Source organism: Cryptomeria japonica, chromosome 3 (assembly GCF_030272615.1).
Source record: "Cryptomeria japonica chromosome 3, Sugi_1.0, whole genome shotgun sequence".
NCBI lineage: Eukaryota > Viridiplantae > Streptophyta > Pinopsida > Cupressales > Cupressaceae > Cryptomeria > Cryptomeria japonica.
This window is the reverse complement of record NC_081407.1, coordinates 748,809,877-748,881,965: the sequence shown is the minus strand read 5'-3', so window position 1 is coordinate 748,881,965 and position 72,089 is coordinate 748,809,877.

Sequence of the window (72,089 nt, the reverse complement as noted above, 5' to 3'; positions counted from 1 at the left end):
AAACACTTTCTTGCAGGTCTTAGACCTCGATCTCCCTTACAATATGATTCTTGGTCGTCCATGGATCCACGCAATGAAAGCAGTTCCATCTATTTATCATCAATTTTTAAAATATCCTTACAATGGAACTGAGATAAAAATTCCAAGAGATCCTAATCCATTTCAATTTTGTGCTACTCTAAAGGATTCCCCTCAGCAGCAAGTCCCAGTCAATAGAGAGGCCCACTCACATAGTTATGCGGATCCTAATGAATTGTTAGATGCTGTCAAAGGAAAATTGAAGATATAGGACCAAGGATGCGGAGAGAATTCAATGGATCAAACATTCCTCATCAGAAATTTACCAATATCTCCAAAATCATATGGCAAACCACATTTGTTGCAAAAGGAACCTAAGGTAGTTATTCAATATCAACCCCCCACTACATTTACAAGATGGGGTGAACTTGATAAAGAAACTTTAGATGATGATGTCATAGATTGGCTTTATAAGGATCCAACTGAGACCCCACCTGTCAGGTTGCCAATGGAACGGTACGGCAAAGGATTTACTATGCTGCAGAAGAAAGGATATGATGGCTACAGTGCCTTAGGCCCGGACAAGAATGGAAGGCTAGAACCTATTATACCTAAGATGCGACCTCCAACTTTAGGGTTAGGTTTTGTACCATTGCGAATTGGATCCTCATCTACCAAAGTGACCATGTGTGGAAAGGGGCATGACACTGATGATGAAACAACACCTGAGGATACCCGACCCAAAACTGATTCCAATGAATGGGAGTGGAGTTCTTTTTCTTCTAGCTCCTATGCCCTTGACAATGTTTTCCTTGACCCTGATGATTTGCCTATGGAAGAAAAACATGAAATAACTCCCCTTCCCAAAACATGTCCTAATGCTTGGATAGAGTCATTCTGGGACCCAAGCTCCGAATCAGATACGAGCAATTCGGACAGTGATACCACGGATGTTTACATCTTTACCATCTCAGTCCTCTCTCTCCTTAAAACCGATGATGACATGCCCCTCATCTATCCCCAGCTTATCCAACATGACCAACAAGAACCACTCACATTGGATTGTTTTCAAAATGACGAAGCAATTGCAGAATTCCTTGGACTATGGGAAGGCATACCACAAGGTGATCATAAGGCAAGATTTGCTATTGATCTAGATTCCATAGCATATTTTGGGGAGTCAACTCCATCTTCCAGTCATCAAAATGAAAAAAGAAAAGAAAAAGTAAAAAATCAAAAGAATAGGTCTTTGAGTGAAAACCGTAAGGCACTCTCTGATCATGAAAAAGTAAAAATAAAAGACGTACCTACGGATGAAAACTCTCTGAGGTGCCCAAAGGTGGAAGAGTGGACATACCCCTATCAAGTCAAGATAAATCAACATTGCTTGTGGAAATGACCGAAAAGATAAATTTGGGTACACCTGACAACCCTAAGGTCATTCATTTTGCTGCTTCTCTATCAAAATAGGAAAAGATAGATTTTGTCAATTTCTTTCTTGAGAAGAAGATCAGCTTTGCATGGTCCTATGCAGATATGCCTGGCCTTGATCTAGAATTAGTCCTTCATCACTTGCCATTAAAAGCAGATGCCAAGCCTGTCAAATAGAAACTTAGAAAGATGCATCCCCAAGTGGCTATCTTAGTCAAGGTAGAACTAAAAAAATTACTAGATTTGGGCTTTATCAGACCCATTGATTATGTAGACTGGATTTCAAATTTGGTACTAGTTAGCAAAGTAACTGCGGGCATCAGAATCTGTACAAATTTTAGGGATCTCAATAAAGCATGCCCTAAAGATGACTTTCCATTGCCAAATATAGACATCATAGTTGACATGACTGCTGGATATGAGATGCTCTCATTGATGGATGGTTTCTCTAGCTATAACCAAATTTGCATTGCTCCTGAAGATCAACATAAGACTGCATTCACATGTGCTTGGGGTACTTACTGCTAGAATGTGATGCCCTTTGGTCTTAAAAATGCAGGCGCAACATATCAAAGAGCGATGATGACAATTTTCCATGATCTCCTACATACTTTGATGGAGGACTATGTTGATGACTTATTATGCAAATCTATCACAAGAGATAGTCATCTAGCCATCCTAGGCCCAATCTTTCACCGGATGGAAACTTACAAGATTAGACTTAATCCAAAGAAGTGTGTCTTTGGTGTCACAGCCGACAAATTACTAGGGTACATTGTTTCTCACCGAGGAATCGAAGTCGACCTGGCCAAGGTTAAAGCAATAATGGATATGTCTCCTCCTTCTAATCTCCGTCAACTAAGAAGTCTACAAGGAAAGTTACAGTCAATCCGTCGGTTTATAGCTCAATTGGCAGACAAATGTCATCCATTCCAGCATCTATTGCATAAAGGAGTCGCTTTTAAATGGACTGAGCAATGTCAATCAGCATTTCAAGCTCTCAAGGACTATTTGTTGTTGCCGCCTATTCTAATGCCTCCTATAGAAGGAAAGCCATTTATATTGTATATTTCTGCAACTGAAACGGCACTAGGAGTTCTCTTGGCCCAACAGGATGAGAACGGCAAAGAGCGAGCTATTTATTATATCAATCAGACACTAGTAGGCTATGAGCTGAATTATTCAACTATTGAACGGGCATGCTTAGAAGTGGTATTTGCAACGCAAAAATTCCAACACTATATGTTAAATCATCAAACATTGCTCGTTGCAAAAATTGATCCCTTGAAATACTTGCTTAGCAAAGCAGCTTTGATGGGTCACCTAACAAAGTGGTTTATGATCCTCAGTGAATTTGATATTGAGTATATGGAGCGAAAAGCAATAAAAGGGCAAGTCATAGCGGATCAACTTGCCAAGGCTCCTATTTATGATGATCATCCCATGTTGACCGATTTTTTGGATGAATCAGTCTTTGCTCTTACATCTTCTAATGAATGGAAGTTACACTTTGATGGGTCCCATACCAAGTTCGGGTCCGGAGCAAGCATATTGTTTGTCACCCCTCAAGGTGATGCTATTCCCAAATCCTATAGAATAACTTTCCATTGTACCAATAACATTGCAGAATATGAAGCTCTGGTCACAGGACTCCGAGTAGCGGTCCACTGGAACATCACATATTTACAAGTCTATGGATATTCTCAGTTAGTCATCTGACAAGTGAATGATGACTACAAAACAAAAGATGAAAAGTTTATTCCCTACAAGCATATGGTAGATTTCTTCAAGACAAAATTCACGGCTATCCATTTCAGTCAAGTTCCAAGAATGCAAAACAAGTTGGCAGATGCGATGGATACGATTGCTTCCATGTTAAATATGCCCCACAATATGGACAAATGTGAATTTTTGGTCGAACAGTTGCTTGTCCCTTCTTTTGACATTCTGACAGCATATGTGATGTGCATTCTTGTTGGTCCTAATTCCCCATGGTACAATGATGTATATCAATATTTGAAATCCCAAACCTTACCACCTAACCTTTCCACTAACCAACGTCGAGCCTTCATCCGACAGACGGCCAAATATGTCATCATTGCCAACACCCTTTACCGTCATTCCTTTGACCATACCCTCCTCAAGTGTTCGGATTCTAACAAAGCACAAACAGCTTTACACGAGGTTCATGATGGTATATGTGGGGGCCATTTCAATGGTCTGAGCTTACCCAAAAAGTTGATTCGTGCTGGGTATTATTGGCCCACTCTGGAAAAAGATGTTCACAATTTTGTTAAGAAGTGCTACAAATGCCAGATCCATGGAAATTACATTCATGCACTAGCCCAAGAGCTTCATTCTGTCATATCTTCGTGGCCCTTTTCTCAATGGGGATTGGATCTTATTGGCAAGATTCACCCAACATCTGCAAATGGACACAAGTTTATCATTACAGCCACAGAGTATTTTACAAAATGGATCGAGGTTATTCCCATGACCTATATCACTAGTGTGCAAATTTCAAAATTCCTATTGAATTATATCATATGCAAATATGGGGTTCCCCTTGCCATAGTCACAGATAATGGTCGTCCCTTCAAGAATAAAGATGTCAAGGAACTCTGTGAAAAGTTTCATATCCAACACCGTTTCTCCAGTCCATACTATCCACAGGGTAATGGTCAAGCTGAAGCATCAAATAAAACCATTATCAAGATCCTGAAAAAGGTTATCAATGATGCTAGTCGAGATTGGCATGTACAGTTGAATCCAGCACTATGGGCTTATTACACTTCTATCCGCACACCTACTGGCGCAACACCTTATTCCTTGGTGTATGGTGCGGAAGCCATTTTACCTTTGGAAGTGGAGATTCCTTCTTTGCGTGTTTCCTTGCAACATCTAATTGATGATGAGACGCACAGAGTCTCTCGGTTGCATCAACTTGAGATGTTAGATGAGAAATGTTAGACAACCCTGACACATTTGCAAGCATATCAAAACCATCTCCGTCGCTCTTATAATAAGAAGGTCAAAGGGTAACACTTCGAAGTGGGAGATCTGGTTTTAAAGGCAAACCCCAAGAATGTACAATCTACTGACATCATCAAAGGCAAGTTTGAACCTAATTGGGTTGGGCCTTTCATAGTGACTGCAACCTATGGCTCAGGGGCATATTAGCTTGCCACCCCAGAAGATGAACCTTTGTCCGATCCTGTAAATAGCATGCACCTTCACAAGTACTGGGCATAATTTTCTATCAGCACTTCTTCAAGTATGATCCTGAAAAAAATACAAAAAAAAAATCAAAAAGCTCAAAAAAAATACAAAAAAAAAAAACAAAGGAAAAGAACAAAAAAAAGTAAAGAAAAATGATTCGCCCTCTAGTGAAAACCTGGCAAACAGGCGCTTTGGGCAAGTACCTTGGTGAAAACCTAGCAAACAGGCGCCATGTATAAAAACGATCATTGCTCTATCATCTATCATGACCTCTAGCTATGCTTTCTCCCTAAAGATTTATCATGCCTATCCTTGTCCTGACCCAATGTTCTGTTTCAGGCCTGTAATTGGTCAACATCATTGTCTTGCATACTCTGTTTCTTGTGCATATGTTTTGGTCCTGGCCTCTATATATGTCTTTCAGATGTGCATTAGGTGCGTTCCCCTTGTCCTGATCAATCACTGGAACTTTTGAATTTAAAATGTCCTAAAATAATCCAAAAAAATTGAAAAATATTCTGAAATAATCCAAAAAAAATTGAATAACGTCCTGAAATAATCCAAAAAAATTGAAAAATGTCCTGAAAAAAATATTAAAAAAAATCAAATAAAATCCTGAAAAAAAATCCATAAATATCAAATAAAGTCCTGAAAAAATGAACACAAAAAAAATTGTAAAATCTCGAAACGCAAAACAACAAAAAATATCCCTTTTGTGCATAAGACAGATCACTGAGTATACATCCAACAACATGCAATCACACACTATGCTTTACTACAAATCACGCATTAACAGATGAACTTTTCAACCAAACCAGACATGCAAACTAATTAAAATTGTCATATCACTCAATCAACATCAATATCATTTGTCCTTGTCACTACTATCATGGGTCTTATACAGGGTGTGGTATACTCGAAACCAAACTATGTCCTGTCTTAGACGGGGTACCGCATGTCCTGAAACTAGACAGCATGATCGTCCTATCAACACTTTCAACTTTTGACAATGAAGATCAAGATGTTTGTTTGACTTGTTGGAATTAACGAGTCTTATCATTTATTGATTTATCTTCGATCATGTTCCTATGTTGCTCGATGATGTCACTGAGTGATTTAGAGTGACCGGGATGGTTCATGGTCCCTTTCTTTTTTGTTGTGATTGTTGTTTGTGGAATGTTTGTCACAAACTAGGGCAACTATATCATTGGATGTCTGTGATAAGTACGTTCGCTTTGTGAATGCCACACATACCTTGACCCTTGATGTATGCACCCTAGGATGCTTCACTCATTCTTTGTGTGCAATGTGTCCATCTTTTGCCAAAAAGGTTGCGTTTCATCTCTGGCTTTCCATGCCATGATGCTCTGCATCCATTTTGCTACATTAAATAAAGGTTCTCACCTACAAACTGCATTAGTGAAAGCAAGTTTTTCTTCGTCTCTAACTGTCCTCTGTCTCATTTCTTCTTACTAACATTTCTTCTGTCAGTTTGGGCATTCAGTCCGATCTTGTTCTCCGATCTCCAAACACATCAGCTACATCCTGCATTCATTGGTTAGTACATTTGCATTCCATCACGCATTTTATCCATTTCATTTTATAAATACCTCAAAAACGCATAAAAATATATTCATACATGTTCCGCAATAGTACATAAACAGTGCATAAGCCATCCATACATGGAAACTAAACATAGGTCATAACACATTACATCCCATCATATCGATGCATATCATATCATATATACATAATATCGGAGTACAAAATTGGACTATCTGTCCTAAGTATGGCCCACAGACTAACTATATACTATCACACTACATACTGTCAAACTACATTTGTCTCTGTCATAAGGAGCATGTGCCTCTATCACTGGGTGCTCCCTCTATCCTCCTCATCCCTGCCATGTCTCAAGGATGATGTCCCTCCTGCCCCTGGTCCTAGCTGTGGTGGTTTCATAGGTCTACTCACCCCCATACTACTCACTAACCTCCAAGAACATGGTCTGCTCTCTGTCCTCGATCATGCCCGATATGAAGCTGCTCTCTGCTCTGGTGGAACTGCACTCTCATATAGTGTCCTCCAATGGCGTATCTCCTCTCTGGTCTCTACCAACATCTGTGCCATCTCACGTGCACTGGCATCCCTAATCGACCCAATATACTCGGTGATTGTCTATTCTTCTCATTGTGCTTGAGCTATTGTTGTATCTCAAGCTGCTATAAGTCTGGCTATCTTCGCTCTAAACTGATCCTGCTCTATCCTCAAGATAGCATTTTGTCTCTCTAATGTCACAATATGATCATGCTGACTCGCTATAGTAGCCCTGCACATCTCCATCTCCTCTATCCTAGCTATCTTCGGCTCTATGGGTATATCCTGCAATGACTCCTAATCGGCTGAGTCTGGCTCATAATCATCATCCCCCTCATCATCATCTTCATCCTCATCGTCCCCCTCATCCTCATCACTTCCCTCATCCTCATCATCTCCCTCCTCCTCTCCTGTGAGTGGCAAGTCCCCCTATCTCCTAGGTATCGGAATATCAGGATCTGTCAATGGCACTGGCCGTCGTTGTGCAAACCATCTCTCATACTCCTCTGTCATCTCGGCATCCACCACGTCTGATCTCCAATCCTACTATCTTTGTTGTAGCTGTGTGAAGTCAGCATAGGCTATGTGTGGCTTAATCATCCTTCCCCACTGACTCATCTCCTTGTGAGATCGGGCAAATTGTGCAGTCCCTCTAGGTACATCTTGCCTCTCTCCAAACTATCATCTGACTCTCTCTGGCAGGTACATCTCAATCACTCTCTGGTGATTCACTAGTCGCCTAATCAAGTATCTCCCCTATCTACAATATGGTAGCTCATCACTATCATCTGACCATCCAGGGCAATCAAGATATGGCCTTCATGTGAACTCTCTCAATCTGTCTAGCTCATGTCGCCAATACAATATGTATCCAAAAGGACCCTGTCTCAGTGCTCCTCCATAGCAGTACACATATGGTTGGTGTGGTAATACTTGTCTCTCTACAATCGGTCGACATATGGCTATGTGCTCAAATGCCCATACCTGTAGCAGTGTGACTCCACAGCTCAAAGTCTGAACTCCCTGATATGCTATCTGATGCAACTAAAAATATAGCATAGCAAGCACACATGGACCCCATGTGTACACCGACCCCTCTGTCGCCATCCGCTCTAGCACTCTTCCCCATCCAATATGGAATCTATGTCCTTGTCTGTCCCCTGCTAGAAGACATGCTATCACCACTGCTATCACCACATATCGCCGATCATACTCTGATGCCATGGTCTCCCAGCCAATCTCCCTCTCTACGATATCCAAATCATCTACATCACACTCAAATAATCTGCACAATGCGTCTCTCCCTGTCACTGGGCCATACTCTATCATCTCTCCATGAATCAGAATGCGGAGGATACGCCATACATCCTCTAGTGTCACAGTCGCCTCTCCAATTGCCAAATGGAATGAGGAGGTCTCTGAATGCCATCACTCTGCTAATGTAGTAAGCAGTCCTGTGTTTGCCCTAATCTCGGGCATGAATGTGATATAGTATATCCCAAGTCCTGCTAATGTATCTCTGTCTGTGCTCCTGAGTCTATGTCATAACATGAAGCAGTTTGGTCGGTTCTCCCACGTGATCAATGGATACTGTCGACTCTGCATCACAATTGGGGCACATTTTGTCAGTTTTAGGGTTTGCTCCTATGGGCTGCATTTCCTTGTTTCATGTCCAAATCAGGGTGTTTCTAATCTATTTTGACCTATCCTATCCTTATCCCCCCTTTTCGGATCATTCGCATGTTTTTTTTGACCAAAATTGAGTTCCCAATGAACAACTGCGCCTGTGTGTTGTATCCTATGCCTGTGTTGCATCAACTTGTGCTTGTGTACCCTACACAAGCGTAGGATACCCTACACAAGTACAGGATGCACTCACACAAGCGCAGAAGTCATTTTCTGCATTCTTTGTGGGCCTCACAATGTCCCGCAAACAAGTCAAATTCATGAAATTGACAATATGGGTTTTTGAGATACATACCGTTGCTCCCATGTCGTCTGGTCATCTGTACGTGCGTACACATTCTTCAAGGTGATCTTCCATTGGAATGTTTTCCATCTCTCTGCAAGTGTCCTTTTTCAGAGCAACAAATTCTCCTCTTTGGCTAGTGCAAATGAGCAATTTTCACTCTCTTTGTCTCATTTATAGATCTTTGTCAGTGCATAGATGGACATGCACTCTCTCCATCTTATGCTAGTCGCGGTCTTTTGCACCATCAATTGCTTGTCCTTTGTGTATCCGATCTTCGATTGTCAGTCCGTTCGATCCTATCATTTTTTATCATTCTTATCGATCAATTGGCCTCTTTTTTCGATGTTTCTGGCCAATTCCTCGAGGGGGCATGCATATGTCATCGTTATTGTCTGGGGCATTTTCATTATTGTTCTTTGAAACAATGCTTAAAATCGCATTGTCTCAAAGAGGGGCAAAATGTAGACGTCTAAAAATGGTCAATGCTTGCAGAGTCATACTTTAACATTGACGCATTGCCTTATTTTAGGGTTTTTGTGTCGCATTAACATTTCTCCTATGATTCATACTTGGTCTTTATCATTTGCGAGTATCGAGTCATTCTTCTGCATTCTTCATTTATCTCGCATTCAAATTTGGTCTTGTCAGTAACAATCTTTAGTCATGATTTTGGTCGATCTTATCCTATCGCATCAATGTGCGTGCTCATTTGTCATCATTTTGGACATCGTCAATCCTAATCGATGATAGAATTAGGGTTTTGTCCTCTTATCAATCTTGTCATCTTGCGATCGATTTGTCATCGATCATGGTCATTTTCAATCTTGTAATTTTGCAATCTATTTTGTCATTGATCGTTGTCGTTTTTGTCATTTTGCGATCGATTTGACATCGATCGTTGTCCTTCTCAATCATGTCAATTTGGATCAATTAGTCATTGTTCCTTGTCAATTGGTGCATTTATCAATCAAATCGTTTGTCAGCATTGGTCCTTTGTCAGTCAGAATCATGATCAAATCGAATCGATATCAATTATCTTTTGTCAAGACCTAATTGTCATCCTTGCATTTCTAATTCATCTTTTAGGGTTTCATGATTTATTCATTTAACCTTGTTTGTCCTTTCTTCCTCTAGGTTAAATAGTTTATTTATCCTAAGTCTTCTTGTCACAATTAAATGTTTATTTAATTGGCTAACTAATTCTTCCCTCTTTGTGAATTAATTGAAATGAATGAAAAATTATTAATTAATTTACCTAATTCACCTAATTTAATAATTTCTCCTAATTCCTAATTTTCTAATTTTCATCAATTTTCTAATTTTCTAATTTCTAATTCATCTAATTTCTCCTATTTCTCCTAATTTCATGGGAATGACGTAGCAAATTTGTCATAATTTGTCATAATTGTCAATCAATCAATTTTGACATAGCAATTTGTCAAAATTATCAATCAATCAATTTCACATAGAAAGTGTCAATTTGTCATAATTTGTCATATTTGTCATTCTTGATTTGAAATTTCCATTTGAATCAAATTCATGCTAATCTTGTCTTTTCTCCAATTTGTCTATAAATTGGATGAATTTCTTCAATCAAGGTCCCTGGTCGAATCAATCATGCTTCTAGTACCCTTATGCTATCGTCTCGTCTTGTCTACTTGCTTTCAAATCATGCTTATGCACTAGTAGGTGAGATCCACAAACAAAGCTATTTGAAGGAGAAAGAAGGACAATGGAGCCACATGAAGAAGACATCTGCATTTGGTTTGCTTAGTTTTCAATCTTGAATGTCTTGTTTTCATGTTTTCATTGAATGTTTTTAGGATTGTTGTCATTGCAATTGAGTTTTCGTGATTGAACTAGGCTAATGTTTATTGCTATGATGATTTCCACATTTCCTATCTACACTTACGATGTGGGACAAGGTTATCCTGACCAAACGTTGTAGTTTCATGATAGAGGATGATAGATCCTGATGAGAAACTATGTTTGAGTGATCAATTTATCAAAGAGGGTGATAATGCACTTTGAGATGTTAGATCTTGAACCTGTTGAAAGTGAATACTTGAAAATCTTGAGGGTGTCTAACTTTTAGAATCCAATTTGACAGAGGATAACTTGACCGAACGAACCAAGAAGACAATCTAAGGATAGAATGCCAGATATCAGGTGTTTGTGCTCACTGTAAATCTACCAAGCAAACATGACAGGTCTAAAAAAGACATGCAAGAAGACAACTCTAAACTGACAGAGACAGAAATTCATACAACAGCTTAGACAACCCCAAACAACAATTTAGATAGGCCCATACGATAAACTAGAAATCTCGCATGACAAAGGCATAAACTCGTACGACACTTCCCATAGAACCAGATGGCAAAAAGTAACACAAAATCCTCTGCTATCTGACTCGTAAAACAATTCTCACCGAACCAGATGATAAACTAGATTTCCCATATGACAAACTAGAAAGCTCATACGACTAAGGACAGAACAGAAGCAAAAAAATTTATTTGGACGGATTTTTCATCAATCAAGTTTGATGTTTTGCTTCTATTTTCTAGTTTTTTATATGTCTAATTTTCTGTTTCAGGGATGAAGACAAAACAAACATGTGATATGATAAATAACCTCAAGCACAACACACTAAATCCTAATGAATTTTGCCGAGAGAGAAAAACTTTGCGTGCAAACTTAGGTACACACCCAATAGCTAATTAGAATACGACTGTTGAGTCTCACGCAATGGATTCTCAATGTCGTATTATCTGACTCCAAATGCTAATGGGGCCATGATATGGCAAGTGTCTTGGGAGAGTTACTATCTCTCTTGCACAAAGATTATCCCCCTTTTGGACATGAATCAGGTAGCTTCTATCTTATGATTCATAGTAAAGATTTTTGTTTGAAATTACCTATTGCAGTCGTGCAAGCACAATTAAGGCCTATAGCTCAACAAGGTACCGAAACAAGAAGTAGTCACATAAGCATGATTGAAACTGCAAAGCCCTACTAAATGTATGATATGAGAGATCTCAAAAGAGAAAACTCAAATAATCCCATCCTCTGAGACTTTAATCTCAAGAGGCCTATTTTTAAGAGTGAGTCAGAAAGCTTAGGTCTAGCTGTACTCACTTGGGTTGATCTCACAGGGTGATTACTTTTCCCCACTGTGATAGGCCCGCTAAAGGTAATCAAATCTCAAACATAGAAGTGCTTCAAGGCTCAGGATTTCTAATTGTCGAAATGGACAAGAGCATACTCTCCTACCTTGTAGACAACTTCTCAATTATAGAAAATAGGATGTTCACTTACCATTAGCAAAATAAGTGTGTCTAGAAAACTTAAAGAAGACACAAAGTTTGTTTGAGTTCTCCTTTAGGAAACCTGCAAAATAGATACGCTAGTAGTCATGTTATTTTGATGAAATGAAGCTTTGACAAGCGTAATCTTTGACAATCATCCTACAAAAACAAGTTAGGCTGCTAGAAAACTCACAAATAGACCAAGGTTAGCATTAGTAATATCTAAATTGAAGTATAAAAACCCTAAAATGCAATCTGTTTTGAAAACACAAAAGAAGAAATTTGTACGAGTATTCTCACTTGCTTGTACGATTATTCTCACATACCTATATGAGTGCGCAAAGAAAATTGTACGACACTATAAAGGTACTCGTACGAGATTCTGAAACAGAACTGACCATAAACTTGTGAGATTGAAGATTTGATGATGAGAGGCCAAGAAATTAGATTTTCGGCCCCATGGTGGGTGCCAAAATATCATTTGTGTGAAGTAGGGTACCTACAGCTGCAACACAAACAATCAATAGATCATTACAAGCATGGTTAGAAAATTGAAATCAAGTGAAAGATAAACCATGACAAAGCGACCTTTCGCCTCCTAAGAGATGTGAGTGTAGATTTTCTCTCAGATTTGGATAAGAAATCCCAATGACTTGACTAAACCTAGACAGAGGATTTGAAATGATATCATATCAGAGATTACTTTAGTGGCGAATATTAGCTAATGACAAATTTTTCACGTCGACGACCTAGGAAATGGCCATGTCGCCAAAACATTAACAATTTCTATCAAATTCACAACCTGATTGCCATATGTTTTATGTAATTAAATGTTTCTATGCGACGATTTCGCCAAAACAATATATGTTGGACACATGGTAAATTTAATTTTTTCACCTACACTCTCCAAGGTTGCCTTAATAGATGACCATAATTTGCCTATAGGCATGTGAAGATTTGATAGCCAGAAGGACCCAATTCGCTCATCATTTTTCCATGTGTCTCCATTCACCCTAACTTTTGCCAACTATATTGTATTTTCCAATTATTTGGACGACCTATAATCACCTCAAAAATTACATAAGTCGTGTTATAGTTATGTGAGATTCGCCAAGTATTTGTATACCATATAAAATTCCCACAGAATTCGTCATATAAGGATTGGTATAAATACATGCGAAGACCAGATATATCTCAACACAATCTGGTGGGTTCTAGTCTCTAAATTCTGATCAATAGCAAAGTTTCAGAGACCAAGGAAAATCATTGTTGTTGACTGCATTGGTGACTGCTAGTGACCTAAAGGTGAGCGATCATATTTTTCAAGTGTTATAATATTATTCTAAATTTATCTATACCTTTTTGCACTATTAAGTTTATTTTTATTCAGTGGTGACCCGTTAGTGCCAAATGATCAGCAAGGACATTCAGACCTTAAACATCTAGATTGTAGGTGGTAGGGCCAATGAAACATATATTATACTTTATAGTCTATTATTGCTACTTGAATAAATTGATAATTTTTTGGCAGACTTTATTTTGTTGGAGATGTAGAATAGGAAGTGTAGACGTATAAAAATGACCATATTCCTAAATGTATATTTTATGTTCATTTCTCTATTTAATTAAATCCAATTTAATTAAATTATCCACATTCTTCTATTTTATTAAGTAAATTACTCAGTTTATTTAAATAAAATTCACTATATCCATTTAATGAATAAATCATTTTATTCAAATAAATCCTCCTATCCACTTTTAATTAAATTCAAATTTAATTAAATAGTTATCCCAAATTGAATAAATCTAATTTATTTAATTTCCCCAAACTTCAACCAAATTGAATGAAAAACATTTAATTCAATTAAATCCTATTATCTCTCCATCCACTTGCAAAATCCCAAACCCCTTTCTAATCCCTTCTAGAATCTTCTAAACACTTCTAATTAACCTAACCCTCCTCTAAATTTTGTCACATCCCTAAGCAAAGGGAAGTCACTTCTCAAATGGCTTAAAGTCTTTGATAACCATTAAAGGTTTTCAACCTTCAACCACCAAAACCCTTAAAGTCTTTGAAAACCATTGAAGGCTTCCAACCTTCAACCACTTAATCTCTAAAGTCTCCAATAACCATTAATGGTTAATTCAAACCCTCCCACATGGTTAAAACATTTGTTTTGACTCAACCTCTATCCAACCCAAGGGTCTCATCAGGCCATTAATGCTTTGACCATGATTATCTCTTAATCATTTGCACAAAGGTTTATCCTTGGATTAACTCTTAATCCAGTGGGTAATCTTAATTTAGACTTGACCCTTAGCCTTTAGATAACCATGAAGCCTTCTCAGGCCTTTAATGCCTCCAAACTCTTCTCTCAACCCAACCCTATGTTGACATTTGTCACCATTTCATTGGTGCCAATTGTGCACATGGATCCCCAACTTTCAAACCTGGCCCTTGATTAAACCATTTCATCCTGACCATCCATTGCCCTATTTGTGCTATAAATAGAGCTCTCATTCCTCCATTCTTAACAATCATCTTTCAAATTTGAAGCATTATACTTATGCTCAAATACTTTCAAGCTTTTTCATTTCATATATGTTCATCATTTAGCCTCTTTTAGATCATAAATTAGACTAATATACATGCTTAGATTACTTTCTTTATCATTTTAGTTCAATTATAGACTAAATATAGTATGCTAGGATAGTATTCATACTAATCTTGTCATCTTATCATTTAGTTTATTGCATTTTAGCATCATACATAGCTTACAACACATCTTATACTAAAATCACTCAAAAGCATCTCTCGTTCTCATATTTGCCATCCCTAAACCATTTTGCTCAGTGATCTGAGAGCAAAAACATTGGTTTGAGGGACATTGTGAGATAGAGAACCATGGGACCCTCCTTGGGAAGCTAAGTAACACTACATTACTCCATAGCTTGCATCAAGAAGTCCTGTGTGTGTGTGTGGACTAGTATTCTAATAAATTTTCACGTATTTAGTTTTATTTGACCACTTTTCTCACATACATTTCTGGCGCCCACCGTGGGGCTAGACCCCATATATCAAATCGGTTTTTGAATTTAACCACTTTTGTAGGTCTGCGGGAAAAATGAATTAGCGCATTAAGTTGACTGTTTAGCGCATCCAATAAACAGAGTAGCGCATCCAATCTACTGTTTAGCACATGGAGACCATCATCTAGCACGTGTAGTTCAAACATTAGCGTGTGACCTCCGTTAAGTTTTTCCTGTAGGCCTCAACGTGGAAACAAAACAGAGTAGTGCATCCAGTTAACAGCCTAGCGCATCTAGTCCACTATTTAGCGCGTGGAGTCTATCATCCAGCGCGTGAAGTCAATCTTTTAGCGCATCAAAACACTAATATTTTCCTGTAGGTATCAACATGGGAGAAAAATAGAATAGCGCATCAGGAAAATAGCTTAGCGCATTCGGGGCACATAATAGCGCATAGGGGCTTTTTCTTAGCGCATAGACATCATTTCTTAGCGCATAGAGTTGGCATAGCCAAAAATTTATGACAGAGTCAAAAATTAGGCTTGTGGGAGACATAATATATATGGAATATAACATTTAAGTATAAGAAACTTATACTTTAAGTTATATTCCATATATACTTTCAGGATGTTTGAGAGGGGTTTCAGACCTCTAGGAGTTATAATGCAAAATCTAGTTTTTGGAAGATCTTCCAAATTTCAGACTTAGTCAAATTTCAGGGCATTTCAGGATCAGGATTGTAAAATTTGTAACCAAGATTAGAATTTAGGCTTGTGTAAGCCCACACTAACACTTGATCACTAACTGTGTGCAGGTTCTAATATTTTTTGTGCAGGGGAAGGAGCAAGTTTAGAGGCTTTAAGTTTCTTTTTTTACTTTCTTTCAACAAAAGTTGGTTAAAAAGAACTCACTCTCCTTTTTTGCACAAATTAAAATAAACCTCATCATTTCATTTGGATGCATAAAATGAACTTCATGCCTTCCTTTTTGGTGTTTTGAAAGAAAATTCATCTTTCTTTATTGCATGGTAAAAAGAACAACAAACTTCATATTTGCTTTCTTGCAAGTTAGGAAAAACACTTCATTTTGGAAGCTATAAAAAGCACCAACAATCTTTACTTTGGCAAAAGTTTTAAAAAGAACCTCACCATCCTTTGGTGTTTAAAAGGATTCACTTCATTTTGCAAAGTAAAAGAACCTCATCTTCATTTTGTGCAAGGCAAAGAGGGAAAGTTTTCCCCTATCGACTTTAATTTTCTTGACCAAAAATCACGATTTACTTTTGTTGACCAGGCTTGTTTTACAAAAGTTTTGGAAATACACACTTTGCTATGAAACGTTAAAAAGGAACACCATGCTTTTTGGAGCAACATCTCCAAATAGAAGTTGGCAAATCATTGTCTTGGAGGCTAAAAAGAACAAATTGATTGCCTTGTATCAAAAGTGGAAGGTATATGCTCTCCCCATAACTGGGTGACCAAAAAGCCAAGCCACTCTTAAGCTTTATGTACTTCAAGCATTTAAATCCTTTAGCAGGCCTGCCTTCCCGAGGGGTTGAAAAACTCTTAAAGCCATTCTTTGGCCGGTGTGAAGGGAACGACCTAAGTGGGGAACGACTTTGAAGCCAAGTGTTCCAACCCACTATAATCAAAAGTGGAGGGTGACGAAAGTCCCTTTCAACGGTTACGCGCAGCGATTAGCCTTCCCCCAGTATCTTTACGATACGTAAAGCCTTTGTTCTAAAGGTTGGGAAGCCTCCTGAGGGAGTTTATCACTGACGGCCGAACAGGAAGCCTGATTATGAACCTTAGAAATAGAAACCTTGAACCGAGTCAGTCGCCAAACATTGGCAATATCATAGTGCAAGGGTGGGGAAGAATCCGCCCCCAAGATTACTCACCATATATCTCCCAAGATAACTACTCAATTGTGAAGCAATTCACTTTGAGTTAAATTCTGGCAAAAGGCAAAAAAATGGGCACCCTCTAGGGGGTGACAAGGTTGTTTGAGCTGACGGAGTATCGAGACTAGTGGGCTATGATATTATCAATGACCTTTGAATAAAGAGTCTATCTGATGTGTCTTTTGTTGTAAATCAAACCAGTGATAACATCGAGGATTTGAACACATCCTCAAAAGAATATACACTCAATGTATAGCATTAGGATGATCATTGTCTTCATGTGTGCTATGTATTCTTGTCACAAATGTTAAAATATCTTGCAAAGTATCCAACAATCAAACTCAAAAGTCAGTTCAAACAAGGAAAAATCATAAAGTGGAGAAGATTTCCATATCCAACAAAACATCTTTTGAGATGGCTATCAACATTTCAACTATCTTTAGGAAAGACTTTCATCCAACAAGATTAGGAGAATACCAAACCAAGTAATCCTTTCTAGAAAAAGTTTTCAAACTTCTTGAGTATCCTTTCAGGTCCAATATCAAACGTGGTCACAAGAAATCAAATCAAAACACCAGATAAATCATTTCCAAATCAAACAAGTCAGTCTTAGAACAAAAGTTGTCAAATCCAAAACTAGCTAAAGATAAGACTTTATCCTATCAAAATCAGGTATTATCATCACCTTGATCAAAAGTTCCATCATCTAAAGGATTCTATCAAACAACATACCAAGTTTAAACCTTAAGTTCTCAAATCAAGTTTCTATATCGGGAGACTTTATCCATATCATTTGACACACTTTGTCGTGAGGGGGCATCTAAACCTTCATTTGATAAAAGTGGACTTAAGTTTCCAAATGAAGTATCTCAATCCAAACATCAAAGGAAACCATTGATCATTCGTGTATGACCACTCCTCATATTTTGAGATGAACAAGTCTTCATCACAAAACTAAGTTAAAGAAGAGACAACCTAGTCCTAAGACCCTTATCAACAGGAGTAAATTTCTCTACATCAACCTATCAAAAACATCAACTTTGATCATTGATATGACCATTCATCATCAAACCAAGAAAAAGGAAACTCAGTCAAAGGAAATGAGTCCTAACATAAATCAAGATCACAATATCATGGCTCTCCAATCTAATCCCATCTTCGATCAAGATCCCACCTATCAAGAATCTTATGATGATCCCCTAAAATTTTGGTATTCCATCCACGATGACCCTCTTTCATCTCAAGAACAGAGTCATTTGGGTTATGCAAAGTATCCAACAATCAAACTCCTTCCATCTCCTCCACTCACCTGATTCAAAATCAAGAGGAAAGCACAAACTCAAATGATCCTACTCCAAGTCAAGATCAAGATCAAGGAATCTCTTCTTCCAAATCTATCTTAGGTCCTTTCATTCCAAAGTCAATCTCTTCATCCTCCAAATCTATCTTAGGTCCTTTCATTCCACAATCAAACTCTCCATCCCTTTCATCCATCTTGGGTCCTTACCTCCCTCCATCCACCAATCCATCACCTCAAATGATCCATGAGAAAGATCAATGAGGGGCACATCTTTGAAATTCTTTCAACCCTCTATCTAAACATCTTTCCAAAACTATTCTTCTATCATTTCCTCTATCTATTTTGGGTCCTTCTGTCCCAACATTCAATTTTCCTCCATCTCTTCATCACTTCTCAAGTACCCACACTCATCCTAAAAACATTTCTATCTATCCTTGCACAAATCTTCAAACATTCTATCTATTATCCAACACCTCTTTTCTATCCTTCCATCCCTATCATTCAATCCTTTGCATACATCCTTCATCTATGAAATAGGCATTTGTGTCATTTTGTCACATACTTGCCCATGCTCGAATCTCATGTTCAGTCCTTTTCCTAGATATCTATTCATGAAATGCTTCAGAATCCAAGGTTGTTCCTCTTTAACATTTTCTTTTGGTTGGGATACACACTCAATCCAGAAAAGAACCACTTATCGTATCTTGGTACCGACATCTTTTGATTACTATATCTCATACACTTAATCGATTGCTCTAAAAATCATTGTGATCTCTTAAATTGAAGACATGGCTAGTGAAAAATCTAAAATCTTGCTTCAGCGCCACTGTAATTATCACACCCATGTAAGTTTCATCACTTACAAGCCAATGCAAGAAAAATAAAGAGAAAAAAAAAAAAAAAAAAAATCAAAAGCATGAGCAAGAAAATGAATATCAAGAAAAGCAAAATGCAATGAAATGCAATATCAAAATGATTGGCTATGGACGCCTGGCTGGCAATGGAGCAATATTTGTGAGATTATAGCGATAACCTCGTCAGGGCTATGGACGCTCACTGGCAGCGAGCCTCTATCCAGGATGCTTTTGAAGTTAAGGTAACTCATGTAGCTAGCCATGTTGGATTCTAAAGTTTACAATGATCATATGAGCCAGAATGAACCCACTTGCACATACATGGGTAATCAAAGACTAAGTACCTTGATCCAGTTTGGGATTCTTATTCCCTTTTGAGTCTGCTTCCTAGTTGCTAGAAATGTTTAGTTTTATTTTCCAGAGGTTCCAAGTGTGGGTTGGGTCTCTATCTTTGAAAAGTTTGAGAACACTTATTCAGATGGTGCTAAATACTATGACAATCTTACATATCACCTTTTTGCAAATGGAAACCTCTATGCTTGGGGGCAAAGTTCATCTACTCTATTCTTCCTGCCATATCTCCCAAATCCTCTAATCCATATCCCTTATCCTATATATTCATTTCTTCTATCCTCCAATTCTTTCTGCAATCTTGCTTCACTCTAATCCATATCTATCTATCCTATCTATTCATTGCTTCCATCATCCAGTGCTATCTATATTCTATCTCTATCCATATCCCCTTTTTCATCCTTGATCTTGATCAAAACTATGGACAACAAATCTATTTCCACCTCAATGGTTCAGTCATTCATTCATCCATTCCTCGTCTTGATATACATTGGGGCAACCAAATACATCTTTCTTCTAATCCAAAAACTCAAAAAAATCAAAATATCCCAAAACTCAAAAAAATCAAAATATCCAAAAACTCAAAAAAATCAAAATATCCAAAAACTAAAAATCGACAAAAATCAAAAAAATCAAAACAAAAAAAATCAAAGCATGAACACATGGACCATCCATCAAATCAGATCAACAACAGGAAAACTCTCAAAGTCTGCAATGAAACTTATCACATGTCTTGTTAATCAATTCATTACTCGAAATCAACATCAACATCAAACATGTCTTATACAGGGATAGGTACACTCGAAACCAGACATATCAGTCTTATACAGGGTACTCACTCTTTGAAACTAGACATTTCTATCAATCATCAAGTCTTGATAATCAATCCATCCATCAAACATCATTTTTCATCAAAGCAGAGTGACAAACAAACCATTAAAACTATTTCTCAAGCTAAATTTGTGCTAAAACAAAAGTTGTCAGAATCCTGAACAAATCGCACGATAAAAGATGTCTCTCTTATCATAATCCAGAGACCTCATCATCAGTATCAACAGAATCCTTTACCATCTTACGGATTTTTATCTCAAAAACACTTGTTTAAAATTTTCAAATTGTCAAATCCAGTTTCTAGATCGGGAGGCTTTTATCCATATCATTTGATACACTTTGTCGTGAAGGGGCATCTAAACCTTCACTTTGATAGAGTAAGATTTGAAATTTTCAAAAACAATAATCAACTGAATCCAAACCAATCAAAGGAATCCATTTATCACTCATGCATGACTAATCCCCTTATTCTGAGAAGAAAGAACTTTTATCGTAACATCACGTTGAAGAAACAACAACCTAGTTTTTCCAAATTCATCAAGAGAAATAAGTTTTTATACATCAATCATCAACCAAATCATAACAATGACATCAATCAGTATGACTGCTGGATTTTATTCTAGTTAGCCTTATCTTTATCAATTGATGGTAGTACAAGGTTCACAAATCATATTGTACATATCATATCCACCCATCTGAGGCATCACCAAAAATTCACAAATGCTTATCAATCTTGGACATACTTAGTGTAGTCACTGTCCTTGGTTTATCTGAAACAATTATCCAAATAATATCCCACCATGGCTTGGTGATCAGTATACATATCCATATCAAAGTAGTATCAACAACAAGGGGCAAAATCTTGACCTCGCTTGGGGCATTTCGCCTTCAAGATTTTCAACATCAGACCAAAAACGTAGCAAGACAACAAGGATCAAAACAACCAACAAATGACAAATGACAATGCAAGAAGGCTAAACATCATGAACTTGAACTGATTTCAACTGAACAAAGATCTATTTTGCAAGATGTTTTAATTGACAAGAATACATTTCCAATAGCATGCATGATTACTTATGGTTGTTAATCATATCTCCTGAGCACCTCCAGGATGTCTTACGACTAGAGAAGCAAGGAAGGAATGTGATGTTTTATTTGTCTTCTATCTGTGAGTGAAGTCTTTTACCATGCAAATTTGTCCTATGAAGAAATCCGGTGGCATATCGCTAAGGACATTTCGGATTTGTATGGGACAAAGGTTAACTCTTGTATGTTTACGCAATCCACACTCAGGTCGTCCTGGTTCAATTATACCTTGATGCTTGTGCTATCTTGCAAAATCAAAAATCATGTAAATTTTTCTCAGGTCATTATGGTTCAATTATACCATTATGCTTGTATAAATTTTCAACATATCCTAAACAAATCAATGCTCAATGATGATATCTACAAAGAAAGCAAACAAATGGCTATATCGGATGGCAAATACAGAATGAGGGATGCTCCAAAAACAATTAGTTGCATATCATTTTACAATTAGTTGCATATTGTTTTACAATTAGTTGCACATCATTTTACAATTAGTTGCATACACATCATTCCATATCATTTAAAATCATTTACATATTACGATACATTTAGCAGCATAAATAAAACATACATCTCATTTTCAAGATACAGCATATAAAAAGCATACATCCTGCATCATAACATTACATCATATATTTAAGCATTGCATCATCACATAAAATAAATGCATCCATATCAACACATCACATGATTAAAAATGGTGCCGTATATATATATATATATATATATATATATATATATATATATCTCAAAACTGATCAAAATGTACAAAATGTGTCCACACACTGTGTCCAGTACAACAAATAACAAACTGCTCAAAACAATACAACAGCGACCCCGTCTCTCAAGTATGACTATCTCCTGATGGAGATGGTCTCGCTCCAGCTGTACCCGCCACTGGATCTCTAGGAGGGTCCTCTCTCGCTCCAGATACACTCGCCCCTGGATCTCCAGGAGGGTCCTGTCTCACCAGCCCTGTCACACCTCGGCTCTCAGATCGTGTCCCAGTGGTTCGAGATCGACTCGATCTCGACTGTGCAAAACTCTCCACTCGCCGATCTCGGGGTACTGCAGCCTCATAATGCCGCCTATAATACTCAACATCCTGCACTCTCCGTGTCAGCTCTCTAAGGGTGTCCCTCAATGGACCACCCGCCACTGCTCTCTGTACACTCGCCAACACCTCCTCCGCTCGTCCTCGCCGCTCTATCTCAGTATCTCTCTCAGTGGTCAACTAAGAAATCTACCACTGATAGGTCAAAATCTGCGCCTGCAGCTGCTGAACGGTAATCTACAGGGTCTAGATCTGTGCATCCTCCACATGACCTGGCACTCGAACCCGCAGTGGTACCTGTGCTGGAGGAACCCCTCCCACTCGCCCTGTCCTCGGTACTGGAGGTGGGAGTATATCTACCCTCCTCCTCTGTGCTGGTCTAACCATCTCCTCCTCACCCCCCACTGCAGCCAGCACCTCCGTCACTCTCCCCTCTCTCCCGGCTCCGATAGCCAATCCTCCTCTCCCCCTCTCAATCCTCCCCTACCGTACCGCTCTCTCCACACCTCTACCTCCCCACCTCCCTCTAGCTCCTCTACCTCCTCCATCCTCTCCATCATCTCCATCATCTCCCCCATCTCCCTCCTCCCCATCCGAGTCAAACGCTGGCCTCATCTCCTCTGGATCTGAGATCCTCACCACTGCCCACACAACAAACAAACGGCCAAACTCATCTGTCATCTCAGCGTCCTAAATCTCTGGGGCATAGTCCCAGATCTGCCCAGCTATCCCCACAAACTCCTCCATGGCCACCGCACTGTTAATAGTCGGCCCCCAATCGGCCACATCTTGTTGCCTCCATGCATACAGGCACACTCCCTGAGGAATCCCCTGCTGGCGTCCGAACTGTCACAAAACTTGGGTCACCAAAAACCGCTCAATAACGAACGGGGTCCTCCCAATCAGATATCGGGTCATAAAAACAAAGGGCATCTCCAACCCATCCTTCGCCCATACCTCGCAACCTGTATACGGTCTCCAGGTGACCGTATCTATATCATCGAAAACCCTCCTCCAATGCTCTAGCTTGCCCAGCTTACGCTGGACAACTAGACCTCTATAACCGTAGGCATATGCTGCACCTACGGGCCTGTCTCTATCTGCCAATGGCCTAGCTACTGGAATGTGCTCCCAGCACCATACCTGTAATAGAGTCACTCCTGCTGACAAGCTACTATAACCGAGGTATACTACCTCATGTAAACTCCTGTATAAATGAGCCAGCATCGCTGACCCCCATGCAAACCTCCTCCCTTGCGTAACCATCTCCTCCAAAATCAGTCCCCATCCCACCGAGAATCCCTTTGACCTGCGATCAGGACAAAGGAATCCCCCAATGAATCCTGCCAGTACAGATGGCAGCAGTGCATACCACAAATCCAAAAACTCCTGCCAAGGGATCTCATACCCACAAATTGTGTCATCCTGAAAAATGCGGCGCAGTGCCTCTGTGCCGCCCTCCTCTGACTGCTCATAAGGAAGTAGTGCCCCTACTATAGGAATCCACAAAATCCGGTAGCAATCCTCCGGTGTCACTATCATCTCTCCTGTGGCAAAATGAAAGGTGTTCGTATCACTATGCCACCTCTCTGCCAACACTGTCAAAAGCCCCCGGTTCACAGTGAATTGAGGCATATCCAGAAGTGAGGTCAATCCACATCTCTCTATGATATCCAAATCTACCTGTGATAGTCTTCGTATCAACGTCCACGGTCTCGGGAATCTCTCCCTCGACTGTACAACTCCCAATCGCTCCTGTCAACAAACAAAACAAATCCAATATCAGTTTCCACATCAACATAAAGATATCAAAATCAAACTTACATCAACACCATGAATCAATTTTCTCATCTACATCAAGTTCAAAAACCTATCATTTCATATCAACTTGTAACACAACTCAAGTTCTCAAAAACCATATCAAAACTTGTAAAACAACTCAAGTACCAACATCACATAAACTTGTAAAACAACTCAAGTTTCCCACCCATATCAGCTTGTAAAACAACTCAAGTTTCCAACCCCTATCGGCTTGTAACACAACTCAGGCTTTCACATACATTGAACTTGAAACAGAACACGCAACTACATCATTTTTGATCAAAACAACAGATTGATATCTATATATAACTTGAAAACTCGCAAATCAAAACAAGTTATACAAACACTCATATTAGGTAATTTCATCAAAACACGACAGGTAGACAAAACAAATTTTCAACTCGGGCAAAACTGCAAAATTTTTCAGATGCGCTAAAACAGAACTTCAATGTGCTAAATCACCCCCACACGCTAGGTTGTCTCTTCTACGCGCTAATCTATCTATTCTATGCACTAGACTCTGTCTACGTGCTACTCTTGTCCTCCATTGCGCTACCTAGCCTGTCCTATGCGCTAGACTTTGTCTACGCGCTAATCTATAACTCCTAGGCACTACCTGTTTAGCCCTATGTGCTAGGTTAGTCCTACGCGCTAAACCCCCTTCCCTATGCAAACCCCAGCGGCTCCTATGCGCTAGGTCACACCTACGCGCTACCCTATTGACGCGACGCGCTACCCAATACTTTACATGCACTATTTTCCTTGCACGTGCTAACCTAAAATTTTTATGCGCTAACCTACGGTTTTTGGACGCAACCCCTAAATTTAAACTTGATGTGCTACTTCACACTTTGCATGCACTACTGTTGACCCTAGATGCGCTAAAACGAAATACCCGAACTTTGAAATTCGAAAAATGCCTAAAAACAACAAAACAAAAAATCAAAAAGGGGTCAAAAACGTTGACTTACTGGTGGTCCACACCCTACAGGTCTCCGGTACCTCCGAACGCGCTCGAAACGGTGTCTATGATAAGGAATCGACATTTTCTCTCCAGAGCAAATTCTCTTTCTTCACAATCCACAAAGCACAAATGAACCTAAATCAACCCCTTTTCCCCTTTTATAGGAGGAAAATGAAATTAGGGTTAGCCGTAGGGACCTGTAATATGGTTGCGGTCTCCCCTATACCAAAACAGTTGTAACTTATCGGGAGATGAATCAATCTGCACACTTTTTACATGCACGAAATCATACACATCATACAAACTTCATCAAATTAAATCAAAAAATTTCAAAATTGATTCATCTCCCAAGGGGGCATCACACATCGAATCTGGGGCACGACTTGCAAATCAAAAGAGCGACACAACAAAAATTGCATTTGATCATAAAATCACAAAAACACATCATTTTCTTTGAAATAACATGTGCACACACGTCACTTCAAAGAGGGGCAAAATGTAGACGTATAAAAATGACCATATTCCTAAATGAATATTTTATGTTCATTTCTCTATTTAATTAAATCCAATTTAATTAAATTATCCACATTCTTCTATTTTATTAAGTAAATTACTCAATTTATTTAAATAAAATTCACTATATCCATTTAATGAATAAATCATTTTATTCAAATAAATCCTCCTATCCACTTTTAATTAAATTCAAATTTAATTAAATAGTTATCCCAAATTGAATAAATCTAATTTATTTAATTTCCCCAAACTTCAACCAAATTGAATGAAAAACATTTAATTCAATTAAATCCTATTATCTCTCCATCCACTTGCAAAATCCCAAACCCCTTTCTAATCCCTTCTAGAATCTTCTAAACACTTCTAATTAACCTAACCCTCCTCTAAATTTTGTCACATCCCTAAGCAAAGGGAAGTCACTTCTCAAATGGCTTAAAGTCTTTGATAACCATTAAAGGTTTTCAACCTTCAACCACCAAAACCCTTAAAGTCTTTGAAAACCATTGAAGGCTTCCAACCTTCAACCACTTAATCTCTAAAGTCTCCAATAACCATTAATGGTTAATTCAAACCCTCCCACATGGTTAAAACATTTGTTTTGACTCAACCTCTATCCAACCCAAGGGTCTCATCAGGCCATTAATGCTTTGACCATGATTATCTCTTAATCATTTGCACAAAGGTTTATCCTTGGATTAACTCTTAATCCAGTGGGTAATCTTAATTTAGACTTGACCCTTAGCCTTTAGATAACCATGAAGTCTTCTCAGGCCTTTAATGCCTCCAAACTCTTCTCTCAACCCAACCCTATGTTGACATTTGTCACCATTTCATTGGTGCCAATTGTGCACATGGATCCCCAACTTTCAAACCTGGCCCTTGATTAAACCATTTCATCCTGACCATCCATTGCCCTGTTTGTGCTATAAATAGAGCTCTCATTCCTCCATTCTTAACAATCATCTTTCAAATTTGAAGCATTATACTTATGCTCAAATACTTTCAAGCTTTTTCATTTCATATATGTTCATCATTTAGCCTCTTTTAGATCACAAATTAGACTAATATACATGCTTAGATTACTTTCTTTATCATTTTAGTTCAATTATAGACTAAATATAGTATGCTAGGATAGTATTCATACTAATCTTGTCATCTTATCATTTAGTTTATTGCATTTTAGCATCATACATACCTTACAACACATCTTATACTAAAATCAATCAAAAGCATCTTTCGTTCTCATATTTGCCATCCCTAAACCATTTTGCTCAGTGATTTGAGAGCAAAAACATTGGTTTGAGGGACATTGTGAGATAGAGAACCATGGGACCCTCCTTGGGAAGCTGAGTAACACTACGTTACTCCATAGCTTGCATCAAGAAGTCCTGTGTGTGTGTGTGGACTAGTATTCTAATAAATTTTCACGTATTTAGTTTTATTTGACCACTTTTCCCGCATACAGAAAGAAGGGTGGGAAACCTGAATGTGGGGAAGGCCATGAGAGGCCAACAAAAAGCAGAACATTGTCTTCGTACTTTATCTTTGGAAAAGATTGTGGTGAAAATCAAGAAGGTACATTATTATAAGTACAAGTACAAAATACATAACCTACACTACATGTCGAAGACGACGGTGAACTTGATATCTCAGATCAGGATGATTTTGAAGAATATTATCTAGGAGATGCCCAAGCTAGTCGGAATGATATAATTAACTTGGGTGATAATGCCATTGATGATAATGCATGGAAGAGGAAAAGAAAAGCCAGATCAAAAAAGGGTGAACCACAATCAAAAAAGGATCGGGAGTAGGATATGTCAGAGAGGAATTTTAAAATTAATTGGGCATAAAAGTATCCATTCATTGATCTAGTAGAGAATCCAATTGAAGGTGAGCCTGCAATAGAAGGCAGGTGTAAGATTTGCACTTGGAAACATAACAAGGAAATTAGGTTGCAGCAAAAATTTGACACCATAGAAAAGCATATGGGTAAATTTTATGAAAAACAAATAATAGACAAAGTTGAAAAATTAGTGATAAGATGGAAAACAAAGGAGGAATGTAAGCATGTGAGGAATGTCGAAGAGTATTATTTTCATGAGAAAATACAGATGAATCTTGTTGAAGTTAAAGGTTCTATTGAAGCTAGTTCTGGAAAAGCAATGCAAATAGAACAACTGGGAAAAGTTGTTCAGTTAAGTGTTGTGTTTTATATTTTGAGTAGAGGGTGCACTATGACAGATTTCCCATCAATTAGTGGTTTACTAAACTTTTTGAAAGTTCCTAACTATCCTAATAGACACTGGTTAGTAAAAAGTGGATGGGAATGGGCAAGTTGTCTTGCTAAGGTTGAAAAAGAAGATGTAAAGGAAAAAATAAGAGAGTCAAACTTTATTGAATTTTCTTTAGATGAAGTTACAGTAGTAGATAGTACTTCATGGGTATGCATACATGCTTATACTGTACAGCGTCATGCCTGCCAACCTCATCTACTATCTATTGCTAAAATGAAAGAGAGTGTGACAACAAAAAATTTATTTCAACTAGTAAAGAGAAGTTTAATTGAATATGGAGGTATGGATGACATGACGATTTCCAAAAAATTGGTGTGTGTTGGAGCAGATGGAGGTTCAGTAATGCAAGGTCACAGGAACGGTCTTTGAACAAAGATTGAAACTTCATTTTCACCGTACATTACTAAAATTCACTGCATGGCTCACAGATTGAATCTACCTTTTGAAATTGTGAGCAAGTATGCTTCAGTAAAAAAATTTAAAATTTTAATTAGAGAGCTCTACTCACACTTCTATCGAAGTCCCAAGTGATGTATGGAATTTTAACACTTTGTTGATGGAATAAGTGATGGGAACAAGCTTCTCAATGATAATGATACTGGATGGATCTCTTTGGATGGTCTAGCGCATCAAGGTTTTTCAGAATATCAATCCTTGATTGGACTATTTCACACAACTCACGATGAATCAAAGCAATCAAAATTTCCTGACCTTCTTCAGAGGTTAAGTAATCTAGAGACACTCTTAGCTTTAGCATCTCTTTTGCCCGTGGTAGAGGAAATGAAGAATATTATGAAGGCTGCCCAAAAAAGAGCTTTGTATATTGCAGAATACGCTATGCTACATAAGATGAAATGCATGACCCTCAACAATCTCTATCGAAATCAACCAACACTATCTGATGAAAAAATTGTTAAGTGGTGGACACTCACAGATTTGAACAATCCTGATAACTTTTTACAAATCAGTGAAAATAGGGAGTTATGTGCCAATGTACGGGGAGTTGATATACCTGTAGCGTCCTAAAATTGTGACACTTTCAATTCGACTGCATTTGGGTCTTCACGATGGCGGCACAACATTGAACCTGAATGGAGACCCCGAAACCTATTTATAACACCAAAAACTGCATTTTTCTGCACCTTGGCCTGATCCCTCCTTGCACCTTGCTGTCCCAGAAGGTGGGACCATGGCGCCCAGTGCCCTGGTCCTGAAGGACCAGGGCGCCCAGCGCCCTGGTCCCTGGCCCTATTTTGGGCCCGGTCTCTTTTGGGCATCGGGTCTTTAAGTTTGCAATTCGAGAAATAATGTTTCCTGGTCGGCCTAAGGTCAGGAAAATTAGTCTATCAACCCTAATTGACAAGTATATAAACTACTTTTCCTCTCCTAGAAAGGGAGGAAGGAAATAAGCAAGGGCAAGACGTGAAAGCGATATTCAAACATTCAAACATTCAAGCATTCAAGCATTCCTTCAAGGAATTGAGCATTCTAAGTCTCCATTCAAGGCTAGGTGTTGCATTCAAGACAAGGATTCAACCATTGAAGAGGAGATCACATACAACATACAACATACTACATACATTACACCTTTGCATGTAAGAATACAAACATTCTTACAACAAGGTATCAGTACTTGTTTACATTACAAACATTTACATTTACAGCATTCTCATTTCTTGGTTAATTCCAAAACCGGGGTTTGACCTAAAGGCAAACCCCTAATCCCTAACCCCCCAATCGTCCTCTCTTTTCTCTGTGTAGGTTGCAAGTACGCGGCTGTAATTGAAGATCTGGAATCCTTGTGCAGAGACGAACAGATCCCCCTTCGTTTCGCGGATTTTTTGGAGGACCGTGTGCACGCCGGGCGCCATCGTCCTATCAACTTTCGCTCAAATTTGCAGAACAGCACCGTCTCGACATTTTACTGCTAATTCCAGGTCCGCAGCTTCATCCCATATCCCTATCTCTGTTTATAAGCGAATCTTTCCTACTTTACATGCATTCCTAGTTCAATCTTTCTATCTACATTCTTTACAAAAGAGGGTATCCTTGATGTCACAACCCTTGAGACTCATTTAGAATCCAATCTTGCATTGTGTGGGATTGGACCTTGTGGGTTTCAACCCCTCTTTTGAATGTAAAGTCTCCCCTAAGTGAAAACCATCAACCCTAGTGACTCTCCCTTCTCTCTCCTTGGAGTTGGGGAGGGGAGAACGACTAGGGTTCGATTTTTCCGCTTTACATTTTGGTGAACCCGACGTGAACATCCTCATTCTGATTAGTCATGGTTAGATCTGAAAATTTGCTTCCTTAATTATATTTCCATGTTTGATCTTTTGCAAATTTTAGAGGTTGATTGCATAAAAACCCTAAAATTTTCTTTTTAAGTAATTAAACTTGTGAAATGTTTAATTCTTAACGCTTGTTTCAGATCTACCCTTCTATTGCAAATTGTCAATTCATATTTGTGCTTTAATTCTGAAAATTAAGTGGTTAAATGTCAAAACCCTAATTTTTAAGACCTTCTTGATTCAACCTTTGACTGATAATTTCATTAATCAAAACACCTCCAAATCGGCTGTAACTTTGGATTCCGCAATAAAATCACAATATCTTTCATCCCTGAAAATTTAGAAAAAAGTTGCGAGGACCGTGTGCACCCCGAGCGCCATCATCCCTGACATTTTTTCCGAAATTTCGGGAGCTAGATCTTACTGTATTTTTCTGCTAAAATCCAGAATTTTGGCTGATTTTATCAATTTTAACACCTTCAAAATTAAAGTCAAAGTTGGTCTAGCGATTGCTTGGATTGAGGCTTCTAATCATTCAAAAATTGTTGAAATTAAAATTCATATCAAAATTGTGTTTCTTACAGTCCTAAATCTGAAAAGTGTGTTGGCATTCATTCAAAATTTCAGTGTTTTATTCAAATTTTTGCAGTTTGTGACTTTTGAAATTAAGTGTTTAATTGCAACAACTTTGATTTCCACTTTCAAAATTCGAATTTTGCATGAAATCGATTCAACTTTTAAAATTTCAAAGCCTGCATTGCTTTCAGTATTCCCTCTAAAATCATAAAATTCAAAATTTCAGTTTCCCCCTCTTTTTCAAAATTCAAATTTTGCATTTTTCAACAATCTTGGTAGGGTTCAATTTTGAGAGTGCAACTTTAATTTGGCCTATCTACAGATCGTAAAATCACTCAATTTTTTCAGATTAGCTTTAAAATCATCATAACTTTCATCCCTAAAAATTTCGAAAAAAGTTGCGAGGACCGTGTGCACTCCGTTCGCCACAGTCCCGGACATTTTTTCTGAAATTTCGGGAGATTGTCCCGATTGCATTTAACAGCTTAAATCTAGGAGATTGGCTGATTTTATTAAAATTTGCTACCTCTAAAATTCAAAATCTTCTCTCTCTCTTTAGTGCATGAGTTTTACAACAATAAGTCCTACTTACACTATTCCCGTTAGATGAAGCCTTAGAATTAAGTCTTTCCAAGGTTTAATTACTGAGGAGATGGAACCTAATTTGAATGGCCTTTTTAACGAGGACATGGGTAATTCCTCTAATCCTCTTAATGATGAAGAAGCTCTCCATGATGTTTCTGTAGAACAACTTTCAAAATTGGATAACCAATTTGATGATTTTCGACAATGGATGTCTCAAGAATACCCTGATAGTGAAGCTCTTTCATTAATTGAGGGTCAAAAACGTATGGTTCAAAGTGATAAGAATGGAATTGATATTTTGCATGGTATTGCACACATTGTGGATTCGAATGTGATGCCGATGAAAAGTTGTGTCGAAACCTTAGGTTATACACAACCTCCTACTCAAGTTAATCATTCTATTCCTTTGACAACCTCTATTGCTAGTATACCTACTTTCACATCAAACATAATGACTACTTCAATGCAAGACATTCCTCCTATGATCACTAATCATGGGGGCAATCCTCCTTCTTCAATCAATCCTCTTCCTTCATTCAATCCAACTTCTTCATTCATTCCTTCAATGAGTGTTCCTATTATATCTCCACAAATGAACATGACGCAAGGGGGCAATTCATTTAACCCTTCCATTCTCCTTGTAGTGTTCCTCCTTTCCAATCATCTCCTATGACTAACTATCATAGTGTCCCACCACCTTACTCTCTACCTTCTTTCAATAACATAACACCTCCATAACAATCTAACACGTCTAATATGAACTCTTCGACTGAAGCGACCATTAACAATCTTGCACAAACTGTCTCTTCTTTACAGCAACAAATTGCCTCTATGAATCAATCTAAGTTTAGTGTGCCCACATTTGATGTTGCGAGCCCACTTTCTCTTGACATTGTTCGAGCTATCCCCCCTAAACATGTTGAAATTCCGCATTTGGAGCTTTATAATGGTAAGGGTGATCCTCTAGCACATGTTAAGACCTTTCAAACAATATGTACCAATTTTTCTTATGACCAAAGGTTGCTTGCAAAACTGTTTACTAGAACATTAAGATATAAAGCCCTACAATGGTATTGCTCGTTGCCGTCCTATTCTATTACTTCTTTCGAACAACTTGCAAATGCTTTCATTCAACAATTTCAAAACAATATAAGTCCTAAAGTTACTTTGATTGATTTAATGCATTGTAAACAAGGTGTTAAAGAGAAAGTGACTGATTTCATTGGTAGATATAAGCATTTGTATGCTCAAATTTCTTTTCCAGTGCCTGACAATGATATTCAAAGAATCTTTATTTCTAATTTACAAAAAGATATTAGAGAAAAACTCCTGTTTTGTGAGTTTACTTCTTTCCAACAGTTGTGCGCAACTCTTCACAATTATCAACTGACTGTGAGTCAAATGGAACAAGCAAATCCTATGACTCCGAGTGATAAGGGTGATAGTAGTCAACAATCATTTGGGAAGTTTAAACTGAACAGAGAGTCCATTAAATTCAATGAAAACATCATCAACAACAATGTGAATGCGGCATTAGGTGTGCCTCCTATTTCTAAGTTTTTCAAGAAAGAAAGAAAGTTTACTCCTTTGAATGAATCATTGCATAGTATTATGAATAAGTTATTGGAACAAAATGTGCTTACTCTTCCTCCTATAAGGCAAATAGATCCTGCAAAGATTAATTCACCCTATTTTGATAATAAATCTTTTTGTCAATTTCATCGTCATCCTGGGCATGATACTGAAAAATGTTTTGCTTTAAAGGGTAAAATTCAAGATTTGATTGATAATAATACTATCTGTGTTTCTGGAGTGAATGATAAAGGCAACACATCTGTAGCTCCTCCTAACCAAAATCTTCAGATTTTTACTGATCCATTGCCTTCTCATACCTCTAATGCGATTGATACTACTGATTCCTCTGTCTCACCTGATGATCTTGTGTCTATGACTCCGAATGTGATTAACTTTGTAGAGCAACAGAAAATCCCTAAAGAACCTTCCATCACCTTTGATTCTAGTGAAACTATCAGGGCACCTGATGGTCCTTTATATATAGTTGCAAAAGTCAAGAATACACCTTGCCGGGGAGTGCTTATTGATCCTTCTTGTATGGTTAATATCGTTACTGAAGAATTTCTTTTTACTTTGCAATTGAATCAAGTGATCTATGATGAAACAAATGTGGTTGTGAAATTATTTGATGCATTTTCTTCTCCTGCAATTGGTTCTATTACATTACCTATTGAGGTCCATAACAAATCCCTTGATGTGGACTTTGCTATTATTCCATCATCCGAACAATTTCGTGTGAAGCTAGGCTATCCTTGGCTATCTTCCATGAAAGCTATTGCTTCTCATATTCACAAGTGTTTGAAATTTCCCCATAATGGTGAAGTTGTTACTGTCAATCATAGTCTCTTTAAACCAGCTGAAAGAACTTCTAGCGTTCCTATTGATTACTTTTGGCCTAAACAATTCCAATCTCTTCCTCTGCGAAGTGATCATCTTTCCAAATCTTATCAAAAGTGGAAGAAAGATATGATCCTATCTCTAAGCGAACCTAGAACACCCAAACTTGATATTCCTATCGTTCTTGAGAAGGAAGTTCTTCCTTTGAAAGATAAAACTAATGTCTTTCCTCAAGAAGATTCCCAACCCATTCCTATGAATGTGACTATGCCTATGATTAATAAACTTCCTAAAAGTAGACCTATCCCTCCTCGTCATGATGGACTTGGTCTCCTCCCTAAACCGAATATTCCTCCTTTGTATGGAGCAGTTCCTCCTCCTTCCTCTTATAGAGAGAAGAGACCTTCCTCTTCTCCTATTGTTCAACCTAAGAGACCACAACCTAAACACCCAAGTGATAAGGATGAGAACATTCCTCCTCCTCAATCTTCGCAACTTCCTACTAAGACTAGACGGAATCATTCTGCACATGAACGCCGACGAAAGCGTCGTCTTAGAGCTCAGGCAGCTGCTTTTCAAACTTTGCAATCCCCAAAAACACCTTCAACCAGTATTATTCCATTTTCTCCTCAGCCGACGATTGAGCCGAAATCTCCTAAACATAAGATGCATGATGGTCTTGATCCTGTGCGAGTTAAAGATCCTATTTTTATAAATCTTGATGATGATATAGATGAAAATGTTATTCATGATGAAAATGTTACTCCTGTTCATTTTGATAGTGAATATGAATATGTTGATGTTGATAACCATCTATCTAACGAATTTTCTAAAGCACTTATCCTAGCTCCTAGACAAGAACACCATGGCTTGGGATATGAACATAGCCCTTGTTTGGATCTTGTGATAGCTCCATCTGCTGTGTTGGATGTTCCTCCTCTAGCATGTTTCCTACCTTCCCAAAATATTGATCAGCAAGATCGGGGGGTAGATGACGTGCTAGACTAGTTCATTAGCATAGCAGACTCTCTCCTCCTCTCTTGATCTCTTTTGTTACTTCTTCTATGTGTTATTCTCATTCTTCTATTTGATTTCCTTAGTGTTGTCTACTTGAGGATGATGCAAAACATTGAGATCTCTTTTGGTCTCTCTCATGTTGACTCAAAAGACACATGTATTCCCTTCTTCTAGGTGACCTTCCTTGATTGGGGAATGAAGAACAATTATGCATACATACATATGATATACATGAATTATCATACAGCATACTGACCCCGAGGAAAGCAAAGTCACCTTGTGCTTTGTGTTTTGTGTCTATTATCCTTGGGCTTATCTCACACTTGGGGGCTAAATCCTTGTGATAACGTGCTCCTTTCTCATTTCTTATATGTATCACTACCTTAAAGCAATCACCCCCGGTGACGCGTGTGCGATCGCTTTAACGTAGGGGGGCATACATCCCGTTCAAATCTTTTCAAGATACTTGAAAATTTCTTGACAAATTTAGCTTTGCCTTGAAAATTTTTGATATCTTTCTTGCATGACTCATAGTGAGGGAACCTTACTACTGACAGTCATGGTTCTCCCTCATGATCTTACCTTTTACTTTGTCAACCGAAGTCGTAAGATCCTTAGTCCACTGGGGGCTTGGTGTATCTTGCCTCCTTGACGTGGTGAAAGTTTTTCAATGTTGTTTCCCTGTACTTTACCGAAAGTATGAGCGTACGCTTATACTCCTGCTAAAGTGGGGGCTAAATGTAGCATCCTAAAATTGTGACACTTGCAATTTTGACTGCATTTGGGTCTTCACGATGGCGGCACAATGTTGAACCTGAATGGAGACCCCGAAACCTGTTTATAACACCAAAACCTGCATTTTTCTGCACCCTGGCCTGATCCCTCCTTGCACCCTGCTGTCCCGGGAGGTGGGACCATGGCGCCCAGTACCCTAGTCCTTCAGGACAAGGGCGCCCAGCGCCCTGGTCACTGGCCCTATTTTGGGCCCGGTCTCTTTTGGGCATCGGGTCTTTAAGTTTGCAATTCGGGAAATAATGTTTCCTGGTCGGCCTAAGGTCGAGAAAATCAATCTATCAACCCTAATTGACAAGTATATAAACTACTTTTCCTCTCCTAGAAAGGGAGGAAGGAAATAAGCAAGGGTAAGACGCGAAAGCGATATTCAAACATTCAAACATTCAAGCATTCAAGCATTCCTTCAAGCAATTGAGCATTCTAAGTCTCCATTCAAGGCTAGGTGTTGCATTCAAGACAAGGATTCAACCATTGAAGAGGAGATCGCATACAACATACTACATACATTACACCTTCGCATGTAAGAATACAAACATTCTTACAACAAGGTATCAGTACTTGTTTACATTACAAACATTTACATTTACAGCATTCTCATTTCTTGGTTAATTCCAAAACTGGGGTTTGACCTAAAGGCAAACCCCTAATCCCTAACCCCCCAATCATCCTCTCTTTTCTGTGTGTAGGTTGCAGGTACATGGCTGTAATTGAAGATCTGGAATCCTTGTGCAGAGACGAACAAATCCCCCTTCGTTTCGCGGATTTTTCGGAGGACCGTGTGCACGCCGGGCGCCATCGTCCCGTCAACTTTCGCTCAAATTTGCAGAACAACACCGTCTCGACATTTTACTACTAATTCCAGGTCCGCAGCTTCATCCCATATCCCTATCTCTGTTTATAAGCGAATCTTTCTTACTTTACATGCATTCCTAGTTCAATCTTTCTATCTACATTCTTTACAAAAGAGGGTATCCTTGATGTCACAACCCTTGAGACTCATTTAGAATCCAATCTTGCATTGTGTGGGATTGGACCTTGTGGGTTTCAACCCCTCTTTTGAATGTAAAGTCTCCCCTAAGTGAAAACCATCAACCCTAGTGACTCTCCCTTCTCTCTCCTTAGAGTTGGGGAGGGGAGAACGACTAGGGTTTGATTTTTCTGCTTTACAATACCAATGCACTTCTATGCCATGGTCGACCTCAAGGAACCAGGAAAGTGCCCCAGGGAGAAACTAGCAAGAGTTAAAAGTGCATATTTCGACAAGATTGTTGAGACTGAAACTACTTTTGTGAAGAAAATTGCCCATGATCTTTCCTCATAAATTAGAAGCATATTCCCTCCTGACAACCTACTCAAAGCCATGTCTATTGTGTTTCCTCAATATTGGAGCCTCAACAGTGCAGCTGATTTTCAAAGTAAGCTACTAACTTTAATAAAACAATTTTGCATATCCAAAGAATTGAATAGAGTAACTATAAATGGAATAGTAGACAAAACTCATCTTCAAGAGAAATCATCTCATTTTGCATACACTATGAGAGAACAATATGTCACAATGGAGAACCCTAGTGAAGAGAGATCAGTAACAAGGCTTTGGAAATATATAGTTGAGAACGCAGCATTGCATGATTCAATGCTAGATATTTGAAGCTTTCTGATTTATGTCTTACCATGAAATTGGGCTTGGTGGAAGATGAGAGAGTTTTCAATGCTTTGAGGTTCCTAAAATAAAATCTAAGAAACAAACTAGACAAAAATTTGGAAAATTGCTTGAGGCTCTATACATCTAGGTATGATGTCCACACTTTTCCTTACAATAGGGCACTGCAAATCTGGAGGTCCAAATGTGAAAGAAGAGATTTGGGCAACACTTCAAACCAAAGTGCTAGTGGGACTATTGACTCATGTATTGGACCTACTGGTAGCATTGAGATGTAGTTAAACGAAGTTATGCAGACCCGGAGTGAAGAAACCATAGACAAGAATCAAGAAAGCTCTGAATTTGCTGAGGATGAATGGCAACTATAAGAGATTGGTATTTATTAATCTTATTGTTGTATCTCATCATTCATATTACAAAATCATATTATTATGGTTGATAACTTGATGATATTTTACAAGTCTGTTAACTTTTTGCAGTTAGAATTTAATATTGATTTGTAATTGTATTTTTCAACTTTCTATTTCCAAATTTAAAATAGCATAATAAAAGACCATAATGTGTTTATTGATATAGAGATTTTTATTTACACATGTTTGAGAACTTATATTTTCATTAATTCTTTCAAAATATAGCCATATGATATAATTCATTCAATAGTAATAAACCAATCTGTGTGATTCTCCATGCAAAAGTCAATACAAAGTTTCAAAACCCTTTGCAAATGACCCTCAATTCCCTTTTATAGAAACAAGGGAGCAACAATAGCTTATGTGTGATTTTCCAATGTCAATGCAAAATTCAATACTAAGTTTCAGGACCCTTTGCAAATGACCCTGAATTCCCTTTTATAGAAACAAGGGAGCACCAATAGCTTCAGGTCGAATTGCAACATGTAAAGACTCAACATCAAAATCACAAACTCGGCACAGATTTACATGGCCATCACAGGCCAGATTAGCAATTTAACAAGTGCTACATGTCTGATGTCTCTTGTTCAAAAAATAGAGTTCAAAATTAAATATTATTTCAAGTGATGCAAAATTCCAAACAGAAAAAACATAAAACCATGAAATTAAGAGTAAAAGAAGAAAATTGTGCAATACATACTATGATTCTTAAGATTTTTGTGTCAATTTTTTTAGGGTGCTCCACTCTTCATCTGATCGAAGGTCAATATTCTATAAACTATGGAAAGTCAACTGCAACTTCGTCAACATTCCATGTTTAGAAGAGTGACTTGACATCACTATTTCACCCAATACCAAATTGAGAGTTGTAAATGGTTGGATGAGTTCCAGAAAGATTTGGGAAGTTGTGTCCTTAAGAAGCAAGTCTAAATAAGACTTCATTTTTATCTCCATGCTTTTTTTGTAAGCTTATTTTCTAATGAATTTATTTGATGGGTCAACGGTCTTAGGCAAACAAAGTTTAATCAAATTAGTTTTCTTTTCTTGTAGCTTCAATATCTTTTTGCCGCATTTATCCATAACTTTTGATGTTTCCCTTAGTTTCTGACATTTTTGACTGATAGATGATGTCTTAACTGTGGCATCAATGAGGCTCTTAATTCCCTTGGATGCCAATTAGCTACCATTGGTACTATAGACTGTTAGATTCAATGATAGTCCCAAAGACACTAAGAGGGGGGGTGAATCAGTGTCTGACTGGTTAGCATAATATTTAAACTTATTGATAACTTTGCAACTCAGAACAGTGTACCGATTATGAATTAATGCAGTAAACAGAAATAATAGAGACAACATAGAAACACGCCATAACAAAAGATATTTAATGAGGAAACCCAGTGTGGGAAAAACCTCAGTGGGATTTGTGACCCACAATATTCATTCGCAGGCCAATGAATAAATACTACTTACAATAGGGGCATGCACATGCCGGGAGGCCAAAAACCTAGAGCTCACTGCTCAATGAAGAGTCACATTGACTACAAAAATGGATAATTAAATCCAATACAATGTACTGCTCAAAACATCATATCTCATTCTAGGTTCAGTACCAATTTAAGCTCAGTCTATAACCAAAACCTTCGTTGTCAACTATATCACCTTATACAATATTCACCTATCCATTCCTATTACAAATCCTATTACAAAATGACTTATAAGATCTCATACATATATGAGTCTTTTCAATATACTACATTGGCTTACAAAAGATAATTACATTACAAAACAATTCATATAAACAAAAATTTATCCCATGTCAGCTAGAGTGTCAATATGCTTTGTTGCCAATGTAATCTAAATTCTGGTGAAGTGTGTGCCGATGCCGGTGTCTACTGGTATATGAAGTTTGTGATGTCGGGCATGTAGAAACCAATTGTCGGTGAGTTGCCAGTTGGTTTCCAGATGGTTGTCATTGATGACAACATCAACTATTCTCATAAGAGTGTAGAATGCCAACAATCTCCCCCTTTGGCATTGATGGCAACACTCATGAGAAAAATCCAAAACTGTTATCCAAAAATTGAAATCCAAAAAGATGTGCTCCCCCTAAGCAAATGATCTCCTCTATACATGCACGTGCATTTTTCTCTCCACTACTCCCCCTTTGACATCAATGACAAAGGATGTCATAAATAATCAAAAGAGTGCAAAAATGCTACCTCAAGATCTCTAACCGGTTGGTTACAATCTAAAAGATGTCTGCCAAAACTAGATTTAGACTTTGCATAAACTTGTTGTTGGCATTTAAAGTTGCCTTAGTCTGTTGGATCATACCGGTGAGATAGTGCATTTCCTGCTTCGGTGATCGTCCTCCTTGTACTATTGCATTAGATAGTTCAACTCTCTAAGTAATTAGATTATCCAACCTCAGACCAAGATTATCCTTTAGTTCTCAGGCATTAGACCTTATTCTTGCCTTCTCTTTCTCAAGTTTCTCCAATTTCTCCTCAAAAACTGCCATTTCCTGCTCAAAAACTGATATAAGTCTAGATGAACCTATAATATTATTCGCAATGTCAACAATTTCTTTTTCTGTCTTCTTGATCTCCTCATCAATATCCTCAGTCAAACAGTGAGGTTTACATGCTTCTCTATATAACTCCTTATACTCCAAAATTGTATAATTGAGTATCGATAAAAGTGTGTCCATGTGATCGGTATATTTCTTTATGGTGTTTTCAAAGAATGTGTTTTTCTCTTTGTCAACTCTATCCTTAATGATATCCTCATTCACTTTGTCTATAGTTATAACATTATCAGAAATGAATTTGGACAATGTGTCCAATTTACCTAAAGAATCCTTAATGTGATCTATCTAACATGCAGGTGCAATCATTTTCAAGATAGGTAAAGAATTATCAATTTCCTTAAAAGCCAATGCATTGCAATCAGTTTTACTCTTAATAGAATCTAAAAGTACCTTTGTTATGTTAGTGGGTCTAAATTCACCTATAGATGTACTTGGTTCAGTTGTAGATTTCTTCTCAACAAATGTCTAACCAATCACCTTCATTATATCCTCTTTATTTCCATCAGATGTATCCACTTTACTTACATTTTCTTCAGGTGGATCTTTTTGTGTTTGTACTTCAACCTTTAATGGTTTCTCAGATTGTTTCAATGTCTCTGTAACTATTGGTTTCTCAGTCTCAACATGAACCTCTGCCTCTGTTTGTTTCTCTAAAAGTTCTACTGCTAGTTTCTCAGATTCTGGTGGCCCTATGCTAGTACCTTTGTCCTTTGTAGGTTTTTCAGTCTCTATCGGTTGCTTTGTTTGAGTTGGTATCTCATTTTCCTAAGAGTCAATAGTTTGCGCTAGTTTCTTTGAAATCTTTCTATTATCAACATTATCTATCTTAACCTCTGTAGTTTCCTTGTTCACAATAATGTTTATGTCTTGAGTATCTATATTCATTGCAAAGAGTATCTCAGACTCTGGATTAGTATTATCAAGAGTTATACCTTCAGTATCAATAACCGGTGGATATTTTGTGTGTACCGGTGGTGTATCCAAAGGTGGCAGTGGAAGATTATCTACAATCTTTATGTTTGGAATACCGCCAACTTTACCTTTACCCGTGTCCTTATCATTCTGATATACTTTGAATGTTTTTTTAGGTCTACTCCTTTCCTTTTTCTTTTCCTTTTCAACAAACAATATGTCCCATTTATCTCCAGTCACATCAGAAATCTCCTTAACTCTTCCAGCCATCAGGCTTACTTGTTGGTGTCCACTAACAAATACTGACCAGTTAGCTTTAGAAATAATCTCATCTATTTCTTCTTTAGAATTTACCAGATGAATAGCCAAGAGTGCTTCAAATTTCAATTTCTTGTCCATTTCCATCACAGATAGCCTTTTAGTTTCCAATCTCACATATAAATCATTTGGTAGCTCATCGTTCACTTCTATAAAAACTTTCTTGTCTATATCCAATTGTAGAACAATGCTTTCCTCAATCATGTTTCTGTCAGAATCATTAAAAGAATTATGCCATTTATTCACATTATATAGATTACTTTCCTCTGTTATCTCATTCAGTAAATCATCTAGTAAGGGGGTAACCGGTGTCTGTTTCTTCTTAGGAGTAAGCTTCTTCTTTGGTTCACTAACTACCTGTTGTTTCTTCCTTAGTGTTCTAGTTTTCTTAGGTGAAGGAGAGGGTACCGGTGAGGGTTTTCTCTTCCTTTCTACTATTTTAAACTTAGCAACCTTACCACTATCAGTATCCGAAGATGTTACAACCGATGAAACATGTTCTTCAACGTGCAGTCCTTCAAGCTCACTAGCTGATATACCACTCATATTCATGACATTTTCTTTGATTTCTTTCACCTTGTTTGAGGCATCTTTGATCAAATTTTCTCTTCTCTTAGTCCTTTTCTGCATAGATACATTACTCTCAATAGTTTATGCATTTCCAAAGAATTTCTCAAATGGCTCCCTTGGTGCATCAAGTAGAGCTTTAGCATATGTTTCCAAAACATGTAGGTCTACCTCATAACCCATCTTCATAACCCAAATAGTTCTAGTACTTGTTGCTTCCATCCAAGTTTCATCTCGCTTAATGACAAAGCAATTTTCCTTGTCATATTTATCAACTATGCTCTGTGGTAGTCTCTCTCTTTCTCTCATCTTAGATTGGAATGTTTTGAAGTAGTATGTTATGTTCTTAACATTGTTAGTGCTCATATCGATAAAGCTTCCTGAATCTATCTTCCTATCGGGATGTCATAACCAAAATCCTTGTGACCTATGTCGGGTATTTCCTTGGTAAAGTATAACATTAGGCATACTAGTAGGTTTCCAAAATGGAAAGTACCTTTCGTATCTGCTTTAATATTCTTCAAATTATCAATTAATTCATCCTTAATCCATTCACACACATCAATCTTAGCATTTCTATTTACCATATCATATGCACTGTGAATACAAAGACTAGAAACAAAATTGAATCTATTTGCATGAGTAGCTTTGTATCCTAGTACCATACTTACATATCTTACATTATATCCTTAACATCATTCACTCTAAGTGACCTATTATCAAATGTTGCTCCGGTTAAATACTTAACTCCCCTGTTAGGTATCTTCTTGGTTTTATCAGCTCTACTACCGGTTGAAGGTAAAGCAGTAACTGCCTTAATTGCTTCCCTGGTTATCTTAAAAACTAACTCCAACCACATGAACTTTCTATGGACTCTTCTTAATACAAGTCTGACAACTTCTTTTAGAAATTCGGGAATATTTTAGAAGTTCTACAAAACCTAAATTTTCCACAGCCTTATGTTCAGGTTTAATCGCACCATGTTCATTAGTAATGACCTCATTAAACATTTTTTTCAAATCCTCAATCCCTAGGTTTTCTATGTTGCAATGTATGTAAATTCTAGGGTCTTCTGCAAATTCTACACCCTTAGGAATTTTCAAAAAAATCAAATAGAGTCATCCTATTTTGCAATCTCGGGGATAATCTTAAATACAAGTCTAGGGTGTTTGATGTTTTCCATAATGGTAGGGTTTGAAATAAACTCTGGAATAGAAGATGAGGAGGCCATTTCAAAAATAAATACCTCTTGACCTAAATTAGAATGCCTGAAAATCACTTTGCAGCTTTGCCTTAGAATGCCCTTGCTCAGTTTCGCGCTCTCTAACTTGTTTGAATGCTCGTTGGGCCGAAATGAGGGTTTCTCAGTGCTTTATAGCCAAAAAGGTTCTTTAAAACTACATTAAATGCTCGTTGGTTAAGTGAAAACTTAACACACCTTCTGGTAAAGAGGAAAAGTATCTTCTCACCATCAACTGAGGGTAGAATGCATGATTTTCAACCTGTTGTAATACCCCCTAAGGATTATTCCTCAGTTAGATGAAGAATATCTTGTTGGTGGAGGATTACTTTGTTCTACCAGTGTAGAGATAGGTTCATCAACTTTCTGATCACTCTTCTTAATCCATTGTCTTGAAAATTCTTGCTTTACTTCATCTACTTTTTCTTTGCCTTTCAAACTAGATCCTTTATTGTTCACCGATGAATTCTTGCTTCTACATAATTTAGCAATATGTCCAATATTTTTACATGCATAACAAGTTACATTATTCCTCTGAATATCCTTGACCAATTTGCGATCTGCATTGATTCGATAAATGCCCAAATATTCCACAAACATAGCATTTCACATTCATTATGCAATTTTCTGAATTATGACCAACTTTGTTGCTATTGGAACATTGACCAGTGGGTGAGTTTGTAATCTGATTATTTATGAATCTACACTGATTTACTCTATGACCATGCTTGTTGCAATTAAAACATTTCCCATTAAAATTATAAGCATTTGGTTGTGTTACCGGTTTGTTCTGATCTTGATTATTTGCAATATCAGAACTTCCTCCATGTTCAAATCCAAGTCCATTTGTATCTCCATCAGGTTTCTATCTTTTAAGAATGTCATCAAGTTCTTCTAAACTTTTCTTGAATTTGTATTTGAGTACATTTGCAGTAGCCAACTCATTTTGTAGAATTCCAACTCGTCTTGCAAGATCATCCTTATCATGTTGCATGTGAATCAGATTTGTCTTCAACATATCATTTTCATGACCAAGTCTCAGAATTTCATTTCCAGCATCATTACGTCTCCTAGTCAAGTCTTCTTCATTCTCATTTCTATCTCCAATATCCTTAAATTACCTCATAGTCATATCTTGCATTTCATTCTTCATATTATTGTTCTCTTGTCTCAACTTATTTGCAATGTCTCTAAGAGTTTCCTTTTCATCATCATCATTCTGCATTTACTCATGAAGTTATTTTCTTTTATTTTGTGCTATAAATAAGTTCTCTTGAAGTCCTTTAATGAATTCCTATGTAATCCTTATATCATCTTCAACTTTGATATTCTTTAATTTTTCTGCATCAAAATCTTCAAGAGCTCCTACCAACTATTTTCTTAAGTTCCCCATCTGTATCAGTGTCAGAATCTTCCTCAAGTTGTTAGGCTTTTGCAAATAGAGGACCAGGCTCTAATACCAATTGTTAGATTCAATGACAGTCCCAAAGAAACTGAGAGGGGGGGTGAATCAGTATCTGACCGATTAGTAGAATATTTAAACTTATTGATAACTTTGCAACCCAAAATAGTGTACCTGTAAATAAGAATTAATGCAGTAAACAGAAATAACATAGAAACACACCATAACACAAGATATTTAATGAGGAAAACCAATGTGGGAAAAACCTCAGTGGGATTTGTGACCCGCAATATTTACTCACAGGCCAATGAATAAATACTACTTACAATAGGGGTCTGCACATGCAGGGAGGCCAACAGCCTAGAGCTCACTGCTCAATGAAGAGTCACAGTGAATACAAAAATGGATAATTAAATCCAATACAATGTATTGCTTAAAACATCATCTCTCATGCTAGGTTCAGTACCAGTTTAAGCTCAGTCTATAACCAAAACCTTCACTGTCAACTATATCACCTTATACAACATTCGCCTATCCATTCCTATTACAAATCCTATTACAAAATGACTTATAAGATCTCATACATATATGATTCTTTTCAATATACTATTTCAGCTTACAAAAGATAATTACATTACAAAATAATTCATATAAACAAAACTTTATCCCATGTCGGCTGGAGTGTCGGTATGCTTTGTTGTCGATGTAATTTGAATGCCGATGAAGTGCCTGTCGGTGCTGGTGTCTGCCGGTGTATAAATTTTGTGATGTCAAGCATGTAGAAAACAATTGCTGGTGAGTTGTCAGTTGGTTGCCAGATGGTTGCCATCAATGACAATATCAACTATTCTCATAAGAGTCAATACAAAGTTTCAGAACCCTTTGCAAATGATCTTAAATTCCCTTTTATAGAAACAAGGGAGCAACAATAGCTTTTGTGTGATTCTCCAATGTCCATGCAAAAGTCAATACAAAGTTTCAGAACCCTTTACAAATGACTTGGAATTCCCTTTTATAGAAACAAGGGAGCAACAACAGCTTCAGGTTGAATTGGAACATGTGAAGACTCAACATTAAAATCACAAACTCAGCATAGATTTACATGGCCATCATAGGCCGGATTAGCAATTTAACAACTACTACATGTTTTATGTCTCATGTTCAAAAAACAAAGTTCAAAATTAAATATTATTTCAAGCGATGCCAAATTCCAAACAGAAAAAACATAAAACCTTGAAATTAAGAGTAAAAGAAGAAAATTGTGCAATACATACTATGATTCTTAATATTTTTGTGCTAGTTTTTGTAGGGTTCTCCACTCTTCGTCTAATGGAAGGTCAATATTATGTAAACTATGGAAAGCCAACTGCAACTTCGTCAACATTCCATATTTAGAAGAGTGACTTAACATCACTGTTTCACCCAATACCAAATTGAGAGTTGTAAGTGGTTGGATGAGTTCCAGAAAGCTTGGGGAAGTTGTGTCCTTGGGAAGCAAGTCTAAATAAGACTTCATTTTTATCTCCATGCTTTTTTTGTAAGCTTCTTTTCCAATGAATTTATTTGATGGGTCAACGGTCTTAAGCAAACCAAGTTTAATCAAATTAGTTTTCTTTTCTTGCAGCTTCAATATCGTTTTTCTATATTTATCCATAAATTTTGATGTTTCCCTTAGTTTCTGGCATTTTTTAATGATAGATGATGTATTAACTGTGGCATCAATTCAGCTCTTAATTCCCTTGGATTCCAAGTAGCTATCCTTGGTAGTGTAGACTACTTGCAAAATCTGTTTTGCCATATCCTCTTTTGAATAAACATGTATGCTCTTCTCATAGTGCCCTTTGATTTTCATATAAACTACTCTCAGACTTTCATTCAATTGAAACCATTCACACAACTTGTCACTCCTCTGCATTATTTTCTACCAAATGTTTTCTTATATATACTTTGTTGTATTTTTCATATTATCTTTCAATCTATCCTCCAAAGTTTTATTTTTATCATTTGCATTGTGCAAGTCTTCTTTCATTTGTGCACATTTTTTTCTTTCTTCCTCTTCTTGCTCTTGCAAATGTTTTCTTTTTCCTTCTCATGATCCAATAGGTCCTATATTTTTCTTATTTTGGCAGCCATAGACTCATAACTTTTGTATAATTTTTTTAAATTGGCTCTTTCATCATCAATTTTTTTACTACTTTTAGCCAGTTTTTCTCTTAGGTCCTTCAATTATGCATCCATCTTCTCATGCTCTACAATTTCTACTACAGAGCCTAAATTTTTTATCCTTTTCTATAAATCATTGCACTTGTTATCTGCTGCTTTCCTCTTTGATTTTTTCGTTTGTCAGGTCTGCCTATAACTTTTCTATTTGTTTGTCAAGTTTATTTTTCTCTCTCTCCACCTTTAGTAGTGAAGTGTAGACCACTTCATTAGTCCTTTATGACACACTAATTTTGTCCACATTATGTACTTTGGAAAAATCCATTTGCGGGGTGCTAACTTGAAATTCATAGGGATCTATCTGACTGTGTGGTAGATTTTTATCTTTAGTTAGGGGCATAACAATCATGAACTCCATCATATCTTTGTGTAGGTCATATGTTGGAAATACCATGTTCCTTGCAAGTTGTTCATCTAAAAGTTCAGTCAGGGAAACCCTATGAAATGCTCTCTTTTTTCTTTATTGAATTTGTTGTGTGGTCAATTTTTTTATAGTAATCACAAAATTGAAAATCTAGGCTTGCTGAAGCAATTGAATATTTGAAAGGTGAAATAGGAATAATAGAGGCTCTAGTTCCACTTATGCCTGTGGTTTTAACTAATACATTACTAGGATTGCCAACAACCTTTCCTGATCCTGTCCCACTGACACATTCATGTGTAGTTTTCATAATCTTTTGAGGTGTGTGATCTAAAGTTGCAAATGACTGATTTGTAGTGTCAGTGGCACTTGATATAAGATTTTGAATAGTATGAGTATCTACCACTAGTGGCCTCTTGCAAGAGATATTTTGTTGTAGCCCTTGTCCAACACCAAGACAACTAGTATCAATAGTAATACCCATGCCAAACCCACCAATGATAGTGGCAATTGAATGAACAATAATAGGAATACTATCCCCAAATTCCCCACTAGTGGCAGTGGCACTTGATTCACCACCAATGGGAATACCATGATGCAGTGGTGGTTGTGGATTTGAACCTAAAAAAAATGTAGGTGGACCCTGAGGGTAATGAGTAGTACCTTTCTGTGATGAATCTGAAGAATCAAGTCCAATGACTAGTTTAACATGAGATTTTAATTTTGAATTTGATAGAAGTTGTACCTCAAGTGGATACCAAATGCCTTATCCTTTGGGACCTAGACCACCACCTTCAAAACCCATTTTTCCACAATGTTTTCTCCTTTGCTATATTTTTCTTTCATGGACTCATTGACTCCACTGAATATTTTAGGGACCGTAGTAGTTGTTGGAGTGGACTCAACCTCATACTCATCATCATCTTCACTCATGTCATATGTTGTTGTGGGATGCTCCATATTCCACAATTTTTTAAACTCTTCATCCTCGTCGATGGTCTCAAATTCTGCACTAGTCTTTGGTTCACCGAGATTCTTCCTCATAGTCCAAAAATCAGTTATTTTGGTTGAGTCTAATAACTCTCTTTACATTCTTGCAGAATCAATTTGGGAATGGATTTGTTAGATGGATTGGCAATTTTTTGGTAGAAATTATAAGACCTCCGATTTTGGATGCCCTGGCCCTCCTCTATTTTCCTCTGTGTGTGCAATGCCATAATTTGTGATGACATTTTTACTGTTGAAATGTTATTGTCAGCGGCAATTTTGTCCATCTCTTTTATTACCTCATCCTAGGAGTCCATGTTTCTAAGCTTTTCTAGCAATGGTTTACTTTCATGTTGACATAACGCTGAAGAGTTCCCATTTTTATTAAGCCTTGCTTTAACTACACTGATCGGATTATACTGCCAGAGACCCTCATCACCAAAGCTAAAAACTATCAAAAAATCATGTGCCACATTGAATGATTTTCTCTCAAATGTGAACCCTCCACATGATAAAGGCAAGGAAGGAAATATGCTCTTCTTTTGCTAACCATGGAAGTGCCTATTTGTGCTCTCCAACTGTCATACATATACCAATGCAAATACCCTCTCTGTCACATGTATTGGAAGTGTGTATGGTTTTACTGTTGATCCGTAAAATGTTAACATGGTGAATTCTTCCATGAAGAACTAGTCAGCCAATTCTATTTCACTTCTGAGTCTAATTCAATCTCTGCAAGACACAAGCAATCTAGGCATTGGAGTGCTTGTAATTTAATTATACATTGGTGCCAAAAAGAAGTCTACAAAGTGGTTGTAGTTCTTTCTATTATCATGCATCCTTATCTTTGGTGTCCATTCATATATTGGACACTCTATTATGTTCTGAGTCTTCTCATCAATCTTATAGTTCACAAATTGAAGATTGTTGGTCTCAAATATTGCACGATACTTGAATAGGAGATAGCACAAGTAGGATGAGAACCTAAATGTCTTATAGGAACCTTTTTTTATCATTAGAAATTGTTTTTACATGGATTGAACAATGTGCTCAGTAAAATTATATCTTACTGGATGACCTGCACAATGGATATTATAAATCATTTCAAGAAGGCTTGCACCCACTTCTCTATCATTTTCCAATCCCAGGCAAAATGACAACAAGGAAATAGTATCTCCAACCCATGGAACAAAAATGTTAGAATCATAAGGAGGCTTATGATTATGATCCAATAGAGTACCACGCTTAATTAGAGCTTTGATAAATGAATCTCTACAACTTGGGTCAAGACTCTCATAATTCTCTGCCAACTTTCCTAGGTCAATTTGGGCATTTGAGTTTTGTGCTTCAAACCCTAGGTTAAACAAACGAGCAAATTTTTCCACGTTAATGGATAGAATTTCCTCTTTTGTATTTTTATTAACAATTGACTTTTTATCTTCATCATAATTTTTGGCGCAGAGCATGACAAAATTAGGGAAAGGGAATACTTCAGGTAACACCATGCTTCCCAATCCAACATCCCACGATGCGATTTTATTTTTTCTTTGTTTTAACATTGAGTTGAAAATAGTAAATTTTGCCTTGGATGGATCTATTGCCTTACTAGACAATGCATATCTAATATCTATGATACTCTTTTCACCATGGATAGCAGGGTCATAAATATCATGGTATTCATCAGTGAAACCTAGTGTTTTAGCCAGTTTGGTTAGGTACATTTTTTTTTCACTTGGCTTCCTATTGAACTACAGCTTCCCATTTTCCCCATCGCTGTTATTGTTAATAATTTAATATAATGCTAGATACAAACCTGAAAAATGCTAACCCTCAAATTGGACCACGAGATTAAAAAAAGTAAAAAAGGCAGGATGTGTTCTAGATTTTACCTAAAATTTCTATTTCACTAGATTGGCGTAGACAGTCTCTGTTGCAACTTGCATTCCTCAATCTAGTAGTTGTTTCTAAATCTCCCTTGATTTACTAGTTTGTCCATGAAATGAAATACGATTATGATTTATGAGTCACTTATTTTGAAAACTCTGAAAAGTACAAAAGTAATACCTAAAGGGCAAAATATCTAGAATCATGTTGTAATTTATTAATTATTATTAATATCTATTCACCGCCAAAGGACAAAACATTCATTACTTCAGTCTAAATTCTAAGGACATTAAATGTAAAACATTCAATTCCGGGCGAAGTTCTCACAAATTTGTTCACTTCCCACGTTTGGGCCAAAATCCACCCTAAGTTGTCAATCTTTGCTCATCCAACGGATGATGGTACCTATTGTTAGATGTCCTGGGTCCCATGACTTTTGCCATTTTTTAGGCGCATGACCACACTTGAGTCACTTTTCGGGACTATTTTTTAAGTTTGTTTAATCATTTTAAACTTCCACTCAAAAAAGAGCTTTATAGAGTTAATTATATTTAATTAAATTTAAAACGTTCAATTCCGAGAGAAGTTCTCACAAATGTGTTCACTTTCCACATTCGGGCTGAAATCCACCCTAAGTAATTGATCTTTTCTCATCCAATGGATGATGTTACCTATTGTCAGATGTCCTAAGTCCCATGACTTTTGTCATTTTTCGGGCATGTCACCACACTTGAGTCACTTTTCGGGATTGTTTTTTAAGTCTGTTTAATCATTTTAAAATTTCGCCCAAAAAAAGAGCTTTATAGACTTAATTATATTTAATTAAATCTAAAACATTCAATTCTAGGCAAAGTTCTCACAAATGTATTCACTTCCCACATTCAGGCCAAAATCCACCCTAAGATGTTGATCTTTGCTCATCCAATAGACGATGGTACTTGTTGTCAAATGTCGTGGATCCCATGACTTCTGCCATTTTTTAGGCACGTCACCACACTCGAGTCACTTTTCAGGACTGTTTTTTGAAGTTTGTTTAATCATTTTAAACTTCCGCCTGAAAAAGAGCTTTATAGACTTAATTATATTTAATTAAATTTAAAACGTTCAATTCCAGGTAAAGTTCTCACAAATGTGTTCACTTCCCACATTCGGGCTGAAATCCACCCTAAGTCATTAATCTTTGCTCATCCAACGAACGATGGTACCTATTGATAGATGTCGTGGGTCCCATAATAAGAGACATTTAAAGGTGTGCAATAATTTGAGATAACTATTAAATATAATGTTAATATTAGTTTTTAAAATATGAAATTCAAAAATAGTATAGAACATGAAACCTAGTTTCTAGAATTAAAAAAATAACTAAATAAAAATATAAATTTTGATATACAATTTGAAAGATAAAAGTTTAATATAAAAAAGAAAACATTCAATATTAAATCTAAAATATTAATTTACAGTTAAACAAAATTCTTTAAAAATATGTTTACGATATATAATTTTAAAAAATAGTTTTAAAATATATATAAAAGTTCAACATAAATTTAGTGTAATATAAATTTTAATTTAATTTAATTTAATTTAATAAATAAATAAAGACTAAAAATATATATATAAGTTCAACATAAATTTAGTTTAATATAAATTATAATCTAATCTAATTTTAATTTAATTTAGTTTAAATTAATTTAATAAACAAATAAAGACTAAAAAAATTATATGATTGTATTTACAACAAAGTTTATAGCCTCTATGAAAAATCCACCCTAAGTCGTTGATCTAATTGAGTCTAATCATGTTCTCTAATTGAGTCTAGAATCTTGAATTTTCTTCTAATGACCTTGGCCTTGAGTCTAATAATGTGGTGAATCTTATTGATAAACTTCCACCTCCTAAAGGACCTATGCAATATGCATTACCTTTGATCCTAGTGAGACTATTAAAATTTGAAACACCTGATGGCCCACTATAAGTCTATATATCACCTGCAAAGATCAAAGACATACTCTCACGAGGGGTTCTCAGTGATGATTGATCCAACATGTATGGTGAATGTAATAACTTAAGGATATCTTTATACTTTACAATTGCATGAAGTAACATATTGATATGATAAATTTGATTTAGTGGTTAAGATCTTGATGGTTTCTCTTGTCATACTATCTTCCCGTTAAGGTTGGTACTAAGTGCTTAGATTTCATTTTTGCTATCATTTCTAAATCCTACTTCAGATTAATTTTGTGTGAAGTAGGGACATCCTTTCCCTTGGTTCTCTTCCATAAAAGCAATCCCATCTACCCTTTATAAATGTCTCAAATTTCTTCATTATGACAAAATCTTAACTATAAATCATAGCATGTACCTATTGGCATTTGCATTAACATTGCAGTAATGATATGTTATGTTGTCATTGATGTCAATTGAGATGGTAATGGTATTTATGATATAATTGATATTGTCGTTATTGATATTGTCTTGTAACCGGTAGGAAGAGCTTTGAAGAAGATTTTGTAAACCGGTATGTAAGTTTGTGAGTTGAACCGGTAAACCAGTGTATAAGGTTAAACCCTTTCTATGCAATGTAACCGGTAAACCCTACTAGTTGTTTTTGTTAAACCCTAACCGATCAAGTTTGTTGGTTTAAGATCTAATGATGAGCGGTAATGATAGTGACATGTGTGATCATTGTATGAGGATAAGTTCAGATTGTTTTGGCACATTTGTTTGATTGTCTAGGGAATGAGAAAAGTGGATTGCATCTAATCCATAGTGCATGATGAGTTAAAAAGTTTGATGAAGCAGTGATAATGGAGCGATTGGAATATTCTTGAAGAATATGTATAGATTGCTATGTAAATCCAACGGTCACACTTGAACCGATTTGTTTGTAATCTCTATGAGAGAAATAGGTTTTTGTTGTGTTACCGACCTAATTGATTTGTTTTTAAGGTTGATGAAGTTGTTTGTGAAGTTGTTGGCAAAGTGTTGGCATAAATCAGTTGAGTGTGTGGTTGCCTAACTGGAGAATGGATCTACATTTTGTGTAAAGGCAGTTTGAAGCTTAAAAGGATTTGATCAAGCAAATGTAGTGCTATTCAAATAGATCAAGAAAACCTGTTGTTTTCTAACAATTACATCATAATTGAAATCCCCTAACCAAGTAAGCTCTAACAAGCTTGGTTACTTCTTAAATCCTCTAACAAGGTGATCCATTAGCTTGGATTCTCAAATCCACTACCGAGGTTACTCCTAACAGGGTATTTGATTTTCATCAAGGCATTTTGTAAATCCCTTAACCGGGTGATTCCTAACAGAATCAGTTCTTAACGGGACTTATTGTAAAAGATTTAACAGGCTTGGCTCCTAATAGAAAAAACTTTAGAAAAGATCAAATAGCTATCTTGTGAGTCTCATCTCACAGTGGTTTTTACCTATTTGGGTTTTCCACGTATAAACATTTGTGTCATGTGGTGAATGTTTTTGTGGTTATGATCTTATTTGTTGATTTGATTAACTTATGATAAGGCATTATAACTAGAAGCATTGAGAGAGGAAATATGTTGATATATGATTAATCATTTGGATGTTTACATAAGTGATGTTGTTTACTGTTAAGTTGTTATAACAGTTAATCGGTTGATGTTGAGTATTAATCTTGACAGTGAAAGTTTACTTTGTGAGTTTGAATTTGAGATTGGGAAGTTTGTATCAGTTTTACAGTTTACTGATTCACCCCCCCACCCCCCCTCTCAGTAATCTACTGGATACTTATTCTTTCATCATACCATCAATTGGTATCAGAGCATCTTAGGTCCTCTTTAACCTAAAAGCCTAACAGCTTGAGGAAAAGATCTTGTAGATCATGATGAAGAAGGAAGGTTTGAAGTTCAACAAAGATAACTATAGGATATGGAGCAACAGAATGAATATTTACATTAAGAGTCTGGGAAGTCAGTATTGGGATCATGTAAAAACTCTGTATGTTATACCTACTGGAACCCTGAATGATGATCATAAGAAAGAACAACAAGAAAATCATCAAGCATTGGAGGCTATTATCAGTTTCTTGTCTGATGTTGAATATGTAGATGTTCATGGTCTTGAAACGGCATATGAAGTATGGAAAAAACTTGAAGAGATTTATAGCGGTGATGAACATGTGAATATTTCTAAAGAGGAGAGCCTACGAGGAAAGTTTGATGACATGAGAATGTCTCAAGGTGAGAATATCCAACAGTATGGTCAAAGGATAAAAGAGATAGTTGGTGAAATAAAGAGTGTAGGAGGGAAAGTGGAAGATGCCACGGTGATCAGTAAGGTACTGAGAACCCTGCTACTAGTCTATGCTATCTGAGTTGCAACTATTCAGAAGCTTAAGTCCATTGACAAAACTAAGGTAACTCTTGACTCTATCATTGGCAAACTTACTGCTTTTGAATTAAACAGTTATGATGGTAGTGTACTTAAATCAGAATCTGCATTCAAAGCTTTTGTCTTTAACCCATCTGTGAGAAAAAGTAGAGATACTTGTCATGGTTATGAATCTAGATCCAGCAGAGATGTTGATGATGAAGATGACCTAGTGGATCTTTAAGTATTGTTGGCAAAATGACTTCCTAGAGGCACTAGGAAATACAAAGGTAAAATACCTTAAAAATGTTTTGCATGCAACAAGATTGGTCATATAGAAACTAACTATCCTAATGGTGAAAATGAATACAAGAGAGACAAATTCAAGAAGTATAAGGGCAAAGGCAAGAGAGATTGTCTTATAGCGGTTGACAGTGGAATTACTGATGAAGAATCTGATGATGATGATAGTGAAGATATTGTGTTTGTATCTATTAAGGAAGAGATATCAAATTAGAAGGCAATAGTGTCCAAGATGGATAACTCTGATGATTGGATCATTGATAGTGGTTGTTCACATCACATGACCGGTGATCAAATCAAATTTCTTTCCTTGAAGGAATTTGATGGCGGTGTTGTCAGATTTGGCAATGACTCACCCTGTATGGTTAAAGGTAAGGGAGTTATTTCTATTAATGGGAAGAGAAATGATGATGATGTCTATTAGGTTAAATCCCTAAAGCACAATCTTCTGAGTATGGCACAACTTAATGACAGAGGATACTCACTGGAGTTTAGAAATGGTATGTGAAAAATCTTTTGACAACAAAGGTGAATTGATTGCAACTAGGAAACAAACCAGAGGTAATCTATTTCATCTTAATCCTAAAGTTAGCAACTGTTTGATTGCAAAGATAGATGATAGTTGGCTTTGGCATAGGATATTTTGTCATATAAACTTCAATAACATTGTTAAAGTGAGCAAGTCCAAGACAGTAAGAGGTCTACCTCAGCTAGACAAACTAGTTAATGCTCTTTGCAAATAATGTTAGCTAGGAAAGATGACTTCTTCAACTTTCAAGAGCAAGTCCTTCTCAGCAAAGCACTTGTTATATTTGGTTCATACAAATCTATGTGGACCAATAAGAACAAGAAGCATTCAAGGTAATAGATATTTCATGATCTTCACTTATGATTGTTCAAGGATGATGTGGGTCACATTATTGAAGGATAAGAATGAAGCTTTTGGTAAATTCAAGGCATTCGGGGCCTTAGCTAAGAAAGAAAGTAGAAAAAAGATAAAATGCCTAAGAACAGATCAAGGCAGTGAATTTACTTCTGAGGAATTCACTAAGTACTATGATGAGAATGGTATCAAGTGGCACCTTTCTGCACCAAGGACACCACAACAAAATGGTATAGCAAAGAGGAACAATCGGTTAGTGGTTGAAGTTGCTAGGACAATGTTGATACAAGGAGATGTAGCGAAAACATTTTGGAAAGAAGCTATAAGTACAACTATCTACACAGCGAACCGAGTTCGGATGAAAAGAGGTAAGGACAAGACCCCTTATGAATATTGGTACGGAAAATCACTAGATGTTAGCTATTTTAAGATATTTGGTAGCAAATGTTTTATTAAAAGAGGTGATTACATAAGCAAGTTTGAAGCTAAGAGTGATGAAGGGATATTTAGAGAATATATAGAAAATTGAATGTAGTTTCTAAGCTACTAGTTGTTTTTTGGAAAAAAAAAATTCTATTTGATGAAAATTTCAAATTTCAATGCAGTGGTACTAAAATTTTAGGAAAAAAAATAAGTAGACGTATGTTTGACCACCCTAATCATAATAAAATCATAATATTTCTTTATAATATTTATAATATAAGTATTAGACTCGTGTCCGGATGTGACACATTTTTTATTTTTTTATAAAGTAAATAATTATTTATGAATTTTTTACTATAGCTTTTCAGAAATTCAGAAACTCCTACGTCTGACCACCTTAACTTGGTCAAAACCTTATGAAATTTAATTTTTTTTAATTTTTCCCTATAGTAGACGAAGCATAGGATGTGATGCATGTTTTGGATTCAAAAAATGTTAAATTGTTTGAAAGTTATCAGTGTTTTTCAATTAGTCTATCAATCAGGACTATTGTCAGAATTCAATTAGAAAATAAATAATAATTATTTATTAAAGTCAAAATAAAACAAGCCTTATATTGTTGGAAAGTTGGGAACATCCTTAAAAAACCCTTTTCATTTTATCAATTTTGGCTACAAAAAAAGTTGTCAGCCACCAGTGTAAAGTCTGGAAAATCAAGGATTACTGAAAAACACGTTTTTTTAGTTGACTTTCTAGGCTTGTCACTTCCAAGACAAATAGCAAAGCATTCCCAAGCCAAAATTTGAAATTTGAAAATTTGACTACAAAAATCGGATATCCGATTTTAACAAGTAAATTCTCTAACTAAATTTGCCCATAATTAATCTAATGTATTAATGTATTAATTTAAAAATAAATTAGTATATGATATTAGGGGGAGAGAGAGAGAGAGAGAGAGAGAGGGAAGGGAGAGGGAGATGGAGAGAAAGGGAGGGAGGGGAGAAGGGAGAGAGATAAAGAGATTAGCGAAGAGGAAGGGAGAGGGAGAGAGAGAGAGAGAGAGAAAGAGAGAGGGAGAGAGAGAGAGAGAAGAGGAAGGGAGAGAGAGAGAGAGAGAGAGAGAGAGAGAGAAGGAGAGGGAGAGAGAGAGATTAGGGGGGAGAGAGCGATTAGGGGAGAGGGGGAGAGAGATATCAAGACACCATAGGACCCAAAGCGACCAAATATGGTGTCATAATGGGTTGTATGGTGTCCTAAGGGGTCATAAGGGTTCATGGGATATCATATGAACCCTAAGGACAACATAAGACCCCTTATGACACCATATGGTGTGGTTAGGGGTCATATGGTGTCCATAGGGGTCATATGGTGTCCTAGGACACCATATGACCCCTTTGGACACCAAATTGTGTCATTATGGGTCATATGGTGTCCTAATGGGTCGTAGGACACAATATGACCCCTTAGGACACAATATGACCCAAAGTGACCCAATATGGTGTCATTAGGGGTCATATGGTGTCCTAAGGGGTCTTATGATGTCTTAAAGGGTTCATATGACACAATATGATGCACTAGGACACAATATAACCCATAATGACCAAATATGGTGTCTTAAGGGGTCATATTGTGTCCTAAGAGGTTGTAGGACACCATATGAACCCTATGGACACCATAGGACCCATTATGACACCATATGGTGTCGTTAGGGGTCATATGGTGTCCTAAGGGGTCGTAGGATTTAATATCACCCCTTAGGATACCATAGGACCCAAAGCTACCCAATATGGTGTCATAACGGGTCGTATGGTATCCTAAGGGGTCATAAAGGTTCATGGGACACCATATGACCCCTAAGGACAACATACGACCCCTTATGACACCATATGGTATGGTTAGGTGTCATATGGTGTCCATAGGCATCATATGGTGTCCTAGGACACCATATGACCCCTTAAGACACCAAATTATGTCGTTATGGGTCATATGGTGTCCTAAGGGTTCGTAGGACATAATATGACCCAAAGCAACCCAATATGGTGTCATTTGGGGTCATATGGTGTCCTAAGGGGTCATATGATGTCTTAAAGGGGTCATATGACACAATAAGACGCACTAGGACACAATATGACCCATAATGACCAAATATGGTGTCTTAAGGGGTCATATGGTGTCCTAAGGGGTCGTAGGACACCATAATACCATATGACCCCTATGGACACCATAGGACCCCTTATGACACCATATGGTGTTGTTAGGGGTCATATGGTGTCATAAGGGGTCGTAGGACATAATATGACCCCTTAGGATATCATAGGACCCAAAGCGGCCCAATATGGTGTCATAACGGGTCGTATGGTGTCCTAAGGGGTCATAAGGGTTCATGGGACACCATATGACCCCTAAGGACAACATATAACCCCATATGACACCATATGGTGTGGTTAGGGGTCATATGGTGTCCATAGGCATCATATGGTGTCCTAGGACACCATGTCACCCCTTAAGACACCAAATTGTGTCGTTATGGGTCATATGGTGTCCTAAGGTGTCGTAGGACATAATATGACCCCTTAGGACACCATATGACCCAAAGTGATCCAATATGGTGTCATTAGGGGTCATATGGTGTCCTAAGGGGTCATATTATGTCTTAAAGGCATCATATGACATAATGTGACCCACTAGGACACAATATGACCCATAATGACCAAATATGGTGTCTTAAGGGGTCGTATGGCCTAAGGGGTCATAGGATACCATATGACCCCTATGGACACCATAGGACCCCTTATGACACCATATGGTGTCACTAGGGATCATATGGTGTCCTAAGGGGTCGTAGGACATAATATGACCCTTTAGGACACCATAGGACCCAAAGCAACCCAATATGGTGTCATAACGAGTCTTATGGTGTCCTAAGGGGTCATAAGGGTTCAAGGAACACCGTATGACCCCTAAGGACAACATACGACCCCTTATGACACCATATGGTGTGATTAGGGGTCATATGGTGTTCATAGGTGTCATATGGTGTCCTAGGACACCATATGACCCCTTAAGACACCAAATTATGTCTATATAGGTCATATGGTGTCCTAAGGGATCGTAGGACACAATATGACCCCTTAGGACACCATATGACCCAAAGAAACCCAATATGGTGTCATTAGGGTTCATATGGTGTCCTAATGGGTCATATGATGTCTTAAAGGCATCATATGACACAATATGACCCACTAGGACACAATATGACCCATAACGACCAAATATGGTGTCGTAAGGGGTCATATGGTGTCCTTAGGAGTCATAGGACATCATATGATCCCTATGGACACCATAGGAGCCCTTATGACACCATATGGTGTTGTTAGGGATCATATGGTGTCCTAAGGGGTCGTAGGACATAATATGACCCCTTAGGACACCATAGGACCCAAAGCGACCCAATATGGTGTCATAACGAGTCATATGGTATCCTAAAGTGTCATAAGGGTTCATGGGACACCATATGACCCCTAAGGACAACATACGACCCCTAATCTCTCTCTCTCTCTCTCTCTCTTTCTCTCTCTCTCTCTCCCCTTCTCTCTCTCTCTCTCTAAAATATGACTAATAAAATCCGATATCGGATTTAATCAGATATCTGATTTCTGCCATTGCCATTAATATGGTAGTTCAGAATAAAAAAGGCGGCAATGGGAAAAAATTTTGGGACCACAAATTTATGCATTAAAATTGGATATCCGATTTGTGTACATAAAAAAGAGCCTTGTGGGCCATTTTGTGGATTCCAATGGCCCATAGTTTGCATATTCTATCTTCTATCGATGATCATGGGTTTTCAGATAGGTTGAGACAAATTTGTGCTTTGGGGAGATTCTTAAAGTCAAATCTTACATTGTCAATCATGTAGGAGCATCTGTGTGGAGGAAAATATGGAGCAGAAGTCATCGGAAGTCTAAACGCAAAAGAAAACTTTCAAATGACCAAATTGAAGTGGATAGAGAATGTCATAGGAGGAGAAGACAAGGTATGTTAAATATTGATAATGCTACTTCAAGTGAAGAGGAAATTGAATTTGAAAATGTGGCATAAGTTATTGAAAATGAAAATGTAGATTTTGAAAGTGAAAATTTTGAAAATGTTGAAAATGTTGAAAGTGATAATGAAAATGCTCAACATGTGGAAAATTTTGACATAGGAGGTGAAAATGTGGAAAACTTTGACATTCAAGGTGGAATTGCTCAACCAAGTGAACCATATGTAACACCTAATTACTTGAAAAACTGAGATAGACTTTTGTAGGGACCCCTCTCATGGCCCCATAGGTTCAAATGGATCATTCGCAAGTGCCACGAATTCTGAGTTAGGGCCCGTCAAAGTTTGACAATTTTCAGCACTTAGGACGCTCAAGGGACGACGCTGATAGGGTATGACCCCGAGTGTTCAACTGAGTGGGGGGGAAAAATAGGAATATGCATAGGGTACTAATGCCTAACTGGACATGTCGGAGCTGACGATTTGTCATCCCGATGAGCAGAACGAGAAATTGGCTACGCGACAACATTGGATTGAGTGAGATTGATTATTTTTTTGCCAACCGAAAAATTGCTGCCCTAATAAAACCATAGGGAAACTTGAAAAACTAAGATAGGATTTTGTAGGAACCCCTCTTCTGGCCCTATAGGTTCAAATAGATTGTTCGCAGGTGACACGGATTCTAAGTTACAGCCTGTCAAAGTTTGACAATTTTTAGCTCTTAGGGCATGGAAGGGACGACGCGGGTAGGGTATCACCCCAAGCATTCGATCGAGTGGGGGGGAAATAGGAGCATGCATAGGGTAATAATGCCTAAATGGACATATCGGAGTTGATGGTTCATCATCGCGACGGATGAATGAGAAATTAGCCATGCGACAACATTTGATTGAATGAGACTGACGATTTTTTTGCGAACCAAAAAATTGCTGCCCTAATAAAACTGTAGGGAAACTTGAAAAACCAAGATAGGATTTTGTAGGGGGGCGTCTCGTGGCCCCATAGGTTCAAACAGATCATTTGTAGGTGCCATGGATTCTGAGTTAAGGCCGGTCAAAGTTTGACAATTTTTAGCACTTAGGGCGCTCAAGGGACGATGTCGGTAGGGTATGACCCCGAGCATTCGACCAAGTGCGGGGGCAAAATAGGAGAATTCATAGGGTAATAATACCTAACTGGACATGTCAGAGCTGATGATTTGTCATCGCGATGAGCAGAATGAGAAATTGGCCACGCGACAACATTGGATTGAGTGAGACTAACGATTTTTCATTAACCGAAAAATTGCTGCCTTAATAAAACCATAGGGAAACTTGAAAAACCGAGATAGGCTTTTGTAGGGACCCCTCTCATGGCCCCGTAGGTTCAAACGGATTGTTCACAGGTGACACGGATTCTGAGTTAGGGCTTGTCAAAGTTCAACAATTTTTAGCATTTAGGGCGCTCAAGGGACGACGCCGGTAGGGTATCACCCCAAGCGTTTGATCGAGTGGGGGGGGAAATAGGAGCATGCATAGGGTAATAATGCCTAACTGGACATGTCAGATCTAACAGTTCATCATCACAACAAGATGAACGAGAAATTGGCCACGCGACAACATTCAATTGAATGAGACTGATGATTTTTTCACCAACCGAAAAATTGCTTCCCTAATAAAACCATAGGGAAAATTGAAAAACCAAGATACGCTTTTCTAGGTACCCCTCTCATGGCCCCATAGGTTCAAATGGATCATTTGTAGGTGCCACAGATTTTGAGTTAGGCCCTATCAAAGTTTGACAATTTTTAGCACTTAGGGTGCTCAAGGGACGACGCTGGTAGGGTATGACCCCGAGTGTTCGATCGAGTTGGGGGGGGGGGAATAGGAGAATGCATAGGGTAATAATGCTAGCTGGACAAGTCAGAGCTAATGGTTCATCATCGCGATGAGTTGAACGAGAAATTGGCCACACGACAACATTCGATTGAGTGAGAATGACGATTTTTTTGCCAACCAAAAAATTGCTGCCCTAATAAAACCCAGAGCATTCGACCGAGGTGGGGGGCAAAATAGGACCATGCAAAGGGTAATAATGAATTGTATCAAGTATTTTTCATTAAATGAATTGTATTGTATTGTTCATTAAATGAATTATATTGTTCATTAAATGAATTGTATTGTAATTTTGATTAAATGAATTGTATTGTTCATGAATTGTGTTGTTCATTAAATGAATTGTATTGTATTGTTCATTAAATGAATTATATTGTTCATTATACAAACAATACTTAGGATGAAATGAAATGAATTGTATTGTTCATTAAATAACCATTGTTAATTATTGGAATGAAGATTAAAGATTTCCATGATAACACCACGCACAGATGAGCAAAAATTTATATGATTGAATATCAACTTCTGTATATATAAAAATGTCAAATGATTACAGATGTATGTCCATACACAAATATGGCATAAACGCCAACTGAAACAAAATGTATGTCTAAATACATGAATGTATGTCCATATACAAAATATACATGCCAACTAGACATGCACCATTTAATAGAATTTTTTTTTTTTTTGGGATCTACGGGTTGACCAGTGCGGGGATTCACAAACAATGAAGCGATAGCGGCTTTGGATCTCTCAAGATCCTTGATATCCTTATACAAAAAGCCATCTGCATATTTTTCCCTCATAGAATCTTGCCACAAGAGGGTGGCATCATGCTCCTCAGTCATAGTTTCCATACTCTTTATGATCGACATGAGAGGATCAAACATTGGGTTTAGACGAGGGATCCTACGATATACCTCTGCAATCCCCCTCAATTCATTCAAATTTTGTGCAATCAAATCCTGAATTGAGGGTGGGTTTGGCAAAGGAGGGTTTAGTTGTTGCAGTTGTGGTTGATCAATGTTTTCATTGTTATCCCCCATTTTTAACCTATTAAATGTAAACAATTGAATTTAGTTAACAAATTTAAACAATTAGGTATTTGATTTTAAAAAACCTAGTTTTTAATGAAAAATCAAACAAACATTAACAAAAAATACAAAAAATGAATGAAAATGATTGAAAACGATAAAATTCTTACCTTTCAATCTATTTTTTAGCAATTTTTTGCCAAAACACCCGATATCGGATTTTTATAAAATTGCGCAGCCCGTGAGTTAAAAGTGGCTCACAGGCTGTCACTGTCGAAATCTATGTCTCAGAAAATCGGATATCCAATTTTTATACTTAAATTATTCTAAAATAACATATATAATATAATAATATATTATTATATTATATAATACGTATTGTATTATATTATAAAATATAATTATATATTATATAATATATAATATTAAATATTATATTATATATTATATAATATAATTATATATTATATAATATATAATATTAAATATTATATTATATATTATATAATATAATAATATGTAATATATAATATTACATTATATATTATATAATATATTTTTTAATTTAAAATTACAAATAAAAATTAGATATCCGATTTGCATAGGTAATTACCATGCCAAGGTGTACTGACACCCAGGCCAAGGAAAAAGTCAACACGGATTTTCGCATTTTTAGGCGAGTGGAGAAGGCTATTTTTTTCACATCGCCACTTTTTGGCCCCCCATGATCCTGCACTAACCCAGTATACTTGTTCAACCGGAACAAATGAATTCAGAAGAAGATGATAATGAAGAAGCTGAAACTAAAGAGAATGATCATGTTATTTCTAGGTATGTAAGACTGAACCACAGTCCTGAGGAGATTATTGGGGATAAGGATGTTGGAGTACTAACTAGAAGGAGAATAAGAGAGAACTCTTGTATGGTCTCCACCATTGAACCTAGAAGTGCTAAGGAGGCATTTGGTGATGATTATTGGGTTAAAGCTATGGAGGAGGAATTGGATCAATTGAGAAGAACAACACTTGGACCCTGGTACCCTAATCGATAAACAAGAATGTTATAGGTATTAAATGGGTATTCGGAAAATTAAATGAAGATGGTGTTGAATTTTGCAACAAGGCAAGATTAGTCTGCAAGGGTTATACTCAAGAAGAAGGAGAAGATTATGGTGAAACTTTTGCACCAGTAGCAAGAATGGAAGGTGTCAGAACTTTACTTGCATGTGCAACCCATAAGAAGTTCAAGGTATATCAGATGGATGTTAAGTCTGCATTCTTGAATGGGACATTGGAAGAAGAAGTATACATAGAGCAGTCAAATGGTTATGCATTGACTGATGAGAAAGATATGGTATGCAGATTGCATAAAGCTTTGTATGGATTAAAGCAGACACCCAGAGCATGGTATGAATGACTTCATACATATCTGATGAAGATGGGCTTTGCAAGAACCAGTGGTGATAGTAATATTTATCTCAAGTATGCAGGTGATGAAATACTGGTCAGCGAAGTATTTGTTGATGATATTATTTTTGGAGGTAATGATGTCATGAGCAAAAGTTTTGAAGATGAAATGAAAAATGAGTTTGAAATGTCTTTAGTAGGGGAAATAAAAAATTTCATAGGCTTGCAGATACAACAAATGAAGAATGGTATTTTCATTACTCAATCTATGTATGTGAAAGAGGTTTTGAAGACTTTTGGCATGAGTGACTGTAAACCAGTTGGAACAACAATGGTTACAGGTTGTAAGTTATCCAAGGAAGATGAATCTAAGTATGTTGATGAAAAGGAATATAGGTCAATGATTGGCAAAATTACACTATGTTGTTCACAATAGACCGGATATTGCCCATGTGGTGTGTATAGTTGCTAGATTTCAAAAGAATCCAAAGGAAGCACATTTGATAGAAACCAAGAGAATTTTTAGGTATCTAAAAGGTATTGTTGACTATGGATTATGGTATCCATATGGAGGAAACTTTGATTTGTAGGCATACACAAATGCTGATTGGGCAGGAAATATTGATGACCGGAAAAGTACTACCAGTGGAGCATTCTTTCTAGGAGCAAGGCTAGTTTTATGGAGTAGTAAGAAGAAAAGTTGTACTTCACAATCTACTACTGAAGCTAAGTATGTTGCAGCTTATATGAATTGCACACAGGCTATTTGGACGAGGCACATTTTGGAAGGTTTTAAGATGAAGATCTCAGAACCCATAAAGATTTTATGTGATAATACAAGTGCCATTAATATTTCTAAGAATCTTGTTTTGCACACTCGCACCAAGCACGTTGAATTGAAGTATCACTTCTTGAAGGAAAAAGGTTCAAAGTAAAGATGCTATCTTAGAGCATGTTTCTACCAAGGAGCATCTTGCATATATCTTTACCAAACCTTTGCCTAAGACCACTTTTGAGTATCTTAAGATTCAGTTGGGGGTTGTCCCTCTTCATGAAGTTAGTTGAGCATGATGCTGATTGCATCAGTCCCTGAATCACTTACAAAATTTTACATGGATTGATGAAGAAGTGGATGTATTCCACAGGGGGAGCATCAAGTTGCAGTATGTTGTTGATGCACAAAGAAAATTTGTAATTACATGTTTTACTTTCAATTTGGCATTGTTGTCAAAAGGGAAGAAGAATTATGTGAATAGGAGAAGAATTATGTCATTGGCAAAGGGAAACCAACGACAGGCTGAAGACAGACAGAGCATGGTGAATACTTGGTAATGTAAACCAGGATTCCTATTCACCATTCACAACAACAATCAAAGGTGTTGATATTTGTATTGCCATCAATGCCAAAGGGGGAGATTGTTGGCATTTGTATGAAGATTGCATTAATTATATGTTATGTTGTCATTGATGTTAATTGAACCGGTACTGGTATTTATGATATTGTTGATATTGTCTTGTAACCGGTAGGAAGATATTTGAGGAAGATGTTGTAAACCAGTATGTAAGTTTGTGAGTTGAGTCGATAAACCGATGTAGAAGGTTAAACCCTTTCTATGCAATGTAACCGATAAACCCTACTAGTTGTTTTTGTTAAACCCTAACCGATCAAGTTTGTTGGTTCAAGATCTAATGATGAGTGGTAATGATAGTGAATCTGTGATCATTGTATGAGGATAAGTTCATATTGTTTTGGTGCGTTTGTTTGTTTGTTTGATTGTCTAGGGAATGAGCAAAGTGGATTGCATCTAATGCATAGAGCATGATGAGTTACAAAGTCTGATGAATCGGTGATCATGGAGCGGTTGGAATTTTATTGAAGAATGTGTATAGATTTCTATGTAAATTCAGAAGTCACACTTGAACCGATTTGTTTGTAATCTCTATGAGAGAATTAGGTTTTTGTTGTGTTACTAACCTAATTGATTTGTTTTTAAGGTCGATGAAGTTGTTTGTGAAGTTGTTGACAAAGTGTTGGTAGAAATCATTTGAGTATTTGGTTGACTAACCAAATAATGGATCTGTAGTTTGTATAAAGGTAGATTGAAGCTTAAAAGGATCTGATCAAACAAATGTAGTGTTATTCAAACGGATCAAGAAAACCTGTTGTTTTCTAACAATTACAATAGAATTGAAATCCCCTAACTGGGTAACCTCTAACAATCTTGGTTACTTAAATCCTCTAACAAGGTGATCCATTAGCTTAGATTCTCAAATCCTCTATGGAGGTTACTCCTAACAGGGTATTTTCTTTTCATCAAGGCATTTTGTAAATCCCTTAACCGGGTGATTCCTAACAGAATCAGTTCTTAACAGGACTTATTGTAAAAGATTTAATAGGCTTGGCTCCTAATAGGGCGAACTTCGAAAGAGTTCAGATAGCTATCTTGTGAGTCTCATCTCACCGTGGTTTTTACCTATTTGGGTTTTCCACGTATAAACATTTGTGTCATGTGGTGAATGTTTTTGTGGTTATGATCTTATTTGTTGATTTGATTAACTTATGATAAGGCATGATAACTAGAAGAATTGAGAGATGAAATATGTTGATATGTGATTAAGCATTTGGATTTTTACAAGACTGATGTTGTTTACTGTTAAGTTGTTATAATAGTTAACCAGTTAATGTTGAGTATTGATCTTGACAGTGAAACTTTACTTTGTGAGTTTGAATTTGAGATTGGGAAGTTTGTATCATTTTTTCAGTTTACTGATTCACCCACCCCCCCTCTCAGTAATCTACTAGATACTTATTCTTTCATCATACCATTGGTACCCAGTACCAACCCACACATGCACTAGTTCAAAACTTCAACAACAAGTAAGTTGGACTTTTAGTTTTAATTCACTTGTTTTTTCGTGAGATAAACATCTTTTTTATATATATTTATAAAATTATAATCAACCATAATCAATGTACAAATAATTAATGGAACGAATTGAATTTTTTTATATATATTAAATATAGAGGAAGAAGTATTACATAAAAAAGATCACTTTATTAAATTTATTTCCATTGTTTAACAAAATATTGAAATAATGTAGCTCATAGATAAAAAGAATTTGAAAAACTTTCATTAATAAAAATGAAATATATATCATTTTTATATCCATAAGACTCTAAGAGGCAAACTGAAACAAATTGGAATTTGAAAAATTATCATTAATATTTATGCTATGGAAATTTACAATTTTTACATGTCTGAGACTTGAGTCCCTCAAAAACTTTAAAGCCAAAATGAGTGAGCCACTGAGCCTGTGAGGTTTCGAGGACATAGGCAAAAAAAAACTACTAGGGGTTCGGGGCTAGGGCATAGGTACTGGATGGTTTACAACTTTACCCTAAGAATGTGGCCCTGCTTCCATGTAGAATTATTTAGACAACATAAGATGAGAGAATTCTTCAAGCCACATGTAGTTTGCAAAGTCATCCAGGAGCAACCGTTTCTAGAGAAAGTCTCTACCAATATGCGCCCATTTCCTGTGACACGTCAACTGCTCCACATTCAGGTTCATAAGAAATGGTTGCCTGGCCACTGGCACTGTTTGGTCAAGGAGGAGAAGCTTGGATAATTAACTCACCCAAGGGATCCCCACCCCTACTTCTGCAAGGACGACAACAGTAATGTCATCTCCAAGGAAGTCTTCCTTAAACACCTTCCTCAACAACATCAACATATCCACCTTGTCTCCTCTGAGGTCTAGAAGAGATGCCAAGAACCAGGATGTAATGTCTATGTTAACATGATATCTATTTTTCATTTCGCAAAAACTCTCTGCCCATCACCATCTGCACAACCTCATTGGTGAACAACCCAACCTCCTTGCAAACTGATTGGGGGGTTGGGTCTCTAACGGAGCCCAGAAAGGCCCTCTGGTCCTCTGCAAAAAAGCTTCTCAAGCAGATGGGAGTGTCCATCTTGAGAAATCAGATTAAAAAATTAAACAACCTGAGCCTATAAACCTAAACGAGAGGCAAAATTTAAATATTGTGAGCTCCGACGATTTATCTACCAAATGGCAAAGGCTAATTTAAGATGAAAGAAGCAGAGATCGTATATAAATAGTTGAAGCTCTTGATTGTAATAATTACTTCTCTAACCATATTAATTGCTTTAAATTTTTTTAAATATTTTGTATCTCTACAAATCTTTCCCATAAATGCACTAGTGTGTGAAATTGGAAACAACTATAAACTAGTACCAAGTTGGCAAGTACCACATTAGAAGTCATGGGGACAGAGTGGATTACAGTTAGTGAATAGATATATATTAAATGACCAAAATTATCGATCGTGACATTTGATGTGTGTCTATTGAATCCAATTCCATTATGGGTACTTTCTGTTGAGCTATGTTCTCTTCAAAAAATTGGTCTGAAATAAAACTTTAGCCATTGATCTATGATCATCGAATGATTTAAAATCATTGATGGATTTTAGGTATGTATCACCCTTCACCTGTCAAATAGGTCGCGCTTATTGATACATCGTGTAGAGTCTAGACTCAATGTGATGTGATGTGCCTTGTCTATTAATGGTAATGAATTCATGAAATCGCTAATAAATTATATATTTTTCCATAAATAACAAAATATTTGCCAAAACAAATTAAATAATTTTCAAGTGGTGGATAAAAATCGCCAATACATTTAAATAATTTTTCCTTCCGAGTAAAATTTTTCGCCCATACAATTATATATTTGGTCCTTCTAACAAAAATTATTCGCCTCCTACAATATATATTTTCCCCATAGAACAAGGTATTATTCGCCAGAAATTTATGGAATTTTCGTACCCTAGAAAAAAATCGCCAATACAAAATAATTTTTTTCCCTATTTTGAAAAAAAAAATTGCCATCAATATGAAAATTTCTCCCCAAAAATAATGTCTGATTCACTAGGATTTTACACAGTTGTCTGGGGGTTGGTTTCTTAAAGTTATCCCTGTATGATATGCAAGCTAGATGAGATTGATTATGGAATATTGATCCAAGAGTCTAATTAAGCTAATGATATGCATGATTAAGCTAAGATGATGATGTAATTAAGCTAGAAAAGAGATTGACTAAGCTACATGATTCAACAATTATGCTAGAAAATGATCAAATTAAACTAGATCTAAGATGCAATTGCCTATAATGACAATGCTCAAATGATATGCTAGAATTGATATGCCTATAGTAACAATGCCTAAATTGATATGAGATGGGATTCTTTGTGCTCCAAAATGGGGGATATTTATAGGATTTCGAAGGCTACGGATGAGGTGGCAAGAATCAACAGTCAAGATTGAGTCTGTAGATATCAAGGGTGAAATTGGAGGAGGTTGGAGAAGAGGTTGGAGGAAGGGACACTTGTCATCTCTGTGGTGACAAGTATCAAGGAGCCTTGCTCATAAGAGGGCAAGTGTCCAAGGGAGGAGACATGTGGCATAAGTGCCATGTGTCTCAAGGGGAGAATATCCACACCATAGAAGGTTAGGATAATGAGGTTAGGATGGGGTAGGTGTAATGGGTTAGGTTAGGGGATGGTTAGGTTAGGTGGTTAGAAGTTAGGAGGCATGTGGGTAATTTGAATTTAAAAATTCAAATAATAGGAAAAGGCTAATTAAATTTCAACAACTCATAAATTGATTTGTTTTAATTAATTAGGAGATTAAAAGAAATGAATTAAATGGGTGGAGGATTAATTAATTCAGATTAATTAATCAAAGAGGACTATTGAAATGAGCCTATTAAATAAATCCTTAGATTTATTAATAAGTAGATGAATGGGAGAATTTAATCAAATCACTAATGAATTCAATTAAATTTGGGAAGGGGGATTAATTAAATAATTTCTTATTTAGTTAATTATCTCTAGACCATTTTTAGGTGTATATAGCTTGATATTGTAATTTCTTCTAGGTTGTAGAGAAAAATTGTAGGAAAAGAATAGTGAAGGAAAAATTGATCCAATTATAATGTTTCTTCGCATTTTCATTAATGGTTTCATTTATGTTTTGAATTGGCTTCATCACCTGGTACTAGAGTAGGAAGATAGATAGGAGAGGAAGAGGAAGAGTTCCCACCCAGATGCATAGAGATATGCAAAATCAATGTAGACAAGTATCAGAGCTTTTTAATAAATTATAGCAAATCAAGGAATAAGAGGAAATAATTTTGATGAAGAAACAAGACAAAGAGATGTAAATCAACATGTAAATTATGAATAAGAAGAATAGTTGGAGTTCCTAACCTTTGAAGAAAGGATACTTATAGTATTAGAAGGTTGAAATGAAAATGAAGGAAGTAAAATTAAAGTTTGTAATTATGTAGGTAGTCTCAAACGAAAGAAGATAATAGATTGGTTGAATGGTATGGAAAAAAATTTTAAGTGGAAGTCTATGATAGAGGAAAAGAAGGTAAAATATGCATGCACCAAGTTAAAGGATTGTGCAATAATTAGGTGGGATAATTTGTAGAAATAAAGAACTGAAAAAGAAAAGGAGAAGATAAGAACTTGGGACAAGATGGCGACAAAACTTTCTACTTGTAAAATTTATGGGATAGATAATTTGTGGCACCTATGGATAAAGAAATTCCTCCTAAACAATGGTAATGATTGCACTAAGCACCCGTAGGCACTCCCATTGAAATATTGAGTTCAAATTATCTGCATCAAAAAAGCCAGAGGTGGGAAATTCCCATCCCTTAATAGGAACTGAAATATGATTATTATGGGGCTCATAATCTATCTTACTTTGCAGAGATAGAGTAGACAAAAACAAGAAGAAAAAGCCTAGATAAGGAATGGTCTAGAAGCACCATGAAACATTCTCACAAAACTAGAATAAAGTGGCGTAGATAAAATGAAGGATACTGCATGTAAATAAAGACATCATTGCACAAGCCTTCATAAATAGAAATAAATTTGAATTCATGCCAAAATTCAACAGATCCACCAACTCACAACCATGGCACACAATGATGAAGTCAGGCAGTTGATGGATGTGAGAACTAACAATCAAGAATGAAAACAACACAATCTACAAATAGCAGGGCATTTGGTATAAATTTGGAGAGATATAAATCTTCAAAGGCCAATTGAGAACTATGAAACCACATGCAAAATGATAATTCAAATAAATATGGCACGATTTTCAAAAGTTAATGACAGACCCAATCGAACCAAGTACACATGTCAAGAGAATTAATAATCTTTGGAAAGGATATTTACCAGCTCAACATCCACCATAAATTCAATCCTATTAAGTACAATACCCCCTTCACACAATAAGAAACCCACATTTGCCTAGATGTCTGCCAACATGTTGGTTTCTCTAAAGCATTGTTGAATTTTGAAATTATCGAATTACTAAAGGAGAAATTTTGCCTCCTGAAGAACATAGTCGATTTTCCAGGTGATCCCAACACTCTTGTTAAGAAATGATATT